The following is a 72,089-nucleotide window of genomic DNA, read 5'->3' on the forward strand; positions in this document are numbered from 1 at the left end:
GCACATGCACCCAAATGTTTATAGCAGCACTATCAACAATAGCCAAAGTATGGAAAGAGTCCAAATGACCATTAATAGATAAATGGATAAAGAAGATGTGGTGTGTGTGTGTGTATGTGTGTGTGCATATGTGTGTGTGTATGTGTATAATGGAATATTACCTGACAATCAAAAAGAATGAAATCTTGCCATTTGCAACTACGTGGATGGAACTAGAGTTTATTGTGCTAAGCAAAATTAGAGAAAGACAAATATCATATGACTTCACTCATATGTGGAATCTAAGATACAAAACATATGAACATAAAGGAAAAGAAGCAAAAGTAATATAAAAAGAGGGAGAGGGACAAAACATAAGAGACTCTTAAATATAGAGAACAAACTGAGGGTTGCTGGAGGAAGTGTGGGTGGAGGGATGGGCTAAATGGGCAAGGGGCATTAGGGAGTACACTTGTTGGGATGAGCACTGCATATTATATGTAGGGGATGAATCACTGGATTCTACTCCTGAAATCATTATTGTACTATATCATAACTAACTTGGATGTAAAGTAAAAAAAAAAAAAAAAAAAAGAAGAATTAAAATAAAAAAATGAGAGGAGACTAACCCAGTGGCATATTAAAACTCTGTAACTCTGTAATTATAACACCATGAGGTTGACACAGGAATAGACAAGATCAATACAAAAGAATAAAAATCTGGAAATGGACCCAAATATAGCAGGGAATTCAAACATGATAAAGGTAATATCAAATTTGTGGGGATAAGATGGCTTATATATGGTGCTGGGATATCTGACTAGCCATTGGCCAAAAAAATATATTAAACTAGATTCCCTGCTCAATTCTTATGTTTTAGTGACTAGAAATAGTTTTACATTATATTGTAAATAATAACTAACATAATAGCAACCAATTCTTACTGATTCTATTTGTCCACCACTGTGCTGGGTTTTACGTATTTGACCTTATTTAACCTTCTTAACCCTACTAAGTTCTATTTCCCCACTTCAGAGATGAGAAACTGGTTAGGTAATGCAATCTAATTCACGTAACTGAGAAGTGGCAGAAGCATGAAACAAGCTTAGATAGTGGACCCAGAGCCTGTATTTTGACCAATATTCTATATTAAAAAAAACATACTGAAAGGTTAATATATTCAATATCTAAAACTTACAAGTAACTTTTACTTCCTTTTTTCCCAAAATGGGCTATCTTCCTTCCTTTTATCCTTAAATGAGGAAAAAGAAAGGCTAAATTCCTCTTCATTGCCCATTAAATGCACTATATATATACAGGAACAAAATTAAATACACGTCGATAGCAGAATTGAGAGATGGGTCCATGAAACAGGACAGCCCCAAAAGTGATCTGTGTGTACAACTGTGTATGTGTGTGTATATGTAATGAAGTTAGTAATTTGGTATATAAACAAGTAGCACTACAACCAATGGAGAAAGTAAACGTTGTAAGAAAAATAAGAAAGTGGGAGGTGGGAAAGAATGTTTAAGTTCTATCATTTCTCACACCAAAACAAATACCTGAAAGGCTTCAGAGTTAAACTTTTAAAATACTTGAAACTATAAAAAAAAAATTGAGGAAAATGAAAGTAATTATGTATTAGATTTGAGGGTGAAGAAGAGCTCTCAGAGCATAAAATTGTATTAATGAAAAGAAATAAAATTTCACTCTATACAGATTTGAAACTTACATGAATAAGTCCCAAAAGGCAAATGACAAAAGGGAGAAATATAGCAATTAGCAAATGGTTTGTATCTTTTACATACAAAGAATACTTTTCATCAAATAGAAACAAAAAATTCAGTAGGAAAAAAAAGTAATGCATGTCAAGAGGCATACATTATTTATGTCAAAGAAAGAATGCAAATGACCAGTAAATGCATGTAAAAAATAGTCAACCTTTCTAAAGATTAAAGGGATGCAATTAAAGGCAAAATCTTAAATACTCAAAGCTGGTGAAGGTTCAGAGAGAGAGGACCTTTCATCAAATGGTTACAGAAGTTAATTCATGTAGTATTTCTAAAAAAGTTTTTCAAAAGCCTAAAATATAGACATTATATTCTTTGGCTCTGTTATCCTATTTCTCCAAGTGTATCTTGAAAGACATAAAGAGAGATACACTTAATAAATTATGTATAAAAATATTTAATAGAAAATGTTTATGAACAGCAAAATATTGAGAATTACTTTAACTTTTCCCCAAAAAAGAAAATTTAAAGTACATATAGCTGGAAGGGAACATATATACCTAGAGTACAGTACACATACCTGGAATGGAATACTAGATAGTCTTAAAAACTCATGTTACCAAAAAACATTTGAAAAAATGTCAATTATATGTTAAATGAAAAAAATTATACAAAAACTGGCCATCCATAATTCAACAAATATTCAATGAGTGCTTACTCATGCCATGCACAGTTCTATGTACTGAAAATGTTCTCTGCCTTCATGGAGCCTATTTCTCATGTTCAAATTTTTTTTATATATGCTAATCTACATATATGCATGTTAGATTACCTATGTGTCTACTTTTGTACATATGTGTACATATTAGTGTTTTTACAGGTTAGTATGTATTTGTATCGAATATTAGATAAAAGACTATAAGTAAATAGATCCAAATGTCAGTAATGGCTGCCTCTGGTTGATGTGCAGGGGACTGAGTGGTGCACAAGAATAAGTAACCAATTAAACATAAATAGCATAGCTTTCCACAATGTGACCTCACCTTATACATGCATACTTAGGTTCTACTGTAACTAGCTCTGTTTTCTTAGTTTTCCCCTCAATTTCTGCCTGAGACTAAATGATGATCTTCCCATCTAGAATACTACCTTCCTGTTCATGATGATTTTTTCAAACCTGAGTTTCTATTCCTGTCTTTTGAGTGCCACTCATTCTAACACGTTAATGTTTGCTAACTTGAGAAATTATTATTGACCTCATATGGTTTATCTCCTCAGTGTTCAGAAAAAAATTCTTATATTTCTTGATCTCAGAGCATCAAGAACGGTACAAATTTTACAGTAGACCTGAATGACTGGCTGAATAAATGAGTAAATGTTGGGAAAAGACACTGGGTGGGAATAGGAGGGTTGGAAGTTTGTCAGCCAAGTGAGGAACATTTTCTACTCTGGTTCATCCATCCCCACTGCCACTTCCACTATTCCCACCACCTATGGATAATTCCAGGGGTATTTTATAAATAAGAAAAGACATTCCTACTCACCTGGGATCAGACTATGAAGAAAATAGTGAACATTGCTTCCTCCTTTATGCTCCTCTTTTAGGGAAGGGTGGAGTTTTGAGGAGTCTGAGCTGAGGGAGAAGAAAGGAGGAATGAAAGACTGGGCATGCCTTGCAATCATCCCCACATACTAACTGGGTGTGACCCCCAAACCTCCTAGAAAGAGGCCAGAAAGAACACAAGAACGTTTCTGTTCCTTTTCAAGGGCCAGATAGGAGAGTTATGAGAACTGGAACCAGGACTTAATTTCTGAACCTTTAAAAACTTCAAAGGTACAATTCTTGTTTGGGCATGAAAACAGAATTTGATCTCACAGTCCCTCCAGGGATGCAGATGCTCTCTAATGTAATTTAACCTCTCTGAGCCCCAAGGCTTTCCTAATTAATTATTAACAAAAATAGTAAAATAATAGAAATAGGGCACTTATTTTCTATTCTTAAAGTATTTTTCTTATTTTGTTCAATCAGTAAAGTAGAAAGATAATTCCACTGCTCTTCTCTACTTAATACACAGAAATACTGGATTTACTATCAGAGTTCCTAGAATCTTACAGAACGGTCCCAGATCTAGCGTTCCCTGGACCTCATCAGTCTCTGTCACTAACCACTTGTAGAACTTTGAAAATGACCAAACTTCTAGACCTCCCAGGGCCTCACTTTCCTCACCTGTAAAATGGGGGCATGAGCCTTTGCTACCCGGGTCCTGCCTTGGTGATCACAGGTCCCTGGGGGAAATGATAAACAGTTAAGAGCCCTCTTTCTCTAGAAAGAAAAAAAAAAAAACAAACGATTCGTGGACGGCCCGAGAGAGCAGCATAGCTTTGGGCTCTCCCAACGCGCCACGGGCTGCCCGAGTGTTTTTGGATTCAGACACACAAATGGTTCTCAAGGAGCGGGATCTGCTCGCATCAGGGCCACGGATCTGCGTGGCCTCTGCTCCTGCAGCGCAGATGCGCGCGGCCTCCGTTCCACGTCCAGACCCCCGACCCGAGCTCCGCCCCAACACCTTCCAGTCCCAAGCACCCCGGTCCCGGGGTCAAAGCTGCCTCTGTCCTCCTCTCTCCTTCCCCTTAGTCGGTTTTAATTTGGGGAGGGCGACTGTGAAGGACCCACCTACACTGGTGTCTTCGGGATTTCTAAGCCGGGAGCCGCTTCTCGGCCCCACACCCTCCCTTTTCTGCCACTTTTTCTTCAGCCACAGCTCTCCCCGCTTCTGGCTCGGTGCTCCCGACAATCCGCGTCACTAGTGGAACCTCTGAGGGAGGACAGGACCGGCCCAAACAGTCCGTCTACACAAACAATGGCCGCAGCCCCGCTAGACCGAAAAGGAAGCCCTGGGCCTCCAAATAGACACTCGGAGTGTTTCCATGGAGACGGGAGGGGCGGGGCGGGAAAGGAAAGGAAAGGAAAGCGCCGGAGAACGTGGCTCCTGATTGGACCGAAGGCCCGGGACTCAGTTCGGCGGTCCGTCGCCGGCGTTCGGGCACCGGAGACCTGAGTTCTCCGAACTCTGCGTGGAGAATAGGACCGAGTCACCGCCCGCCCCCCCGCCCCGATGCTAACGAAATAGGGCTACTCTAGGTGCTTTTAGGGATTCTGGAAAGGCGGGGGGGGGGGGGGGGGGCTGGGGATTCAGGGAATGGAGCGGCCAGCCTCGAAGAATTCTGGGACCCTCACAACCCGCCAGTGCGGAACTCCCCAACACGAACCTGGGGAAACCCTTGCTGTCACTTCGCCTTTGGGGGGAGAGAGGTGGTTGCTCCCGCTGTCCTGAGCCCTCGGCAGAATAGGCACCCCACTAGCTCTGGCCCGAGCATTGTCTTTAAACTCCCGTTTGGAGTCGCGTACCCACAAAGAGGACCTTTTAAATTCCAGGTTACGGTTGCCCAGGACCCGCTGGGCTTCTGCTGACTCGGTAGAGGGGTCGCGCTTTCCTCCTTCCTCCCTCCTCTTTCTGCCAAGTCCCGGGCTCTCTGGAGACTCCTGGCAGAGAGGAGAAAGACAAGGTGGGGACCCAGGCGGAGCCGTGGGAAAGAGCTCTAGAAAGAGATCCAATCACCTGCTCTTCTATTATCTTGTTCAATGTTCTCTTAGGAAAATATTTTCATTTCCTTAGGCGCTTCTCCTCAAGCTTGGGCTGGATCAGTAGTATTCAAATATTGGTCAAGGAACGTTTTTTAGGGTAGTCTTTAAAAGCAAGGGACTCGTTGGATTCTATTCTGACCACACCACCCACTCAGGATGTGATCTTGGCTGAATAACAACCTTTTTGTGTCATCATTAAAATAGGCAGCATAATAATTTTTTTTACCGGCTTGTTGTTAGAATTAACTGAGTTAGTGTCGTCAAAATGCTTAAACTGGTCCCTGGCACATAGGAAGTACTCTATAAATGTTAACTATGTATTCACAGTTCAACGTTTAGCAGAAGTGGGTGGTCCAGGGCCTACCCGTCTGGCCTCCACTAGGAAATGAACACCTGAATTTCTTATGACTCCCAAGATCACCTTTTGAAAATCATTGTGTGGACCCCCTCTGGCTTACACATTCAGAAGTTATATGGCACAGAGCTTAAGAGCTTGGGTTTTGCTGTCTAAAAGAACTGACTTTAAACTCCGTGGTGTTACCCATTAAGTGATGTTGGACAAGTTATTTAATCTTTCACCCCCAGTTTTCTCGTGTGTAAGATGAAAATTTTAATAAGATTTTAGTTAAGATCCTGAATGCATAGACATTGACCAGTAAGAGCGAGCACTGAGGTGGGCTGCTCTCCCACACTGCTTCCAACTGGTAGAGTATTAGTCCTGATTGTTAAGGAATAGTGGGATAATCCATGCAATTTGCTTTTCAGCATTCCTGGCACATAAAAACATCAAATGTTAGCTGGCAATGTCACTCTTTATAGTCTCATTTTTAAAATGCACTTTTAGGGGCACCCGGGTGGCTCAGTTGGTTAAGGGTTTGACTTTGGCTCAGGTCATGATTTCACAGTTTGTGGGTTCAAGCCCTGTGTTGGGCTCAGTGCTGACAGCTCAGAGCCTGGAGCCTGCTTCAGATTCTGTATCTCCCTCTCTCTGCCCTTCCCCTGCTCACACTCTGTGTGTGTCTCTCTCTCAAAAATAAATAAACATTAAACAATTGAAAAAACAAAAGGATTCAGAGTCTGTATCACTCAGGCCCCTCCATCTGAAGAAACAGTTCAAGAAAGCACTCTAAACAAATAGCAAATAAAGATGGAAATAGAAAAGTTATGGGAAAGGAAACAGAGGAATTCATGATGTAAAATAAATATGAACCTAAAGTAACATATAATGCAATATATTATCAACCCATGTGCTTAAGGTGAATGGACTGAATTTTCTTATATAAAGGGAGAGACAGACTGTGTCAAGCAACAAAATCCAGGCATATGCTGTTTACAATAAACACCTGTGAGGTTGGTCGAAAAGCTACCAGGCAAACAAAAAGCAGAAATTTCAGTATTACAGAAAACTAATTGAAAGTTCAGAATCAAAGAGATGGATCTTATATATTGATAAAAGGCACAATTTACAAGGAAGCATAGTAGTATCAAACCTGCTAAATACATAAGGCAAAAATTTATAAATTCTGAGGACTTGATAAATACAATTCTGTGGGAAAATTCAGTACATTTGTGTCAGAATTAGATCTAGGAGAGAAAAGATAAGGTCCTACAGAAATTGAGTAATATAATTAAAAATCTTGATTTAAGAGGCATATAGAAACTTCTATCCCTAGAATAAAGAACATATTTTTGTGTCCATAGAAAATTAACAAAAATGAATTATGAGCTTTGTCATCCTCATCCATAGATGATGCATGTGCTTTTAATTGCCTTTATTATTTTCCCACCTTATTAGTGCAGTTTTACTAAGAATAGTGTCTCTCCTTCCAGCTGCAGGGGCATGAGGAGACATGTTAACATTTTTTCTAAGATGCTTTTTTGCTAGTAGTTATTAAGAAGTTTTGCATTTTCCATTTTATTATTGTGCACTTTAAGACAAAGAAGCCCCAAAAAATTAAACTGTAGCAAAATAGAGAAACAACAAAGCTGAATTATCTTTAATGATAATGCAATAAAGGCAAGTGATGCTCTTCCTCACAAAGGTGGCTTTTCATGACAAGGCTAAACCAAAAGGGAAAAGAAACAAAAAGGGTTTCACTGAAATGTATGACACTGGGGTGCCTGTGTGGCTCAGTTGGTTAAGCATGGGACTCCTGATTTCACCTCAGGTCATGATCTCATGGTTTGTGAGTTCGAGCCCCAAATGGGTCTCTGCACTGACAGTGCAGAGCCTGCTTGGGATTCTCTCTTTCCCTCTCTCTATGCTCCACCCACCTCTCAAAATAAATAAATTAACTTCAAAAAAATCTTTAAAATGTATTTATATTATACTTAAGTGCTTATGTAAAATTAAATATATCAGGTATATGTAAATTAAATGAAAATGGGGGGAAAAAAGTCGAATTCACTTTTACTAAGGCACAGTTTGGGACCCTCAGCTTCTGAAACTTATTTTAACCATCTCAGTTTATTTTCCATGTAATAAATGTGTTCTATTTAATGGTTTTATAAGCATGTTGGAAACGGTTTTGGAACCCAAACCTGTAACACTCCTAGCTTCTCCTAACATGTATGTACTTGCGAACTTTGGATGTTTTATTCCCAGCTAGAAAAGGTCCAGAAAACTGTGAGGCACGAAGCAGGTGCTCAGTAATTATATGGTTTACTGGATGGGTGAGTAAAGTGATGCTGCCTATTGGGGAAAGGTCGTCTGCAGCCAGGGTCCAACTCTCAGACCCCCCCCCCGGCGCACGTGTTCTTGGTTAACTGGAAAGGGAAGGAGTCACACGCCCGCACCAGTGCTGCGCTCAGAGGACACTAATCGCACACTATCCTCTAGGAGGAGCTGTGCCTACCAGGCGAGTCTGAGGCTCCTGTGGGGCGTGGGCGCGTGGGCGCAGTGCCCCCTCCGCCAGCCAATGGGAAAAGGGGCTCACCGGCCCGGCGGAGAAGTGTCGGCGCCTGGCGCAGCCCTCCACGTGTTTGCTCCAGCGCGCAGCTGCGTAGGGACCTCGCGCATAAAAAGTCCGAGTGAGCTCCCCATTTCACATCAAGCAGCAGGTACCTGTTAAGGCGTTTTTTTCACTTTTCGCCTTACCTCTTTGGCTCGTGGCTTTCAGCACTGGGATTTAACCCGCTCTTGACCCCCTCTGTGACCCTAGGTATGGAATGACCCTCCTCTTCCCCGGCGGTGTATTGCCCGTTTTAAACTAGCATGTTAGGTCCTGTGAGGGCCTTTTCAGCGCCCATATTCTTAGGGAAGACAGGGAAGGGAATGGAGACCCCGACCCGTGGTCCAGGAGGAGGAACCATCAGACCCCTCGGGTATAGAACGCGGTGGGCCTATGGACGCGGGCCGAACCGCCGAGAGAGACCACTTGCCCTTTGCGAGGCCGCGGTCACCCCGACCCCAGTGGGTACGTGGGTAAGGAGTCCGCTTCGGGTGGGGACCTTGTGTGGTCCTTAACTCGCGTGCAGCACCTGTTTCTTAACAGGTCAGGTGGTAGGAGTATGCTCACTTTCGTCATACCTGGTAAATAAAGGCACTCCTCTCACATCCCATCCCGGGAGCAGGTGTTTAGCCTTCAATCTGGAAATAATCTCTCCACCTGAGCTCTGCCGTTTTTCCTCTACTTTGTGCCCACTCTCAGCCCTTCATCCTACTGAAGGTGAAACAGCCACAAACTTTACAGACCCTGTGCTCCACGCTACCGGTTTCTCTCTCTCCTCCTTACTAGCAAAATTCTAGAAAGAATAGTGCATGCTTGCTCCCTGTACCAGTCACATCTACCCATAGTAGTGAGATTTTAAATAACTCCCAACCCTTGTCCCCTAGCAGTGACCTAAAATTGCCCTCTCTACAGTGGTTACCAGTGAGCTCCCACCTGCCAAATTCAAGTGCAGCCAATGGGCATTCATTTCTTCATCTCTTTGGGATTTGACAAATTGATGTTGCCTTCCTTTTACCTTTCGGTTTATTTAAGGAATGTATTCTGATTAAAATTGTCACAAATTGTCTTAAACCCAAAACGCAACCATGGTTAATATTTCGTCATATTTTCTTTGTTTTTATGCAGAGGTTTTGTTTGAATTACTTAGATCTAATGCTGATTGTCTTACCATATGCTTTTAACCCAGCACGTGTTGCTTGTTGCTGCACAAAGAGGTCATTTTAAGGACTGAAAAATCAAGTGTGTGCCATATTTTTAACGCATTTGTTTCATTAATCATAATTTTCATTTGACAATTATTTACTTTTTTAAAAAATATCTTTATGCATAAAACTTTATTTCTGTAATTGGGATTCTTTCCATTGGAGAATTTCCCAGAGAGAGGTTACTGATTGAAAACTCATGCAGTGTTTTTAAAGTTCTTCCTAGTTGTGGACATGCAGCTTTCCAAGGGTATAGCTATTAACATGCTGACAGTATCAGCTGCAGTTGATTCTCATCATCATGTTGTATTGGTTTTTTAAAGTTAAATATTTTTGCCATTTTGATTGTGAAATGTCATTGGTGTGTATTAGTTTTGATATCTGCTTAAGTTTGAACATTTTCTGAAATACTCGTTAGCTATTTACCTCTTTCCCCCCTGTATGAATAGCCCATTAGCAATAATTTGTTTTTAGTGCTTTTCTAACCTATTTGTCTTATGTCTTTCTGGTAATATTAACCTTTTTATGTAAAGTATTTCTTTTTTAAGTTTGTTTATTTATTTATTTATTTTAAGTTTGTTTATTTAGAGAAAGTGCATATGTACCTATGAAAGCAGGGTAGGGGCAGAGAGAGAGAATCCCATGCTGTCAGTGCGGACCCCTATCTGGGGCTCAGACTCACAAACCTGGAGATCATGACCCGAGCGGAAATCAAGAGTCAGATGCTTAACCAGCTGAGCTACCCAGGAACCCCTGAACCTTTTAAAAATAACCATATTTTAGTGTGAACTATAGTTCACATAGAAGACAGCATTAAACATAAGTCTGCAGCCTAGTGAGTGATTGCCAAGTGATCATCCATGTAGACCCATAGGAAGCCAAGGAAAAGAACTTACCAGAATCTAAACACCTCGAGGACATGTCCCTGATCACCAACACCTCCCTAACTGAAGAGGTAGTGTTAGATCTACTTTTATAGGTAGTTACCTCCTTACCCCAGCCTATGTAAAAAGTATGGTTTTAACACCTATACGTGCAACCATAAACAGTATAGTTTTCTTTTTTTTTTTTAGTTTTGATTTTCTTTTTAAAAATTTTTTTTAACGTTTATTTATTTTTGAGACAGAGGCAGAGCATGAACGGGGAAGGGTCAGAGAGAGAGGGAGACACAGAATCGGAAGCAGGCTCCAGGCTCTGGGCCATCATCAGCCCAGAGCCCGACGCGGGCTCGAACTCACGGACCGTGAGATCGTGACCTGAGCTGAAGTCGGACGTTTAACCGACTGAGCCACCCAAGCGCCCCTAGTTTTGATTTTCTATAAATGGAATTATATGGTACTTAATCTTTCTGGGACTGGCTTCATTCATTGATGATATTTGTGAGATTCATCCTTGTGACAGGGAGCTGCATATCCTATATGGTCATTGCTGTATAGGATTTCATGGTATGAATTTACCACAGTTTATTTATTGGTTCTATAGATGGGCTCCTGGATCTTTCTAGTACTTGGGAATTACAATCAATGCTGCTGTGGCTATTCTTAAATATCTCTTAGTGTTTGTGCACCCATGTTTCTGTTGGGTGTATTCTGAGGACAGTAATTATAGGCCATAGGGGATGCAGATCTCCAATTAAAAAAATATAACCATTTTATTTAGAAATAGTTTTAGATTTACAGAAAGAGTTCTTACATACTCCTCACCCAATTTCCCCTATTTTAACGTCTTGTGTTACTATTGTGTATTTGAAACCACTAAGGCAATCAATGAAGACTATCAACTAAGTCACACTGAATTCAGATTTCACTACTGTTTCATAGTACTTTTTCTGTTCTTGGGTCTTTTCCAGGATATTGTATTACATATGGTCATCTTGTCTCCTTTGGTCTGTGACAGTTTCTAAGTCTCCCCCCACCCCATGCTTTTTTTTTTTTTTTTTTTTTTTGATAACCTTGACAGTTTTGAGAACTACCGATCAGGTATTTTGTAACATGTCATTTTGGGTTTGTCCGATGTTTGCCTCATGTGTAGACTGGGATTTGGGGTTTAGGGGAGGAATATGACAGTGGTGATGTACCATTTTCCTCACATCATTATCAGTGGTACATACTATTAACAATGACCTATGACTGATTGTATTAACCTTGATCACCAGGCTGAGACAGTGTTTATCAGGTTTCCCCACTTAGCAAATCACTAAGCGTAGTCCACACTCCTGGGTAGGAGGGGAACGGGGTTAAGATCTACTTCCTGGAGGAGGGAATATCTACATAAAATATTAAATTTTGAATTCTTTAAGAGAGATTTGTCTCTTTCCCTTCATTCATTCATTCATGTATAGCCATATGGACTCCTGGATATTTGCTTTCTACTTTGGGTTCTAATAATATAGTATGTTATTTTGCCAGTGGGAGCTCTTTCCAGTTGGCTTCTATGTCCTTTTGATCTACTCCATCCTTTTTTCCTTTCTGGCACTATGAGCTCTAGGCTTCTTTTATATATTCCCAGCCCCAACCCTAGAACCTGCAGTTTCTTCAAGGAGCCCTGATTCCTTTTATTGGAGAACAGTATTAGAACCAAGATCTGAGTCTGGGTGCATAGTTACAATTTTAATAGTTCATGTCAACAGTTCTTAAGTGGTTTTACTGATTTACACTCCAACTCTATTTGCTGAATTTCCTATAAAGTTTTTGCTGTTGGGGTGCCTGGGTGGTTCAATTGGTTAAGCACGGGACTCGATTTTGGCTCAGGTCATGATCTCACAATCATGAGACTGAGCCCTGTGTCTGGCTCTGCACTTGGCGTGAAGCCTGCTTGAGATTCTCTCTCTCCCTCTCTCTCTGCCCCTCTCCCGCTTGCGTTCTCACTCTCTTTTTTGTTTTTTTAATTTGCCATTTGTATTTGAATTCTTATGGACAAGAGGTTTTAACTTCAACATAGTTAACTATATCTCCTAATATTCATGCTGGTTCTCAATCATTTCCCTTATTGTGCCCAAGCTGGTAAGTCCCCCTTCTCCTAAGCTATAATGAGTATTCTCTGCTATTTTTCCTCCTCTGGTCTGAAGTATTAATGGCTTACTGATTAACTCTAGATTAATTCTGTGAGGATGCTAATTAATCTTTTCTGAATGGTTTATCAGTTGTCCTAATAATCTGCACTGGAATGCTTCCCTTTTCAATTACAGTATTCCTTCTATTATACATTAAAATCTTTTGAGATTGTCTTTTCCTGAGTTATCTACTCTGCTTCTTTGATTTGTTTATTATGGTAGCATCCTAGAGAAGGACTGATTGAGTTACATACTCAGCAGTAGAGGGTAAGGCTTTGAAAATGGTTTCAGCTGGGGGCAGTTTGCTGCCCTGAGGACCTTTGGCAATGTCTGAAGACACTTGGTCACAACTATGGGAGATTGAAGGTTCTAATAACATCTAGAGTCCTGCAGTGCTGCTAAACATTATATAGTGCACCTAAGTGTCACTCAGTGAAGAATTATCTAGCCAACAATGTTAGTAGTGGTGAGATTGAGAAACTCCATTCCTTATGGCGATTCCATAAGGGCAACCAAGAAAGAAAATCAGGCCAGAGTATATGAAAAGGGTGGGAATATCCTATTTTCTAGATGAAGTGTCACTTCCCCCAGACCTTCTCATCTCTACCCTTTCTAGAAAAGAATCCCTCCTTCCTTTGTGTTCTAGAGTCCTATAAGAGCTCAGAAGATTGCCACTGCATATTTAGAGGTTCCTCTTCCTGTAGCCCAGTGTTCACAGGATCCGGTATCACAGAATATGGCCACACAGATTGCATTTAACCCTGAATCCCCCATGCCTAGAAAAATAGAGTGAAGTTAAAAGGAAGGGGTACCTAGTAGAAGGAGAATGACCTTTGTAGTTTGATTGGCTACTTGTCAACTCTTTAACCTGGGCAAGTTTCTTAATTTCTGAATCCTTGATTCTATAAAATGTGGATAAAAGCCAAACCTTCAGGACTATTTTTAAGAGTAAAGAAAATTTTCATAACCTATACACTATAGATCCTCAATAAATGTCATTGTTAACATGTGAGGAATGAATATTTTGAACAACAGGCTTTAATTATAAAGAGCAAAAATTTATATCAATAAATTTGCAAGTTGAAATCCTCTTAGACCATGGATTCCCATTTTAGTTCAGAACATGTTGGAATTTATGAATGCCTTCACACAAGAGGAGCAACACCAGACAGCATCTGTTTTCCAAACAAAGGAAGACCACAAAACAAGGAAAAAGAACAATTCCTTCAAGAACAGCATAAAACCTTTGGGAAGGAGGCCAAAGTGTATGGTACTTTCTGTCAGAATTGCACATATCTTGTAGGAGTATAAATCCAATAGGATTCAGAACCATCTAGATCTTGGCTCACAGAGACACCTGGAAAGGCAAGAGAAAAAAAAAGTATCAGATTGTGAAAGTTAAGGGGAAAGAGAATACCAAGAAGGTTTTTATTGTATGTATGGCACCCTGTAAGTTAGGTGCACACAGTAACTTCTAATCTTTGCAGAGGTAGGTACTGTCATTTTTCTTCTAGACATGAAAGTTGAATCCGAAAATACCTGTTGGGTTTTGTAGCAAGATGGTAATTGGTAGGAGTTATCTCAGTGGAATTCTGGTGGCAAAAGTGAGATTGCAGTGGATTGAGGAGGAATGATAGGTAAAGTATAGAAGACTCTGAAGAAGCTTGAGGGTGAAGATGAAGGGGATGTGGAGTAAAGGGAACATTTGTGTAAGGCTAGACTTGGGCATGTTTAAATGTTAGTGAGAAGGGCTGAGAGGTCAGGGAGACGTTAAGACAGGAGATCACTAATGAATTAAGTCCTTTAACAATTAGAAGCTGATGAGGTTCAGATCACCGGTGGAGCCAAGAGCTCTACAAAAGGAGAAAGAGCCCCTTTGTTACAAAAAGAAAAAGATTGGCCCAGGCACAGTGAAATCTGGAAATTTCTAGGCAGGACCCTAGCGTGTGTTCTGTGCCTCATTTCCCCTCCCCTACCATAGCTTTTCTGTCTTGGAGAAATCTCATTTATCCTTTGAAGTTTCCTCAAATTTACTTTTTTTTTTTGCTTCTTTAAAAAAAATTATTGTTGGAAACTGTTTTGGTACCATCCTAATCTGTAAACTAGAATATTCTCTGCAGTGCAGACACACACACACACACACACACACACACACAAGGCAAGACCCTAAAACAGCTGATGGCTCCCTCATTACTGTAGGATAAAGTCCTGATTTACTATGTAATTTTGAGGTAATTCAATTTTTGCTTAAGAAGTAAAATCCCCTTCTCCATTTTCCCCCATCCTTCTTTTCCAGGCCCATTAGCAAGAATAGGGGTAGGTATTATGGAAGATGGGAAAGATCTAGGTTTTCTGAATTTCTAGGCAATTCTGTCTGTACCACTTACTAGTTCTGACTCTCTAGCGAACTGCTGAAAAGGAGATAAGGCACTTGGAGACCTGGGTTAAGCGATTACCTGCAGGTGCCTGTGCTGAATAAAAAACTGAATAAGGCTCTTAAGTGGCTGAAAAATAAGAGGAAAACCGGGCTCAGAAGAGGAGGATTTGATAGTTTTTGAAGAGCTGTCCTAGCGGGAGTGAGAGCATGAAATTGCTCAGTTACCTGGAAGGTATTAGGAGAGACTGGGTTATAGGAGCCTGCTGTTTAAGTGTGAGTAGTCTTTGCTGATAAATGCCAGAGTGGAATATGGTCATGGGAGTTGAGGTATGGGAAATGAGAGAGCACTGTTTTGGGTGGGCTTTAACTTGGAACACACCCAGAGTATGTGTGGTGTTGGGGAGTGGGTGTGAACAGACCCTCATTGGCTGTGTATGGTTGTGTGACCAGAGATAACATGACCAGAAGAGGGAGGTGGTGGCATATCTCAACTGTATGAGCTTCAGGAATAATGATACATTGCTGGGGTGCAATAACAGTGTTTCAGGGGCTGAGATCTATGTTGGGTGTTGGTGGGGGAGAGAAGGGATGAGGAGAGTTGCCAGTACTTAGTAGGAGCCTGTTCTGTGCCAGGTGATATATGAACTCTACCTCATTTAATCCATACCATGGTTCTCTGAGGGTGATTCTGATCTTCTCACTTTGCAAGAGAGTAAACTGAGGCTCAGAGAGATGAATTGCCTTTATTTTTTTTAACATTTATTAATTTTTGAGAGACAGAGCACATAAGCAGGGGAGGGGCAGAGGGGGAGGGAGACACAGAATCGGAAGCTGGCTCCAGGCTCTGAGCTGTCAGCACAGAGCCCGACATGGGGCTCGAACTCATGAACTGAGTGAGAGATCATGACCTGAGCTGAAATCAGATGCTTAACTGACTGAGCCACCCAGGTGCCCCTATTTCTTAACAGCTCATAAGTGGTAGGACTGGGAGTAACTCTGGGAAGGTGGAAGAAACATACAGTTGTCTGTGTTAAAGGCATGTTTTTATGACAGCAAATGTGTTCCAGGAGGCACTAGGTCAGTACTGAGCCTAATACACTGGGCTTCAACACATTTGTTGAATTTGTATTTTTATAGGGATTTTGTTTTTCTAATCTTTTCCATCAGTCCTGTTTATTCACATTCTTTTGTTTCCCCCACTGAAGCCTGAGTATTGATCCATGGACAAGATGACAGATGGGTCATCGTCTTCCTTCTTTCCTGATTTTGGGCTGCTCTTGTATTTGGAGGAGCTAAACAAAGAGGAATTGAATAAATTCAAGTTACTTCTAAAGAATGAGACCATGGAATCCGGGTGCTGCCAGATACCCTGGGCTGAGGTGAAGAAGGCCAAGCGAGAGGACTTGGCTAATTTGATGAACAAATATTATCCGGGGGAACAAGCCTGGGATGTGGCTCTCAAAATCTTTGGCAAGATGAACCTGAAGGATCTGTGTGAGAGAGCAAGAGCAGAGATCAACTGTGAGTGATGCTGGGGACCTATCTGGGGGTGGGAGAAGGATGTGTTTCCTGAGGCCCATTGGGATGATTCTATGAAAGGGACTTGGGGATTGAACCATTGTTGGGTAATTTGAGAAACACTGAAGAGGCAGGAGCATTTTGAGTATTGTTACTCAGCCTGGCTCCTTAATTGGGGGTAATTCATCCATCTTGTACCAATTATGATGATTAAAGGAACTGAGTGATAATAATTGTCCCATCTGGTGTTCCTGTGCCTGAACTGCTGCAGATAGTCCTAGGTTGCACTAAATTTTAAGTAATTTCAAATATGATTTAAAATCATTGCTAACATAGGAGGAATGGGCAAAATTTTGTTAAGGGGCATAAGCCAAGCCAATATTTCTGGTCATTCCTAAGTATGAAATATTATAGACGTCAAAACTTCCTTACTCGTATGCTTTACAAGGCTTTACAGCTACAAAGTGTGTATTCATCATTTTCTAGGAACCTCACCATATCCCTGCGAGGTCAATGTAGACCAGGCTTAGGCTAGACCACTTGCCCTAACTACAGGATGGAGGGCCTCGCAAGAGGTCCCTGCTACAGTGGTGCTGACACATCACTTCTCCCCCAGCTAAGCTGGTGGAGTCTGAGGCTCTGTTGGCTCTGCTTTTCATTAGCCCAGATGTCCTAGAATTGGACCACTGAGGCCATTCTGGCCCCTGTTATGGCTTGTCAGTAAAGCTCTCCTTGTTTTTTGGTGAATCTCACAATCCTGTTGGAACCTGTTGCAGGGACAGCCCATTCCCTGGGACCAGAGGATGCCAGGACACAAGAGGAACAAGATGAGCAGGAGGAAGTGCAGGGTGAGCAGATGTTTGGGTTTTTGTTTTGTTGTCAGATTTGGGAGGAGGTTGAGTGTTTGAAATGTGATGGGGGGTTATGCCCCAGGAGACAGTTGTTCACCTCTTCTTAACTTCTAATATACTACCTGTTGATGATTATTCAAAAAGAGTCAACAAAACTGGCTCTCTGGCTGAGGTCAAAATCTGGGCCGTGTTAATTCAGGACCTCAGTGAGCATAGTATTTGGAAACGCCCAGTCAGAAGTTCACAGTCTGATGAAGAAAGGTATATTCGCGTCTCATTTACAAGTTAGAGAGTCCCTGAGTTTGGCAGGGACTATTTGGCTTATCATATCTACTTCCTTCCTTTAGAAATGATGCTGTAATTGAGTTCCAAGAGTGGTGACCAGCTAGTCCATATAGCATGTAGTTTCTAGAACCAGGTCTTCTTAGTCTTCATTCAATACCATTTCCATCCCCCCTGCTTAGCTTTAAATTCCATGTAGTTGAATTCTAGTTCGTGTAAATGGAATTACAGTAGAAAGAAACTTGATCAAGTAAGAAATCATTCTTAACCCAGCTATGCTGCTTTCTGATGGGCCATGTTGTTATTCTTTTTTTTTAATGTTTATTTGAGAGAGAGCAAGCAGAGGGACTGCAGAGAGAGGCAGAGAGAATCCCAAGCAGTCTCGATGCTGCCCAATGTGGGGTGCAAACCCACGAACCATGAGATCATGACCTGAGCCGAAACCAAGAATTGGACGTTTAACCAACTGAGCCACCCAGGTGCTCCTGAGCCACATTACTTCACTCAAGAAGTAATTGATACCTGCTTTATTCCAAGCACTAATAAATAAAAAATGCTTCTTGTGTTAAGTGATCTTGAAGATAACTTTTTGCTTTGAGCTTAATTTCTGATTCAGTGTAAGGAAGTTTATTCTTATGGTATTTATTACTGGCCATAAATTTAGGAAATTAGGATTCCTTCTCATAGAAATTAACTGTTAGAAAATTTGGAAGATAGATAAAAGTACCATGAAGAAAGTAAGTCATCCTCATAGGTGCACCTGGATGGCTCAGTCAGTTCAGTGTCCAACTTTGGCTCAGGTCATGATCTCGTGGTTTGTGGGTTTGAGCCCCACATTGGGCTCGCTGCTATCAGCACAGAGCCCTCTTTGGATCCTCTGTCCCCCCCTCTCTCTGCCCATCCCCCACTCATACTTTGTCTCTCAAAAATAAATAAACATTAAAAATTAAGAACCAATCATCCTCATAATCCCAATTTTCTTTTAAGTGTTACTCTTTTTATGGTATAATATTTAGTAGAGTGTATCTGCCTTGCAATACCTACCTTCTTCTGGAGGAGATCTAAGCATAATCTAGTGGGACATGAATTGTGTTAGATGTTTGTACTTAATGCCCTGGTAGAATAAAGAAAAGAATTATTTACGTTTAAAAATAATTGTAGCTTGTGAGATGTACTGTGAATGAAAATATAGCATGTTTTGAGAAAAATGAAAGAGAACTATTCTAGCATTGGGGTTCAGAGACAGCTTCTCTGAACAGTGACATTTAAGATCTAAAGAAGGAATTGGACTTAACTAGGTAAGGGTGAAACTATGTTTTCACTTTGCTTGGACACTTGGGAATATATTTTTAATTTTAATTCCAGTATAGTTAATGCACAGTGTTATAGTAGTTTCAGGCATGCAATATAGTAATTCAACAATTCTGTACATTACTCAAGTGCTCATCATGATAAGTGTACTCTTAATCCCCATCACTTATTTCACCCATCTCCCCACCCACCTCTCCTCTGGTAACCATCGGTTCTCTGTAGTTGAGAATCTAGTTTTTGGTTTGTCTCTTTGTTTTTTTTTTTCCTTTGTCCATTTATTTTGTTTCTTAAATTTCACATATGAGTGAGATCATGTGATGTTTGTCTTTCTCTGACTTATTCTGCTTAGCATTATACTCTCTAGCTCCATCCATGTTGTTGCAGGTGGCAAGATTTCATTCTTTTTTATGGCTGAGTAATATTCCATCATATGTATATACCACTTTTTATTTATCCATTCATCTATCAGTAAACACTTAGGCTGCTTCCATTTCTTAGCTCTTTTAAGTAATACTGCAATAAACATAGGGGTGCATATATCTTTTTGAATTGGTGTTTTCATATTCTTTGAGTAAATACCCAGTAGTGGGATTACTGGATTGTATAGTAGTTCTATTTTTAACTTTGTGAGGAGTCCATACTGTTTTCCGTAATGGCTGTACCAGTTTGCATTCCCACTAACAGTGCACAAGGGTTCCTTTTTCTCCACATCTTCTCCAACACTTATTGTTTCTATTGTTGTTGATTTTAGCCATTCTGACAGGTGTGAGGTGATATCTCATTATGGTTTTGATTTGTATTTCCCTGATGATGAGTGATGATGAAAATCTTGTGTCTGTTGGCCGTCTGGGTGTTTTCTTTAGAGAAATGTCTATTCATGTCTTTTGCCCATTTTTAATTGGATTATTTGGGTTTTTTGGCATTGAGTTGTAGAAGTTCTTTAAAAAAATATTTATTGGGGTGCCTGGATGGCTCAGTCGGTTAAGCATCTAACTCTTGATCTTGGCTTAGGTCATGATCTCACGGTTTGTGAGTTTAAGCATCATGTCAGGCTCTGTGCTGATAGTGTGGAGCCTGCTTAGGATTCTATCTCACCTTCTCTCTGCCTATCCCCTGCTTGTGCACACACACACACTCTCTCTCTCTCTCTCTCTCAAAATAAATAAATAAATAAACTTAAAAAATTTTTAAAAAGGAATCTCTGCACCCAACATGGGGCTTGAGCTTACAACCCCAAGACCAAGAGTTGCATGTTCTACCAACTGAGCCAGCCAAGCACCCCAGGTTGTAGAAGTTGTTTATATATTTTGAGTACTAACCCTTTATCAGATATATCATTTGCAAATATCTTCTCATTCAGTAGGTTGTCTTTTAGTTTTGTTGATTGTTTCCTTTGCTGTGCAGAAGATTTTTATTTTGCTGTGCAGCAAACCAATGGTTTGCTTTTGTTTCCCTTACCTAAGGAGACACATCTAGAAAAGATAATATTTTTCTTTTCTTTAAATATTCTTCAGGCTATGTTTCAATGTTCATTATTCTTCATAGTTTACTAAAAGGCAGATTATTTCGATCTATAGATTCAGATATGTCTTCAGGTCTTCCCTGGCTATCACTGTTAATTGACCTGTGTTCTTTTTTCATCTGGATGATGACTGTGCTCTCCACATAAGGCATCTTTTTTTTCCTCTATAGAGGAAGAGTACAAAGAGAACATATTTCTCTTTTTTTGTTTTAAGTAGGCTCCATGCCCAATTTGGGGCTTGAATTCACAACCCCAGGATCAAGAGCTGGAAGCTCTACTGACTGAGGCAGCCAGATGCCCCAAAGAAAACACATTTTTAGAGCAAATCTAATTTTTACTTTCCACCATAAATTCATTCTTGTTTTGTCAGTTTCTTATGCATGTTTTAAATCTATAGCAACATGTTTTAGTTTTACTTATATTCTTACCTAAACCAGCTGCACTTTGATTTGAGTGCACATTATTGCTTGTTCTTGACTTCAAGTCCAGTGTTCTTGACTTCAAGTCCAGTGTTCTTGACGTTACAATTGACAGAATTCGCTTTGATCATGTGTTTCTGTGCTTTTTTTTCCTGCTCCATTCTCACTAACTTAGGTGATGGAACAGAATACAGAACCCAAGTAACAGAAAAATATTGTATCACGTGGGATAAAAAGTGTTTATTTGGAGAACCTGAAGATTTCCATCCTGGAGTTGCTCAGAAAGATCAAGAACTGTTGGAACATCTGTTTGACGTGGATGTGAAAACCGGTGAGCAGCCACAGACAGTGGTGCTCCAGGGGCCTGCTGGAGTTGGGAAAACAACCTTGGTGAGAAAAGCAGTGGTAGATTGGGCCCAGGGAAATCTCTACCAGCAGAGGTTTAGCTATGTTTTTTATCTCAATGCAAGAGAAATCAACCAGTTGAGAGAACGAAGTTTTGTTCAAATGATATCAAAGGACTGGCCCAGCACAGAAGGCCCCATTGAAAGGATCATGTCCCAGCCCAGCAGTCTCCTTTTTATTATTGATAGTTTTGATGAGCTGAACTTTGCCTTTGAGGAACCTGAGTCTGTGCTGTGTGAGGACTGGACCCAGGTACACCCAGTGTCCTTCCTTCTCAGTAGTCTGCTGAGGAAAGTGATGCTCCCTGAGTCCTCCTTATTGGTGACAACAAGACTCACAGCTTGTAAGAAACTGAAGCCTCTCTTGAAGAATCCGCATTCTGTAGAGCTGCTAGGTATGTCTAAGGGTGCAAGAGAGGAGTATATTTACCAATGTTTTGAAGACCAGAAGAGAGCTTTGCAAGTATTCAATTCACTAAGAAGCAATGAGATGGTTTTTAGCATGTGTAAAGTCCCCCTAGTGTGCTGGCTTCTTTGTACCTGTCTGGAGCAGCAAATGGAGAAGGGTGGTGACATCACGTTAACCTGCAAAACAACAACAGCTCTGTTTATCTGCTATATCTCTAGCTTGTTCCCACCAGTAGATGGAAACAGTCCTAGTCTACCCAGCCAAACCCAACTGAGCAGCCTGTGCTGCTTGGCTGCCAAAGGAGTGTGGACCATGACATCTGTATTTTACAGGGAGAATCTCAGAAAGCATGGCTTATCTAAATTGGATGTGTCGATTTTCCTGGACCTCAATATTCTTCAAAAGGACATGGAGTATGAAAATTGCTACATGTTCACCCACCTGCACGTTCAGGAGTTTCTTGCAGCTATGTTCTATATGTTGCAAGACAGCTGGGGAACCAAGAACAGTTCCTTTCAGTCTTTTGAAGACTTGAAGCTGTTGCTTGAAAGCAACAGTTATAAAGACCCCCATCTGACACAGATGAAATGCTTTTTGTTTGGCCTTTTGAATGAAGATCGAGTAAAACAATTGGAGAAAACTTTTAACTGTAAAATGTTACTAGAGATAAAATGGAAGATACTTCAGTGGCTGGAGATGATGGGGAACAGTGAAGATTTTCCAGCGCAGGTGGAATTTCTGGAGTTGTTTTTCTATCTGTATGAGACTCAAGATGAAGCTTATATAAGCCAGGCAATGAGCTATTTCCAAAATATTGTCATTAATATTTGTGGGAAAATCCATTTGCTTGTATCTTCATTCTGCCTTAAGCACTGCCAATGTTTACGGACCATGAAACTGTCGATAACCATGGTATTTGAGAAGATGTTAAACTCAAACCCCCTAGCTGAAATTTGGTAAGCATGGAAGTTCCCTGTCAGGGAGTGAGGGAAATAGATTTCATTGGTGGGAGGGGGGGAATTGTTGAGCTGAGGTCCCAGAGCCAGGATAACCCTTCAGGCTTGTCCTACCTTGAGGCAAGGAGGGGAAGCACTGAAACCCCTTATTGACCAGTCGTGGCTACTGGTGAGGAAAGGACAAAAATATGCCTGAAGTGGCTCTCTTGGCCTGAGGGCAATGCCAAGAAAGGGGCTTGGCTGAGAGCTATCACCTGTCAACACCCTTAACTAGAAATAATCTTCAGGTCACATCCTAGCACAGAGTTGCATCCAGTATGGTACACGTTTAACTTTTAAAAAGAATGCCCTCCAGAAGAACAAGGGAATGGGAATTTCTTGCTGAAGCTCGTTTATATAGGGCATCTATCTGTTCCTCTATAAGCTGCTGACCTAGCTCACCTTCCCTGTAGCCTAGACATAGGTCAGTCTTTGCTTTGTAGTTCATGAAAGGTCTCAGCCCTTTAACACCTAACTGGAGAGAGTCCGATGTGGGTAAGAAGTAGTAGGGGCTGAATGAGTATTTTGAAATAATGAGTCTTTAGAGTTTTATGCCTATTATTTTATCCTCTTCTCTTCCTTGAATTGCCTTTTCTGACTCCATCTATGCCTGGGGGAATAATTCAACTATGGGATTAGCTCCAGATTTAACTAAACTTGAGGGCAAAGTATGTGGTATATAGTTATCTAGTGCATGGGAAATTTAATCTCTTACCCAGTTCGATGCTGGTCAAAAGCATATCTCAGTTTATTTTTCAGATTACAAAACTTTGATTCAGAGAAGTTTGCCTGGATAGTAAGTGCACAATTGTCGGTTCAACACACATCAGATAATAGCTAGCATCTGCTTGACCATATGCTGGCAGTCTTCTAAGTCCCAGCTCATTTAGGCTCTCAACAATCCTAGTAAAAGCCTACTAGTAAAAACCCTGAGGTATCAAAAGGTATTAATTTGACTGAGGTCCTACATAGGATTGTGAGTCCTTGGTTTTCCAGCTTAACCCACACTGCCTTGTTGCCATTAGGTACAATCACAGAACCATCTCCCTTGTAAGGACATACATTTCATTTCTCCTTAGCTGTGAGAGAGAAAATTCTAGGCTCAGATGCCATGACCTTTACTGTTCTCGGGGTGTTGTAAGTAATCTCATTCAGTCTGTCTTCTCAATTCTGACTTGGTTCTGTTTAAAGATGTGATTGAACCCAGGGCATTAGAATGTATTTTATCCCCAAGAGTAAACATTAAGAAGACATTCTGACCATTATATTGCTAGTCCTCAGGCTACCTTCCCTTCATCTGTGTTCTAGTGTAATATAATACTAGAGTTGGCCTTGTTGCTAAAATAAGAGTCTGAGAAACCCAGTGTTCTAAGAGGCACATTATAGGTGGGTCAGTGTCTTCCACAACAAAACTATGTTGTAAATTTAATAGCATTGCTATCTGTCTTGTTCACCATTATATCCCATAACATTTCTTTTTTTAAATATATATATATATATATTTTTTTTTTTTTGGACACAGAGCATGCACATGAGTGGGGGAGGGGCAGAAAGAGAGAAGGAGAGAGAGAATCCCAAGCAGGCTCTGCACTGTCAGCGCAGAACCTGAATTGGGGCCCAAACTCACAAACTGTGAGATTATGAACTGATCTGAAATCAAGTGTCATACACTTAACCTACTAAGCCACCCACACACCCATTCCACAGCATTTCCACATAGTAGGGACTTAAATGTTTGAATGAATGATGTATTACCTAGTTTTCTCAAATTTAAGACCTCAGGTGATAACAGAGGCCAGCACTCTGCAATGTTATTCAATCCAATTTTTAAGTAAGGTATGGGGAAACCAATATCTATTGGGTAGTGAAGGAGATCAGGATATGCCACCCTAAAGTATGCCACTTTTCCATTAGAAGTATTCTGAGCTGAAAGCATTTGAGTTCCTGAAACTCCTTACCTGCCTACAAGCAGAGCCTCTAAAAAGAACTCAACTGTCATGAATCCTCTCCCTGCAAGCAATTTCTCTAATTTCTTCTTGGAGGCAAGTTGGCACCACACCCAGGTGGATGTTGTCACAAACTATCCTGTCTCTTCTCTGTTCTCTTAAGGGTCCATTTATCTTTCCAACAAGTCCTTTGTTTGTCCACAAGTGCCTTTTCTCCCTCTGCCTTTCCCCCACTAAATTAGCTATATAAACCCAAATAATGCCTACATCTCTGAGTTACTCATCACTGAATTCCTCCCATGTAGGTCCACAATGCACATGCTAATACAATTTGTATGCTTTTCTCTTGTTAATCTGTCTTTTGCCCATCCAATTTAGAGGGCCCCAGAGAGAACCTAGGAGGCCACAGGGAAAAAGATGCTTTTTTCCCCTCTCCTATAGCAGCTGTTTGTATAAGGCAACATGCTAGACTTTTATGTATTTTAATATAAATAAAACAGCTACCGATTGTTAGCATTTACAATGGGAAACATTTGTTAAGTATTTTGTATAGATTCTTACTGAATCTTCACAGTAATCCTAAGAAATAGATACTATTATCTTCATTGTTTAAGATGAAGAAACTGAGGCTCGCCTAGGCTAGTGATGTTGCCAGATCAGCCAGTTTAGTGAAAGGCAGAGTTGGGACTCAGGACTGTTTTGTTGTAGGGCTTTTGCTTATAATCATAAGGATGTCCTCTGCTTTATTCCTTACTAACCTTTGTTTATAATGAGTTTGTCAATAGTATGCCTATTAGTTAAATTATACAACAGCTACAAATTTACAGAGTGCCTTTGTGTATGTACTAAATTTGACTATTAAATCCCCACAGTCCTGTGAAGGGAGATAGAATTTCCATTTCATACATGAAGAGAGCTCAGAGCTCCTAGAACTGATGTGACTTACCTAAAGTGATGTAGCTAGTCAACGGGAGAACTGGAGCTCAAAACCCGGGCTTCTTAGTCTCCACCCTGTCCCCAGATGTCTCCCTATTACTCCTATTCTTTTTGTAGTCTTATTTTTCTTCTTGATACTGGCTCTTTGGGTATTTGAAGACCTCTGGATTGTCCTTCCTAAGTCTCTTCCTCCAAAGTGAAGTCTCTAGTGTAGTTTTGTGTGTTGAAGAAATCTGTTGAGGGGGTGAGAGAGTTACTAGGCAAACAAAGCCTTTGGGGTGCCAAGAGGAAGATTTTCGGGTGGACTGCACCCACAACAGACCTGCACTGATGTATTCACCATTTCCGGGGTATACTTCCTTTCACCCAACACCATCTTCTGACAGGTGCCCTGGTTGAAACAGATAAATCCATCTTTTCTTTTTCTCAATTATCTAGGCGAAGGGATGGTGGTCATATTACTCATTGCTGGCAAGATCTCTGTTCAGTGCTTCATACAAATGAACACTTGAGAGAATTGGACCTGTGTCATAGCAACCTCAATGAATTAGCCATGAAGACTTTTTATCAGGAACTGAGGCATCCAAGCTGTAAACTACAAAAGCTATTGTAAGTTTGGCATCAGAAAGTCTAATGGAGTTATTCCACCTTCTTTCTTTGTCCCATTGGCTACTACTTATTAGGGGATCCAATAGTAAACAAATATTTAAAATCCACAGTGTAAACTACTTTAAAAACACCACCAGTGGAAACCTCTGGGGATGTGGAAGCATAACCAACTTGTTCTGGGAGTGTAGCAGCTATTGACATGTGTTTTTTGAGGCCCGATAAGGAATTTTGTACGTGAGGAAGGACACAGAGCTAAGGCATTCTAGGCAGCTCAATAGCATTTTCAAAGATAGGTTCTGGAGTACACTACTTTTCTTTTTAATTTCTTTCTCTTGAGGAATAATTTACATTTAATAAAAGGCACAGATAGTAAGTGTCTAGTAAGCTTGATGATTGCATATATCTATGTAACCAATACCCAAAACAAGCTAGAGAATAATTCCATCACCTCTGGAAGTTTCCTTCTACCCCCTTCTATTAGTTTTCTTACCCTATCCAGTCTCAAAGGCAACCACTTTCTAAATCTATAACTATAGATTAGCTTTGTTCTTGTAAATAGCTTTGATTGCTTCATGTAGTATGTATGTGTTGTGTCTGTATTCTTCTGCTCAACAAAATGTTTTAAAAATTTACCTATGTAGTTGTATGTTTTAGTAGCCTGTTTCTTCTTATTGCTGATGTGAGTATTCCATTGTTTGACCTACTGCAGCTCATTCATTCTCTTTTGAATAGACTCCTGTGTTGTTTCCAGTTTTTGGCTATAATGAATAAGGCTGCTATGACTATTCTTGCACGAATTTTGTATGTGTGTGATCTATGTTCTCATCTCTTGGGCTAATATTTAGGAATGGAACTGCCAGTTTACAGATGGATGTTTAACCTGTTAATAAATTGCCAGCCAGCCCTTTAGAGTGGTTGTGCCATTTTGTAGTCCTACTGACAATATATGAAAGTTCCGGCTGCTCCTCATCCTGGCCAACATTTGCTACTTTATTATATCCTAATTTGATTCTACAGACCCTATCATTTTTTTACATTTGCTGGTTTACATGGCTTTCCCCCTTTTGTCTACTGGTTCTACTAAGAGCTGGAACTGATGCTATTTAGTACTGTATTCAATGCCCATCCATGTGCTCAAGGCCTAATTGGTGCTCAGTAATATGTATTGAATACTGAACAAACGATTAGCACTGGAGATTGATGTTCTTTTTTTAGGGGAGGGGGACAGGCTTCTCCCTAAATATTTCCCTTGGAATCTCCATGTTTTCAGTGAGATCTGACCTTAGATTTAAAGTACCAGATTTGGTCTGGTTTTGTACCATAGATGGGGTAGTCAACTGCATAGATGTCATGATTAAGGGGTTCCTGGAAATCCTTTTCATTCACCCCCAGGCATCTCCCCTACATTTTCCTTTTACTGAAAGTCACCAATCTAAAGCCCTGAAATTGCTACTGCCTTCTCTGGGGTTAAATGGCTCCCCCTCTTTTACAGTGCAAGGGTTCCTTAGGGGGTGACACCATGAAAGTAGCTCTTAGTCTTTCTCACCTCAGTGTGGTCTTACTTCCTCAAGTCCTTTTTCCTTAACACATGAAATTGTACTTCCAATTTATATTTAGTGAGTGCATTCGGCACTTTTACTGGATGATGATGGTTAATGCTGTAAACAGGTGAAAGTTTTATTTTCCTGTGCTTGGCTAGAAGGGGGGTGAGGGTGAAGGTTAGGTGGTGGATGAAAGGGAGGAGAGGTGATGTTACACAGGGATGTTTTGAACAGTTAGTGAGCAGTGTAAGCATATTAGGCATTTGGGACTACCAGAGGCACTTACAGAAGAATCAGATATAGCTAACAGTGACTGAATAGCAGATAATAGCTAGGAAGAAAAAGGGGCATATTTAACTTCCTCCCATATTTAGCTTTGGGCTGTCTCTGTACACTTAAAGTCCACAAGATGACAGCGTCTTTTGCAGTGATATGTTTTGTTAATGTTGCACATCAAACAGTTGATATTAATTATGAACTCACCTGGGGTTATTTAAAGGATTAAATGTGAATTAATGCTGTAATGAAGTATTTGGAATATTCCCCATTATTTCTGGTAGTCATTCCTAGGATTAAGAGTTCAAAACCTCCTCTTCTGCTTTTCCTGATGTTATTACCTTCTTTTCCTTCAAGGTCAAAAAAAAGTTGAGGATATCAGTTGTCAGGATGTAATGGCTATCTAAGTAGTAACCCAATTATTTTTCTAAGCAACATCCTGAAACTCAGATTTCTGAGAAATCGTGAAATCTGAGAAATCCACAGTAAAATAAGAAACGGCAGGAATATTTAGTTATCTAAGAGTTGGTTTTGAAAAGAAAGTGAGTGCTATAACCAGGATATGAATAATTTTGTAATTCCCCCCTTCCTATTTTTATTCTGAAGGATGAGATTTCTTTCTTTCCCTGATGGTTGTCGGGATATTGCTAGTTCCTTGACTCACAACCAGAATCTGATGCATCTCGACCTGAAAGGGAGTGATGTAGGGGACAATGGAGTAAAGTCCTTGTGTGAAGCCTTGAAAAACCCAGAGTGTAAACTACAGAATCTGAGGTAAGTTGTGAGGTTTTTTTTTGTTATAACTGAGACTTTTGTCTGTCCAAACAGACTTTACAGCCTGGATTTACTATTCATAGGGCCAGCTTAAATCTATTTTCATGATATAGAATGTCAGGAATCCCCAGATTCAGGGTGATTTTCTCCTGACAGGACTTTTAATTGCTTCCCACTAAAGACCCCTCATTGTATGGTTCCATGTCAACATTTCCTAAATTAAAAAAAAAAAAAACAGACCCAGAATTTAAAATTATTTATATTTAAGTGCAGCCATATGTGTATTTATTGTATCTTTGAACGCTTACAGAAAAGAATGTACTAATGCTAACTGGGGCCAGTGTTAAGCAGGCTCAGTTTTACTTAAGTTTTGATAACAAATCACCCTCCCCTTATAATTGCAACTCGGTGACCAGTACAGAAAGCTGAGGAAGAAGAGCACAGTGACTGTCAACTGTCAAGGTGTTTGTTCATTCTCACACACTGTGGATCCTAGTGCTGGGTCTGATTTTCTCTGAAAGTGAGAGGGTTGGCAATCCTACTAGGTCCCCACATTTGTGTGACTGGTTTCAAGGGAGATATTATTTTCCAGTGAAGGGTTTTTAATTCAGTTTTTGACAAAATAAAACCAAACCAGAGCAAAATAAAAAATCGCTGCAATAAATTTTACCTTAGAAGTTTTTATCCCTGGACTCATTTGAGGGGTGGGGTGGGGGAGTAAGGCAGAACCTTGATGCATGAAAGGCCAGGATAGGTCTGTATTTGTTAGAAGCAAATTATAATCTATATGTAGAAATCACAAGTAAAATGTGGAACAAGACCTTCTTTTTGACCATAGGCAGGTGAACTATATTAACATTGGGAATTCTTAAGTCTCCCCAGTTTTTGTAGGATGAAATTTACTTATAGCATATCCAGAAAGTTGTTGGATGCTTCTTGAACATGGGTTGAGTTCAATTGTCGGCAGGCCAGGTTGGGGGGTATTAGTATTACCATCTGTGAAGTAGTTTTAGGACATGGTGAGGAATTTTCAGTAACCTGCAGCTTCTAGTATGGAACCCAAGTGAGAAGTAGGTCATTGGTTCTTCTGTCTACAAGTGAAACATGTTAGTAGCAAAAAGCTGTTAAATGGAAGGAAAGATGTTTTCTTACAGTGGGAACCATGGGTCCAAGACAAAAATGCCTTGGCACTTGACAGAGCAGCAGGACTGGGGTAAGATCTTTTTCATCAGCTGAGATTTGAACAATGTTTTCCACCGATAAGCCTTAAGGTAGACCCAGTTACTAGGCTTTCAAATAGGAAACCATCTGTCTGTGTCAACTAGTGGGGCTCCTTATATCAGTAAATAAAATGTTTTGGTGGCAGAAGTCACCAGAGCTTTGTAATAATTGAGCACTGCCTTATGTAGGATTGGATGCTCTCCCATAGTGGGTAACTCCTGGAAGTAATCGATAGTCTTATAGACTTTGTATTAACGCTCTGGAGAAAGTTTCAATTTTACGTTTACTTTAGACCTCATGTCCTAACAGCTGTGGACAGTTGACTGGCTACGGTAGTCTGGTTTAAGCATAGTTCATGCTGAGCTTAACATTGTCAAATTGCATTTTGCTGTTTTACTATTCCCACTGATTCTAGTTGATGTGAGCAGTGAAAGCATTGATAAATCAGTAGACCTCTGCCAGGCTGCCTCACAGAAGATCCCCAATTACTGTAGGAACTTTGCAAATATAAAGTATTTAAGAAAACTTTAAATTCCTGAGAGACTCCTGTCAGCCCTTAAACATGAGCATACTGGTGGAAAGGTACATACAATCACTAATTTCATGTGAAGATTTCACTCTACTGTGTACTAAAGGTTCCCCTCCAGAAGGGGGAGAAGTATCTACTCTCCTTGTCCTGATAATTTTTTCCACATTGTGGGCCTAATGATAGGGTAGTTCTTAAAGTATGTTGAGCAAATAAGGGGAAAAACAAAAACCTTGGGCAAACTAATAATGCCTCATTGTGCCCAGAATCCTTTCTTATTTTGCCTGTGCTCTGCAATTGGGGGTTAATATCAAGGTGAGGGAGCAGTTGATTCCACCAAACAGCCACATGAAGAGTACCAAAACAGTATTAACGTAAAACACTCCCTACATCTTCAAAGATTTTGAATTAGAGAATATTCCAGAAGGGTACCATCTAAAACAGTTGCAAGAACAAACTGATTAGTTGATCAAGATAAGAGGAAGATGGGGCACCCAGGTGGCTCAGTCAGTTAAGCGTGTGACTCTTGACTTCAGCTCAGGTCAAGTTTGTGAGTATGAGCCCCACATCGGGATTGGGATTCTGTCTCCCGCTCTCTGTCCCTCCCCTGCTTGTTCTCTCTCTCTCTCTCAAATTAAAAAAAAAAAAAAAACAACAAAGAACTTTAAAACAAAACAGATAAGAGGAAGGTGCCTGGGAATAACAACCACAGCCTTGACTGTATTATTAACCAGAATAAAATAGTTTATAAGATGTAGATAGCATATGGACCAGTGGAAAATTTTTGCTTTTCCAGGAGTTTAGAATCGTTCTAGTGTATTATAATTGTTGACAACCATAAAGAGTTCAAAAGTATAATGGGTCCTCATAAATATGAAAAGACTTTGGAAAAGTGAGAGTGTATATACTTTGAAATCAGAATTTCTGCCACCTGCACAGATGACCCAGCAGTCAGAGACTGGAGTTGGAAACTGAACTACTAGTCCTGTTTTCTCTATTACAAAAATGTGTTTTAGTCATTAACTTTCATAAACCCTGATATATATCCACAGCCTCATAATCATCCCAAACAAGTGCTTTTTTTTTTTTAAGTTTATTTTTGAGAGAGAGCATGCTGAAGGGGCAGAGAGAGAATCACAAGCAGGCTCTGCACCATCAGCACAGAGCCTGATGCAGGGCTCAAAGTCATGAACCATGAGATCATGACCTGGCCAAAATGGAGAGTTGGATGTTTAACTGAATGAGCTACCCGGGCACCCCCCAAACAGGATAAAATGTAAAATTACTTTAAATGTAATTTAAAGATTTAAGCCCTAAGTTCAAACATAAATAGGAATATAAGACAATAATTGATTTTGCCATCTTAATTTGAATAATATGAAGAATAAACTGTAACAAATTGGTAAGAAAGTAATTTATGTTCTTGTTTTGAAGTTTAGCATTTTTAGAAATTTTTAGATAAATAACTAATTTCTAAAATATTCTATTAATCTAAGTTTCCAAAATCAGTAAATTTGGAAACTATATTTAAGTCAACATTAAAGATAGTATAACCACTGCTAAGAATATTGCAACACAGTACACCTCAAAAGTTGATTCAAAAAGCATAATATTTGCAATATTGTCTGATTCCAAGATTTGTAAGATTCCAGTTTATAAATATGTTGGTCATTTATGCAACTCATTTTAATTATGTACTGAGATTTATATTTATATGCTTTTAAATATTAATATAAATAATATTTAACCTACAGGGGAAATGTGAGAGATTTAGAAAGTTCTTTAAGATTTTTTTTTTTTTTTTTTGTTAGGGGCACCTGGGTGGCTCATTTGCTTAAGTGTCCGACTCTTGATTTCAGCTCAGGTCATGTACTCATGGTCCATGGGTTCGAGCCCCATATCCGGGCTCTGTACTGACAGCGTGGAGCCTGCTTCGGATTCTGTCTATCCTCTCTGTCCCACCCCTGTTTGTGCTATCTCAAAAATAAATAAATTAACTTTAAAAAATTAGTAAATAATAAAGACTTTTTTGTTAAAGAAATACAAAGCCATATGTGATCTTAAAATCTATGTTTGCATTTTTATTTCTCACTGTGGTAAATTAAGGAATGAGTCCCAAAACCATCTTTTAAGTTTCAAGTTACAGAACAAATTAAGTTAATCTAATGATTTAGCTTGATTTGTAATAGGTCCATGAAACCTATCTTGTTCATCCAAAGACCTTCTCTCGCAGTGAACAATTTCTGCAACCATATCCCTTTAGAAACAACTCTGCCGTTTCTCAATTTCTCATGCCTGTCAGAAAAATAGGGGTGCTTGGATGGCTCAGTTGGTTAAGCATCCAAATCTTGATTTTTGGCTCAGGTCAGGTTTTGGGTTAGTGAGATGAAGCCCCGTGTGGGGCTCCATGCTTTCAGCCCAGAGATTGGGATATTGTCTTCTCCCTCTCTCTCTGCCCCTCCCCCGCTCAGACGGGGAGCTTGTGCACGTGCCTGCTCACTCTTAAAATAAATACAGTAAAAATAATAATAATAATCTCGCATTCAAATAAAAAGTTACAAAATTCTCGGGCAACCTAGAGACCACATAGCAGACATTTTCACAAAAGAACATTCACACAGCTGTTCTGAGGTCCTGGAGGGTTCATCCTCCAGGGCAGCAGACCCTTCTAACTGAGGAAGGGCCACTTTGTCTTGAGCAATGCCTCTTGAGTGGCAATTTTCTAATCCTGTGCTGCCAGAAGCACAAAAGAGCTTATTCCACTGAGCCTCAGCTCCTAGAGAAAACTGGCATCATGCATCAGATAAAGTCCTACTCTGTGTCTCACACCAGGAGATGCTTATTCTTGACACGTGGATTCCTTCTGAGTGAGCTGCATCAAGGACCACCTAATGGACCTGTACCCAGTCACAGCTGGTCAGAGCCACAGACTGCAATCAATGAGAACAAAAACAATGAGAACAAGTTTATAATTTGCTTACTTTTTAAAATTTATATCCAAGCTGGTTAACATATATTGTAATAATGATTTTAGGAGTAGAATTTAGTGATTCATCACTTACATGTAACATCCAGTGCTCATTACAAGTGCCCTCCTTAATGCCATCGCCCATTTAGCCCATCCCCCACCCAGCACCCCTCCAGCAACCCTCATTTTCTTTGTGCTTAAGAGTCTCTTATGGTTTGTTTCCCTTTCTGTTTTTATCTTATTTTTGCTTCCCTTCCCCTGTGTTCATCTGTTTATTAAATCCTACATATAAGTGAAATCATATAATATTTGTCTTTCTCTGACTTATTTTGCTTAGCATAATGCACTCTAGTTCCATCCACGTTGTTGCATATGGCAAGATTTCATTCTTTTTGATCACCAAGTAATACTCCATTGTATATACATACCACATCTTATTTATCCATTCATCAGTCAGTGGATATTTGGGCTCTTTCCATATTTTGGCTATTGTTGATAGTGCTTCTATAAACATTGGGGTGCGGGTGCCCCTGTGAGTCAACTTTTTTGAATCCTTTGGATAAATACCTAGTAGTGCTGTTACTGGGTCATAGGGTAGTTCTATTTTTAATTTTTTGAGGAACCTCCATGCTGTTTTCCAGAGTGGCTGCACCAGTTTACGTTCCCACCAGCAGTGCAAAAGAGTTTCTCCGCATCCTCACCAAATCTATTGTTGCCTGAGTTGTTAATGTTAGCCATTCTGACTGGTATGAGGTAGTATCTCATTGTGGTTTTGATTTGTATTTCCCTGATGATGAGTGGTGTTAAGCATGTTTTCATGTGTCTGTTAGCTATCTAGATGTCTTCTTTGGAAAAGTGTCTATTCATGTCTTTTGCCCATTTCTTCACTGGATTATTTGTTTTTTGGGTGTGGAGTTTGATAAGTTCTTTATAGATTTTGGATACTTACCCTTTATCTGATACGGCGTTTGCAAATATCTTCTCCCATTCTGTTGGTTGCCTTTTAGTTTTGCTGATGGTTTCCTTTGCCGTGCAGAAACTTTTTATCTTGATGAGGTCCCAATAGTTCGTTTTTGCTTTTGTTTACCTTGCCTCCAGAGACACGTCAAGTAATAAGTTGCTGCAGCTGAAGTCAAAGAGGTTATTGCCTGTTTTCTCCTCTAGGATTTTGATGGCTTCCTATCTTATGTTTAGGTCTTTCATCCATTTTGAGTTTACTTTTGTGTATGGTGTAAAGAAAGTGGTTCAGGTTCATTCTTCTGCATGTTGCTGTCCAGTTTTCCTGGTACCAATGGCTGAAGAGACTGCCTTTTTTTTCCATTGGATATTCTTTCCTGCTTTGTCAAAAATTGGCTGGCCATACACTTGTGGGTCCATTTCTGGATTCTCTGTTCTGTTCCATTGATAAAAGTATCTGTTTTTGTGCCAGTACCATACTGCCTTGATTACAGATCTGTAACAAATATTAAAAATTATAATTTGCGGGGCGCCTGGGTGGTGCAGTCGGTTAAGCGTCCGACTTCAGCCAGGTCACGATCTCGCGGTCCGTGAGTTCGAGCCCCCCGTCGGGCTCTGGGCTGATGGCTCGGAGCCTGGAGCCTGTTTCTGATTCTGTGTCTCCCTCTCTCTCTGCCCCTCCCCCGTTCATGCTCTGTCTCTCTCTGTCCCAAAAATAAATAAACATTGAAAAAAAAATTTAAAAAAAAATTATAATTTGCTTGGAAATTTTCAGTCAAGGGCCTCCTTGTAGGGGCACTATAGAGAGAGAGAGTTGGGTCAGTTCCCCACCAGAACCCAAATGCAAGTTAATGTGTCTCCTCTGTTTCACTGGCCCATATGTAGGGGTTAGCTTAGAGCCACCGTCGTCAGCTCAGCTTTTGATTGAATTACTGGTGATTGATGTTTTGTATTAACATAACTGAGACAAGACCTTCAAACTCTCAAAAACAAGAGACCAGAGTTACATTTTTTTATTTCCTTCTGCATGTGAGAGAAGAGGAGAGCCTTGATGATCTTTCTGATTTGACACAATCTGTTCCATGTTTGTAACATTTAGAAATTCAGAAGTAGCAATTTGAATATTACAGGAGTGACACATTATTAAATAAGACACTTGGTCAAAATTATAGACTTACTAGAACTTAAGGGTTGTTTTCACAAGACACAGTAGCAATTTCTAAAGTCCACATGTCTTCTTATAAGACTTCTTTTTTACAATGAAATATTTTCAGACTTGTAATACCATCTGCTTTTCTTTGTAGCTATAAGGGAAAGAGGGAACATTTTCTTATGAGGCTGAGATTTCATTTGTCAGGAATTAGGAAGTCCATAGCTGAAATTCCCTTAGTGCTAAGGGAAAAGAAGAAAGCTTGAGAAGCTCAAACTTGTAATATGGAAAGGATAAGAGCGAAACAGATCATGAACAAAGAACGTGAGCCGTGTAATATTTACATCCCCAGCTGAAAACCTTTTTTTTAGTGTTTACCGTTTCTGTTCTTTGCTTCCTGAATGCATTACATTGTGTTTCATTTTTGATCTATGTGTATGTGTGTCTGGAAATTTGCAAGTAGGATATTGCCTGTTTTTATTGGATTATTATCACCCTTCAGGGTTTTTCCCTCCAAATGTGTTTGAATTACCAAATTTAAAAGGATTAAAGCATTTAAAATACCCTTATGTAAGGCATTGCATTTAATGTACCTCTGTCATACAATTTCCAGCATGTTAATTTAATCAGGATTATGGGGGCTACACATTTTACATTTTGAACTCTTTCAGAACTTTTCTGACTTTTTGTCATGGCGATGCACATGAATACAACAATTATTCAAATTTAATTTTATATACTTTTTATCGATGTATATGTGTATTTTTTTTGTTAAACTTTCATTTCTTACTGTATAAAATCTTACATTTCATTCATTGCATTATTGGCCGTATAATTTTAAATGACCATTTTCATGAAATGTATATGAATGATATATTTTAGGACTTCATTTATATCCCTCAGTTGCCCTCACAGATGATTAACTTCTTGTTTATTTATAAAGTTTATTTATTTTGAGAGAGAGAGAGCAGGGTAGGGGCAGAGAGAGAGAGAGAAAAAGAGGATCCCAAGCATGTTCCACGCTGTCAGTGCACAGCCCGATGTGGGGTGGAACTCACAAACCATGAGATCATGATCTGAGCCGAAATCAGACACTTAACCAACTGAGCCACCCTGGAATCCTGATGATTGACCTCTTACCTGGGTCTGAGGGCTCTATTTTCCTTCTTAGCACTTTGACTTTGGTACATTGCTCTGCAGCATTTGGTGTTCTAAAGTCTGAGGATAACCTGACCCTTGAACCCCTCACCTTCCTGCCCACCTTCCTGGTTCATACGTGTTAGTTTTCTCTCATTGGTGTTGTCCAGGTAGTTTTCCTTACTTTGGCATGAAAGTACCGTTTAATCTGCTAGCAACCTTTTTTTCTGCCCAGGAATTCTTTCTTTCAATTGGATTTTTAAAAATGGGTTTGTTTCTCTTGCTCTCTTTCTTCAAGAGCATCTCATAGTCATTGGTTGTAGCTCCTTTCCTATATAACTCTTACTTACTTTTTGTCACTTTAATCTTTTTTCATCCTTCCTCCTTGAGGAGTTTCTCACATATTTTCACTGCTTTTGTTCTTTATTGCTTCACATATGGATTCCAGTTTTCTCCTGTTTTTAAACTCGTTGGACTCTTTATCTTAAACCCGCTCCCTTTCTCAGTGTTACCTCTTCTTAGGATGTGCTCTTGTTCAGAGAATGTGCACCTTATACATTTAAGATGTAAAGCAAGCTTTTCTAAACATTTTCTTCTGTTTCCCCATTTTCTGTTTTTCATACATGTACATATTTTCTGTCCTTTAGTTAAACTTTAACATTTTATCCACAGGCCCCATAATATTGGAATCTTCGTCTGCTAGAAGAGCTGGAACCCAGTGTATGACGCTTCCCTTGTTTCTCTAACTGCCTGCTTGGCTGTTGCTGTAATACCCTTTTGTATCACCCTGTTCAGCCGTAACAAATACCACAGACTGGGTGGTTTAAACAAAGGAAATTTATTTGTCACAGTTTTGGAGCCTGGAAGTTGAAGATCAGAGTGCCGGCAGGGTATGTTTCTGATGAGGCTTCGCTTCTAGGCTTGTAGAGAGCCGCCTTCTCCTGGTGCCTTCATGTGCCTCTTTCATGCGTGTGCAGTCCTGGTACCTCTTCCCTTCTTATAAGGGCACTGGTCCTTTCGGATTCGGGGTCCCCTCTTAAGACCTCATATAACCTTAATTACTTCCTTAAAGGCCTTGCCCCAAATATAGTCACATTGCAGGCATGGGCTTCAACATCTGAATTTTGGGGAACACAGTTCAGTCCATAACACCTTTTCAGGGTAAGTTGAGGTTTCCAGCCTTAGGTGATCCACTGAGGTCTAATTCTGGATTGAGGAGGGAGATTCTCTTGTTCTTACCTATATACACCCTTATTCTGATGAAGACAAACAATTCCTGAGGGACTGGGTTGATAAGTGCTTGATTCAAAGGAGTAACTAGAGTGACTCCCAAGTTCCCGGAACACTGGTGTCACCTTCCTCGTCTTACGAAGAGCTGGTACCAGGCCCAGGCTTCTCCAAGCACAAGCTGTCTCTAAATAGGAGTCTCTACAAATATGGTCTCTTCATGTACTTCTTCCTTTCTTCTTTTGGTTCCCTTCTTCTTTTGCTTTATTTTTAGAGACTGTTTTATTTCTGATTTACTTTTTATTTAAAAAAAATTTTTTTTAATCTTTATTTATTTTTGAGACACAGAGTGAGAGTGGGGGCAGGACAGAGAGAGACACTGAATCTGAAGCAGGCTCCAGGCTCCAAGCTGTCAGCACGGAACCTGACTCAGGACTTGAACTCATGAACTGTGAGATTATGACCTGAGCTGAAGTCAGAGTCTTAACCAACTGAGCCCCTATTTCTGATTTACTCCTAGTTTTTACTCTTAAGGACTGGGTTCCTCAGAAAACATGGATTGACTCCCATGAATAGGTGAGTTCTTGGTAGACAGCTGTGGGAATCACAGCTTTTCATCCTGACTTCCTGCCCCATGTTTTTCAGAAGTCAGAGTGCAAGGACTCTACACCCTTCAGTCCACCTTCTTCCATGTTGTAGTTGGAGGAAATTCCTCCTAGAGAAAAAAAAAGTATCATATAAAAATACTTCTTTAGGACTTCCATACATATTTTCATAGGGAATTGGGGAGATGGGGATGGAAAAGACAAGCTTTCTGCTCTCCCCTTCCTAGCTCCCTAGCAGATCCTTGTGCTTTAGCTAAATAACTCATTGCAAGTAGGGAAGCTGGTTTTCAGAAGGGGTCACAAAGTCTGGGAGCCCACACCATCTGGCTGGGTGAGTGGTGGTCATAACTCTTCTCTGAGGAGGGTCATCTCTGGTTTCCTGTGTTGTTTTTCAGCTTGGAATCCTGCGATCTAACTACAGTTTGTTGTCTAAATATCTCTAAGGCTCTCCTTAGAAGCCGGAGCCTGGTATTTCTGAATCTGTCGACCAATCACCTATTAGATGACGGAGTCAAGCTGTTGTGTGAGGCCTTAGGACATCCCAAGTGTCACCTAGAGAGACTGTCGTGAGTCTTGCTGGTTTGTTTTCCCTGTAGTCCTTTTGGGCAGTCTTGTGTGACTTAGTTAAGAGCTGTATGGGCAAACTGTTTGGGTCTGGACACCACTTGGCTCATTTGTCAATCCTGGATGAGCTCTACATGAAGTCCTCTTTTGCTTTCTCTCTCATTAGACTTTTAACTGCTGCTTTTCTTCATGAATGCTTATTTTTATTACTATTTTCCTCCTCCTCTCCCTTGTATGTAGCTGCAAGGGCATTTGTAATTTTAGTAGGTTTGAAAGGTTGATTCTATAGTAGAGATATAAGGACTGTAAGTACCAGCTAGTGTCCCTGAGAAGAGGATGAGAAACATGAACTTTGGGATTTGACTGGTCCCTTCCCAACTGTGTTTCTCCTTCAGCTTAGAAAGCTGTGGCCTCACAGTAGCTGGTTGTGAGGATCTTTCTTTGGCTCTCATCAGCAACAAAAGGTTGACACATTTGTGCTTGGCAGACAACATCTTGGGAGATGATGGAGTAAAGCTTGTGAGTGATGCCTTGAAACATCCACAGTGCAATCTCCAGAGCCTTGTGTAAGTGAGCACTAGTTTTCATCCTGCTGATGTATACATTTTGAAATATATTTTAGAAGGGACAGTGTTATAAATATAATCTGTCCCTTGCATTTTCCCTACTGTTATCAATAATGATAATGCAGATGATGAGGATGATGGTATTAATGATTGCCATTTGTTGTGTCCTTACTCTGTGCTGGGCCCTGTGCTAAATTTATTTAATCTGCACAAATGTACCTGTTGGTGTCCAATTGGCCACTGAGTTCTCAGCCCCAGGTGAGAAATGTGAGGCTTAGAAAGATTATATAGTTTGCCTCATGTTCATGAGCACATGGTGGATTCAGGACTAAAGTCTGCCTGTCCAACTCCATATTCTGGGTCTAGAACAGGTAAATGTATATGAACACCACTAAACAGGAATGTAGCATCCCATGGTATGGCTGGATCACAGTGTGATTATTCTGTTCATTGCCCTTAGATGAATTCCCAGATGTGGAATTGATGAACCAAAATTTTTATTTTGTCAGACGTGGTTACATTTTCTCCAATAGATTGTTCATAATTCCTTGGCAATCTAGAAGCCTGCATTTTAACATCCTCATCGAGTATCTACTGGTTGTTTTTTTTTATCAGTATTTATTAGATAATTGAAAATAACTTTAAAAATGATTTGATGTTGAGGGGCGCCTTGCTGCCTCAGCTGGTAGAGCATGTGACTCTTGATCTTGGGGTCATGAGTTCAAGCCCCACCTTGGGCATGGAGCCTTCTTAAAAAAATAATAAAATAAATAAATAAAAATAATTTAATGTTGAGCATCTTTTCAAATGTTTTTGGCCTTTAATATTCTAGGAATTGCCTCTTCATAGGCTCCATTTTCTTCTGGATTTTTTCTGTTATATATGTTATGGTTATTAATATGACATACATTATAGCCATTATTTTTTCTGTTTTGCAAATAATTTACCTAGCATGTTTCTGTATGTTTTCTCGTGGCCATTTTTAGAATACGGAAGTTTAAAATTCTTGTGAAGTCACATTATCTTCCTCCTCATGACTTTTAGAAGTTTTGTCATAATTGGAAATACCTTTATTTAAAAAACCCTACTTATGTCTATTCTTTATGGTTTAATTTTTAACATGTAAGTGTTAAATTATTCCTACTTTGTTGTAAGGCTTAAAACTTATTTTCTCCCATATGTCAGGTCTGCTTTCCCAAATGACTTATAGTATAATAGATCTTTTCCCTACTGATTGGAAATGCCACTTTTATTATGTAAAAAAGTACTTTATTATGATTACTCCCCTTCTATTCCATATGCCTACTCCTCTCCGTGTAGCTGCTTTTGCAATTAGGTACTGTATTTATGCACAGTGTGAAGAGGTTAACATTTCATTTATAGTAAAGAAGAATTCTGGGGGCGTCTGGGTGGCTCAGTCAGTTGGGCATCTGAGTCGGTTTCAGCTCAGGTCATGATCTCACAGTTCATGAGGTTGAGCCCTGTATCAGGCTCTGCACTAACAGCATGGAGCCTGCTTGAGATTCTCTCTCTCTTTCAAAATAAATTTTAAAATCTAGCATTTGAAAAGAAAAATTCTGAAGAACATGGATATCTCAAGTGAATATTCTGAAGGATATTCTGAAGAATATCCCAAGTGAGACAGGCAAAGAGGTAATGAGGGAGAGGGTATTTGATCTGAGATGAGTGTTGGCAAGTAGGTGAGGGAGCACAGGATGAAACCTTTGCAAAATCTCTGGGCAGTAAAGCAGTGATTCCATGTGTCCTCATACTGTCCTTCCTATAGGCTGAGGCGTTGCCACTTCACCTCACTGAGCGGTCAACATCTCTCCTCTTCTCTCCTACGCAACAAGAGCCTGACACATCTGGATCTGGGGTCCAACTGGCTACAAGATGATGGAGTAAAGCTTCTGTGCGATGTCTTTCGGCATCCCAGCTGTAACCTTCAGGACCTGGGGTAGGTTTTCTGTGACCTGACCTTCCATGCTTTAACAGATGAGTAAAGAAGGGCTGAGCTGAGTATCTGTCAGAGAAAAGAATACACAGCTGATTCTCTCTCTCTCCTCCTGCTGGAGACAAGCTGAGGAAGTATGCTCATCAGATTTTCCTTAGTTACTACAGTAATTGTAATCAACCTGTTGTACCTCACTGAGTCTACTGTGTGTCCTCTGCTCTACATCCCTGAAGCAGAAACTGTGCTCCACTAGTTTTTCTTTCTTCAATTCATGTTTATAATTAGGTCAACTTTTAAACTGGGAAGGGAATTTTTAAAAATATCCAATAATCCAGTCATTCTGTTGTTGTTTATTTAAATGTTTTTATTTATTTTGAAAGCAAGAGAGTGAGAGCAGGGGAGGGGCGGGGGGGGTGAGGGTGAATCTCAAGCAGGCTCCACACTGTCAGCACAGAGCGCGACACGAGGCTCAATCCCATGACCCTAGGATCATGACCTGAGCTGAAATCAAGAGTCAGACACTCAACTGACTGAGCCACCCTGGTGCCCCATATCTCTGCCTTCTTTAGGAAAATATATATGATCTAATTCTCTGAAGTTTCCTTGACTATTATTCAACTAGAAGGCAAAATTTTACTTCATGGAAATTATGTTTAAACCCAATACCTTTTATTTCAGCCACAATTTCTATAATTTCTAAGTGACCTACATACACAAGATGTTTGGTTAGTCCACTTTCTCTCCTTAGTTTTGCTATAAACAGACAAATTTGTGCTTTCGTAGCTACCTTCATAGCTTCCTTCTATGCAAGCCATGCCAGTTCTGTCCACCAAAATTTACAACAAATATAAAATACATTCTGAGGGCATTAAAGATTATTACTAAGGTGATGCTCTTGCCTCTGGTAATTTACAAAATGTTGATGGCAGGGAAATGAATATACAGCCAATCATAATATATCCCATTTGTCATAAAGATATGACAGGGATGCCTGAGTGGCTCAGTCATTTAAGCATCTTCACTCTTGATCTTTGCTCAGGTCATGATCTCATGGTTCATGAGTTCAAGCCCTGTGTCAGGCTACACACGGTCAGTGCAGAGCCTGCTTGGGATTCTCTCTCTCTCCCTCTCTCTGTCCTTCCTCTGCTAGCTTGCTCTCTCTCTCAAAATAAATACATTGAAAAAAAAAATGACAAAAGTCCCAAGGAGCAAGGAGTGGGACTGAGGGTATTGAGTTACCTTAGCCTTGAAAGACAAAGAGGATTTTGTTGTGTGCAGATATCCTTGGCAGAAGGTAGGAAGAGCGAAAAGAAGGGGAATGAAGATAGGTGTGGTAAATTTGGAAAAAAACAAAATAAAAAACAGAAACACAGAGGTGTATGGTTGGCAAATAGGTTAGGGACAAAGTATGGAAAGAGAACGTTTGAGGCCAGGTTGTGAATGCTCTTGAATGCCCTACGAAAGACTGAAAGACATATCTTTTTATATGTAGGCTGCTTCCTCTTGGAAGGTAACACCTTAACATTTTTTTTAAAGTATTTTTATTTCAAAATTCTATTGGAAACTGAAAGCACAGAAATCTTTGGGTTCCTTGGGTAAACTTATATCCATTTTTTAGTATTGATAGAAATGTGTTTATACCCTTGATTTGGGAAGCTTGGTGGATAACAGCCTGTTTGTGGGAGAAAGCAGTTTTACCCAATGGTTTTTTTTTTCTCATTAAGAAGAAACCGCGTTGGTTTCTACTGATAATGTTAGACATTCCTATGTGCGTCTTGTATTGTGGATAGAAAAGAGTCAGGAAAAGGGTTTAGATACCTGGGCTTCTCTCTAGAAATAAACTAATTAAGCCTCACAACTGAAGGTCTCACTTGTCTCTTATATTTCTTGCAGATTGATGGGCTGTGCACTCACTAGTATGTGTTGTCTGGATTTGGCTTCTGCTATTCTGAACAACCCACACCTGCAGAGCCTGGACCTTGGGAACAATGACCTGCAGGATGATGGAGTCAAAATTCTGTACGAAGCTTTGAGACATCCAAACTGCAATATTCAGAGGCTTGGGTGAGTTCAGTTTTCCATCAGGAAAGTGATACCTATTTGGTAGCTAATGTGGCCAGAAGAAATTTAGTACATGAGAGAGGATGGAAAGTAAATGGGGCTCGAAGGTAAGTTACTCTCAGAAATGAGAATCTGAATTTCAGATATATGCATCAGTGTGTATTATGTGTTGTTAGTATTAAAGCTATAGTTCACGTTTCTTTCTGTTCCCTTTAGTGCCTTAGATGGGGTATGTATGAAGTAAAAGGTCCTTGCTTTAATGTCTTTCATGTTCTGTCATCCTTCAGATATTCTGTCTTTGAATTAATTTTTCTTATTAAATTGAAGATTTTGCTAATTGTCTTCTCTCAAAAAATGCTATCTAGGCTCTTAAGGAGCCTGCAATCTAATAAGGTCTTATTCTGTGTTCTGAGTACTTTTTATGTTTAATCATGTATTGTTTAGGTGTTTATTTTCTTTTTGAATCTTGAACTGATATTGACTAGTACATTCTTACATAGCATGAATTATTGACCTTTGGGTCAAGAATTTTGCTCTATGTGTGGGAAACCCAAATACTATGATATGTTTCCCTGACTCTTCCAAGAAAGTGCTATTTTACCTATGTTTCCGTGAACTATTCATATATTTTTATGACAACAATGATGATGTTGTAATGATTGGATCTGAAATTTAATTTTATTCTGCTTATAACCTAATAAGTTAGCCTATCACTGTTTCATGGATGCTGGCAGGAAACCCAGAGTCCCATTGGAGACAGAGGACTTTATTACTCCTAGCATAGCAGCATATGCACTAGTGTATGTGTGTCAGTTTTCTTTGTCCCCCAAGTCCCACAGGGTGGATATGGATAGCCCAGATGGACACCTGCACATGGAGTGGGTTGCATCCCATGGAGCTTGGGGGACTCACCACTTTATAGCAAGCATGAAGCAAGCCTGCTCTTTGCCCCAGAGGAAGACATCCCTCAAGACTGCTCACTGCACACACCCCCTAGGAAGTGGCCATGTAGAGTTGTCAGGGTCTTAAATTTTTGTCAATAAATAGGAGAGCAAAAGACCCACAGAAGAATGTCTCCCAGAAATATCTGCCCCCTTTTTCTGCACAATACAGTCTTGGTTAATTTTCACATGGATATGCCACGCTCACTAATCTCACCAACAGAGGCTGAGGCCAAATCTGCTCAATTTGTCTCCTACGCCATTTAATTAAGGCCACCATAATTAGGACTCCAAGCATGGGAGGAGGTCAGATTGCAGTATTGATTTCAACTATGTCCTCAGCATCCTGGACCAGCCAACTGAATGAGACCAAGGGAGGACCAAAAAGTCTTGTTATTCATTATAACTCGTGAAAGGGAGTTTAGGTTGACCTGCTGATCTTGGTATCATTGGCAAAAAATATAGGGAACAAAATCTGGGCAAAAGTAGTCCCATACCCAATAAAGAGATATTCAGTGGTCCACACCTCCACACATAAAAAACATATAACCTGAAGGAACACAATTCACTTCAATGTGGGATGTTTTCTATTGATCTGGGTCACCATTACAGTGGTTTGGTTATGTGTCACTGAATAGTTACAGTGTTAGACATAAATCGTATAACTCAAGGCTGCACTGGCATCAAGAGAAGCTTATGAATTTGTAACAGACTGAAACAAGGTTTGTACCGGTTGTGTTTGTACACCCGTGACAGAGGTCCAGATCTGGGGGGCTGCCACTGATGACATCAGGTGCAGCAGAACAGTTAGGACCTGCCGTATCCACGTGGAATTTTCTGTTTCCACGCCATGTGGACAGACTGGGCAGTGGGTCACTTTGCCAGCCATAGCTGCTACTTCAGCAGACCACATAATTTTTCCAGGTAGCTGTGTTGGGTATAGGGAAGGAAAAGAAATAATGAATTGTTCTTCCCACTCCCAGCACCTCACAGGTTCTGAGATGTTACTTCCCCAGGTATTGGTGTGGCTGTTCTTCCCCACAGTCCTGAAATCATTGTGTCCCATCTTAGTGCCTGTAACTTTGCCTTTTCTCCAATCATCCCCTGCTCGTACCCAGGCTTTCAGTCCAGAGGGATCTGGCAGGAGAAAAATAAAGCATTTTTTATAATATTTCTATAAACCCATTCTGTTCTACATCTTTGCTTGTAGGGGGACTTCTCAAGCAGTATACTCAACCAAACGGTCATTATCCTCATGATCCAAAGGTGACTCCAGGTGTCTGTAGCCAAATTAAGTTTGAACCCCACAGGTCCTTTGTGGCTGGCCTGTCACCTGGAGGGTACACCAGTTAAGCTGGCCTGGAGTTGCTGTTATGGAAAGAAAAGTGTCATGCCCAGGAATAATCAAGATGGAATCCTGAAATTTCAAAGGTTTTATATGACTTTCTGTCCCTTTCAACGTAATCATTACTCAGGAAGTGGCCAGACAGAGATGAACCATTTCAGGGGATAGCCATATTTAGTGACCAAATGCCCCACTATACTATGTTGACCAGGAGGTGGTGAGGGAGGTAGGGTCACAGATCTTTGTAATTTCGAAAGATCATTCCAGAGCTCAGTAATACCAGATGCCTGTGGATGGTAGGGACCATGGAATGTTCATTGAATACCTTGACTATTGGCTCATTGTTTCTTCAAAAGGAGAGATCTAAGTACTATTATCCTTGACTTTTTGTATATCTGGAAATGTCTCAGTTTTCTATGACGTTGAGTGGCAGCTTGGTTGTGTTCATATTTTGGTCATCCTTTGAGAGTTTTACAGAAAGTCCACTGCCTGCTAGCATTGAGTCTAGTTAGAAAAAAGTCTGAAGCCAACTGATTCTTCCCTTTTAGTGTCCTTACTGGTTAAACATACTTTTGTTTTTCCTCCCTTGAATGTCCGTAGAATTGCTCTTTAGGAACAATAATTTGTCTTGTGTAGAATTTTCCTCATTAATATTTTCCTGGGGAAATGGTCTGCCATTTCAACATGTCGATTGTATTTTTTATAGGGTTTCCTGTGTTTTAATTTCTGCTTATCTAATTTGTTTTCAGGGTCACTAATTACACTTATGTTGGATCTCTTTTGTCTGTCTTTATAATTTTTTTCTAATCTTTTAAAACTCATTTTCCTTTCACTTTTCTCTAACCCATAATTTTAAGTTCATTTTCAGCAGTGATGACCCCATTTCTGCTTCTTCCAATGTCATCTACAGTCCATAATTTTTATTTTTCTCTTCTGATATTTTAAAGATCTGCCTGTATTCATAGGTTTTGTTTCTTAAATTTCACATATGAGTGAAATCATATGGTATCTGTCTTTCTCTGACTGACTTATTTTGTTGGCATATTCTGTAGCTCCATCCACGTTGTTGCAAATGGCAAGATTTCATTCTTTTTTATGGCTGAGTAATATTCCATTGTGTGTTTACACCACATCTTCTTTATCCACTCATCAGTCAGTGGACATCTGGGCTCTTTCCATACTTTGGCTATTGTAGATAATGCTGCTATAAACATCAGGGTGCATATATTTCTTTGAATCCGTATATTTGTGTCCTTTGAGTAAATACCTAGTACGTAGTAAAATTGCTGGATCATTGGAAAAGAAAAACCATAAAACAGATTCTTAACTATAGAAAAAAAACTGGGGGTTGCTGGAGGGGAGGTAGGTGGGGGGTGTAGATTAAATGGGTAATGGTATTAAGGAGGACACTTGTGATGAGCACTGGGTGTTGTATGTAAGTGATGAATCGCTAAATTCTACACCTGAAACAAATATTACACTGTATGTTAACTAACTGGAATTTGAATAAAAACTTGGGGGAAGAAAAGGAATGTTTATACACAGAAAAAAAAAGATCTACCAAGTCATATTTTAAACATTTTCACTATGAAATATAAAATACATAGAAATAAGTGAATAAAACTATTTAAAAGTTAGGGATTGCCTGGGTAGCTCAGTTGGTTAAGCATCAACTTGATATCAACTTTCATGGTTTCATGAATTCAAGCCCCACATCAGGCTTTGTGCTGACAGCACTGAGCATGCTTGAGATTCTTCCTCTCTCTCTGCCCCTCCCCTGCATTTATTTATTTTTTTTACTTAATTTGTTATTTATTTTTGAGAAAATAAGTTAAAAAATAAATGCATCAATGAATGAATGAATAAATACATACATACATACATACATACATACATACATACATACATACATACATAAATAAATGTCAAACGTGTGTAATCTCACCCGGGTCAGAAATTGAATTTTCCCAGGAAATTAAATTCCCCTACTCCTCCTTTATAAATCTCTTCCCTCCTACCTAAGAAGTAAAACTATTATCCTGAATTTTGTGGTCATCATTTATTTATCTGTAGAGTGTGAGTGTATATAGTCCTAAGCAATGTATTGTTAAATTTTGCTAGGTTTTGAACCTTATATATAATCATACTCAGTATATTCTTTTGTATTAGGATTTTTTTTTTGCTCATTGTTAGGAATTTGTCATCCAGTCATTTCATGTAGTTGTAGTTAGTTCATTTTTACCACAGTAAAGTATTCTAGTGAATGACGATATCACAAACTATGTAACCATTCTATAGTAGATGGACGTTTTTCATTTATTTTATGACTAATGCTGCTGATGAATATTTTACTACATGAATTGAGGCACATACATATATATTTAGGAAAAATAGCTATTTATTACATCATTGGGAATGGGTCTTCAAATTTATTAGATACTGTCAAAAAGATTGTTCTGGGGTGCCTGGGTGGCTCAGTCAGTTAAGCGTCTGACTCTGAGTTTTGGTTCAGGTCATGATCTCGCATTTCATGAGTTTGAGCTCTGCATTGGGCTCTGCACTGCCAATGCAGAGCCTGCCTGGGATTCTCTTCCTCTCCCTTTGCCCTTCCCCAGCTCTCTCTCTCTCTCTCTCTCAAAATAAATAAATAAACTTAAAAAAAAAAGATTGTACTAATTGATTCTGCCCCTAGTAGTGTGTGATAGTTCCTGTTCTCTATTCTTGCCAATTTTTTCTGACTTAATTTTTAAAGTGTTAGTGAATCAGGTGTGTGTTTTGGCATCTCTTTGTGGTTTTAATTTAGAATTGTCTGGTTAAAGAGAGGTTCAACACCTCTTGAGATGCTTAATAGCCATTTGGATTTCCTATTTTGTAAAGTTGCTTTTTCAATTATTTTGTTCATTTTTCCATTGGGTGAGCCATTTTCCCCTTTTTGATATGTAGGGTTTTATTTTTTTCCTCCAATATATTCTGGTTACGAGCCATTGTGACTTAGATACGTGACAATAACTTGGGCTTTTCTTTTCACTCTTTATGGTGTCTTTTATAGAACCAAAGAACTTAATTGTAACGTCAGATTATTCCTTTATTAGTCCTTTTTGTAATTGGTTAGGAAAATTTTTCCCAACTCTGGGATTATGAAGACATTCTACTATTATTTTCTAAATGTAAAAGGCAGCTTATGAAGCATTTGAAACTTTAATTTAAAAATATGGTTAGTAGGGAGCCTGGGTGGCTCAGTTGAGCATCTGATGCTTGATTTTGGCTCAGGTCATAATCTCATGGTGGTGAGACTGAGCTCTGTGCTGGGAGTAGAACCTGCTTGAGATATTCTCTGTCTCTCTCTCTCTCTCTCTCTCTGTCCTCCCATTGGACCCTCCCCAAATTGTGTGCATGCACGTTCTCTCTACCCCCCACCCCCAAAAATATATGGTTTGAGGTCAATCCAATTTAATATATTTCCTATGTGGATACTCCTCCTTTCCAGCAAAACTTATTGACTGTTTTTCTTTCCCCACTGTCTGGCAGGGCCATCTTTGTTATAAATCAAGTCTTCATTGGTGCATGGGTCTATTACTGGGTTCTTCCTTTGCGTTTCCAAACAAAATTTTAAATATCAGCTTATCAAGTTAACACACAGGCATGTGCATCTCCCTATATTCCCATGCCTACCCATATGTTGGCATTTTGATTAGAATTGCATTGAATCTATCAATTATGATAGATCTCCTTAGCTTAGCTCTATCAATAAAGCTTAGTAATTTTTCCTGTGGTAGCCCTTTATTTTGCTGTTTGACTTTATTCCTAAGTACTTGGTATATTGCAATACTATTGTCAATGGGTATTCTTGTTATTTTTCATTTTGTTTATTCCTTATACATAGAAACACAGTTGGGTTTTGTGTGTTAACTTCATACCCAGTAGCTTGGCGCATCCTCTGGTTGATTAGAATTGCTTTATCACTTGGATTTTCTAGGTACACAGTCCTCTGTCTTGGGAATGATAGTTGTCTTTTCCTTTTCTGTTTCTTTTTTCTTTTTATTGCCTTAGTAACTTATAAGATGTGCGATAGAATGTTAATATGCCTTGAGATAGTGGGTTTCCCTATGTTATTTTCATTGTCAAAAGCAAAATTTCAGTGTTTGTCTCATTTATTAATTTAAAAGGTTCCTATCTTTAGTTTGCTAAGAATTTTTCTTCTTTTTAGATTATGAGTATATGTTGAACTTCTATGAAATGTGCCGAATGTGGTCAATAACATGGATTTTATTATATATATTATATCTATTATTATAATAACCTTACTTTTTTGGGCTCAAAACCAACTTGGTCATGATATGTCTTATATACATTGTGCACTTTATTTTGTTGATATGTAAATATTTTAATCTTTGTTTATAATGGAGATTAGGTTATAATTTTCTTGTATAATCCCTATTAAGTTTTGGCATCCACATTACAGTATTTTAATAAAATGAGTTCAGGAGTGATCCTTCTTTGTTTCCTGGGAAGATTTGTGTAAGATTAGAATTATTTCTTCCTTGAACTTTGTAGAAATTTCTGGTGAAGCTGTATGATCTGGAATTTGCTTTGTGTGAAGATTTGACTTCTGATTCATTTTTAAGATAATTATACATTTATGTATGTTTTATTGAGTAATTTTTGGTAAGATTACTCCTATGATTTTATCCATTTCATCTAAATTTTAAAATTTATTGGCAAGTGTCTAATTTATTATCTGCTCAGCTTCTAATCATCTCCAGTGATTTAGACATCTGTTAATGTCTCCTTTCTTTTCCTGATATTGGCAATTTGAGCTTTTTCTCATTTTACTTTTTAAAGAACACAACATTGATCTAATTTTTTATCTTCTACTTTTGTTGAGTTGATTTGATTGTTCTTAATTTTTTTCTTTTTTTAAGTTTGTTCATTTATTTTTGTGAGAGCATGCAAGCAGGGGAGGTGCTGAGAGAGAGGGAGAGAGAGAGAATCTCAGGCAGGCTCCGTGCTGCTAGCACAAAGCCCAGTGCTGGGCTCGGACTCATGAAACCATGAGGTCATGACCTGAGCTGAAACCAAGAGTTGGACACTTAACCAACTGAGCCACCCAAGTGCCCCCTTGTCTTCTTTTTAATACCATTCTTAAATACTTGAGTTGAATGTGTAGCTCATAAATATTTCCTCCTTTTCCAACACTTAATTTTTCCTTGAAATCATTGCATTAACTTCATTCTATAATATTATATGCAGCATTTGTTATTTTTGAGTCTAAAATAAATTTAAGTTCCTTATGCTTTTTTCTTCATGGATTATTTTAAAATGTATTCCTTAATTTTCTTTTTTTTTTTTATTTTGAGAGAGACAGAGTGAGTGGGGAAGGGGCAGAGAGAGAGGGAGAGAGAAAATCCCAAGCAGGTTCTGTACTGCCAGCACAAAGCCCAACATGGGGCTAGAACTCATGAAACCATGAGCTCATGACCTGAGCCAAAACCAAGAGTTGGATGCTTAACCAACTTAGCCACCCAGGCACCCCAGTATTTCTTAATTTTCAAACATATAAGAGGAGTTTCTTATCTTTTTATATTTAATCTCTAGCATTGTGGTCTGAGAACATACTGTGTGTGATTGCATTTCTTTGAAATTTGTTGACATTTGCCCTAGTATATAGTCAGTTTTTATATGTCTACCATGGTGTGCTTAACAAGATGAAGAATTGTTGGCTGCAGTATTGTATATGACTTTCATTAAGATCATTAATTCTGTTATTCAAATCATCTATATTTTTAGTGACTTTTTTCCAGATACTTCAATCACTTGCTGTGAAAAGTATGTTAAAATCTCCATTATAATTGTAGATTTGTGTCTTTCACTTTGTAGTTCTGTTAGTTTTCTCTATATATATTTTTAAGATTTAAAAATTTTTTTCTTTAGAGAGAGTGTGTGAGTGGGGGAGAGAAGCAGAGGGAGGGCGGGAGGGAGAGAGGGAGAGGGAGAGGGAGAGGGAGAGAGAGAGAGAGAGAGAGAGAGAGAGAGAGAATCTTAAGGAGGTTCCATGCTCAGCACGGAGCCTGATGCAGGGCTCAGTCCCATGACCCTGAGATCATGACCTGAGCCGAAATCAAGAGTCAGATGCTCAACCAACTGAGCCACCCAGGCACCCCTCTAGATTTTGAGACTATTATTAAGGACTAAAAACAGGATGATTGTTTCCTGATAAATTCTTGATAACCTTTGTCTCCTAGTGTTTTTACCCTACAGTGTATTTTGTATTATGTTTTTTACCATGTGTCATAAATAATGGGACTGTTGCTCCACCACATTAATGCCAGTTTCATGTGGGCAGTAACTTAAAATTGTTTTAAGTTTGTTTATTTTGAGAGATAGAGTACAAGTTGGGGAGGGAAAAAAGGAGGGGAAGAGAGAGAATCCCAAGCAGGCTCTGTATCCAGTGCTGAGTGCAACCCGGGGCTCAGTCTCCTGACTGTGAGATCATGACTTGAACTGAAATCAAGAGTTGGACACTTAACCAACTGAGCCACCTAGGTGCCCCTAAATGTTTCTATATACTCAGCACCTATGTAGGCACTCAATGGTGGAATGGCTAGGTAAACATAGGTGAAAATTACAGTTGGTTGGGGGCATCATCAGGTGTAGAAAGTTAAGTTTAACATACTACTTCAGTTCATGGTATGAGGGCCCTTGGTTTATGCAAGGGCCCTCTACTGACTATTGGTTGGTTAGTTGGTTAATTTATCTTGTAATCATTTTTCCCCTGTATAGGCAGCTGGCCTAGTGTGTTTGAAATATGCCATGGAGTTGTGAGTATCCTTGTAAAAGATGTAATGTTGACTTTTGGTGTATGCACTTTTATTTGCATAAAGGCATGGTGTTAGAGACCTTATTATATACCTTGCTTTTAAAATAGTCAATACCATATTTCAAAAGTTTACTTATGTGTCTATATTTTTAATGATGATCAAAGATTCAACTGCTTTGGCTTTCCTTGGTGTGCTTACCTGTTTTGTTTATTCCCTGGACTATAATTTTGAACTTGTAATTTATGATTTAGGAAGAGATAAATTCAGTCAATAAATATCTAGTAATGATGATTATTATAAGTACTTACATTCTTTGAATCTTCCCTAATTGTGCTTGCCTTTTTGTTTGTTTTTTGTTTCTTGTTTTTTTTGTTTGTTTGTTTTTGTTTTTTTTTGTTTTTTTTTTTTTAAGCTCCTGGAGCCCTCCTGCACTTTCAGCTCACAGATCTCTTACATGCTTGCTCTCTGTCCAGGGGTTAAATGAATTTTAGCATTAGTCTCTCTTCCCTGCAGGTTGGAATATTGTGGTTTGACCTCCCTGTGTTGTCAGGATCTCTCCTCTACTCTTAGAAGGAACCAAAACCTGATAAAAATAAACCTGACACAGAACACTTTAGGGTATGAAGGAATTATGAAGTTATGTGAAGTCCTGAGATCTCCTGAATGTAAACTGAAAGTTCTGGGGTAAGTCTTTGTTGGCTTCTCCGGGCGTAAGTTTACTGGAACAAGGGATTTGGGAAGCTACTTGTTCACTGCAGGCCTAAGAATCAACCTGATTGTGGATCTGTGCATATTCTTGAGGCCCTTCTTTTCTTCCCGTAGGACACTGAATTTTAAGAGACATACTGTAGCATACTGGTTAACAGCTGAGAACTCTAAAGCCAGACTACCTGAGTTTGAAATATAGCCCTGGAACTTACTAGATATTTGAACTTGCACTAGTCTCCAGTCTCTGTGTTTTGATTTCTTTGTCTATAAATGGGTGAAATGATATGTACTCATGGTTTATTATGAGGACTGATCGACTGAGTCAGTATAGGCAGTACAGGTGTCCCTCTGCTATCTGAAGGTAGAGTGTTCCCGTGAAAGCTTTCTTAAGCCAAAATGATATAAAGCAAAGAAGCAATTACCATGATTTATATGGAAAAAATTTTGAGCATTCCTGGGCCCTCAAAAACATCCTCTCTTTTAGGCTTTTCTGATATCTTAGGACACATCTTGTTAACACATGCACAAAATAAATGGGTACGAGGCCCAGATGCTCATAGACACAGTTCAGAGCTGTAGCAGCTGGGTGCTGAGGTGCAGCGCAGGCCCTGTGGAAGGAGCTGGGCAGGGCTGCTCTTGCTTCCTGGGTTCATGCTGCCTCCATAATGGCTCACTGCATCCCAAATGCTGAACACTGGTTTTGCTTTTTAACTTTTTTGTGTGGTAAAAGCAAAATCTTTGGACTTCTTTCAGTTATCAAAAACATGTACTGGGGCGCCTGGGTGGCTCAGTCGGTTAAGCGGCCGACTTCGGCTCAGGTCATGATCTCACGGTCAGTGAGTTCGGGCCCTGCGTCGGGCTCTGTGCTGACAGCTCAGAGCCTGGAGCCTGTTTCAGATTCTGTGTCTCCCTCTCTCTGACCCTCCCCCGTTCATACTCTGTCTCTCTCTGTCTCAAAAATAAATAAACGTTAAAAAAAAAACAAAACACGTACTAATGTCGGTCTCTCAAAAAGGTGAAGTGGTACAGCCATGACCTTTGGAAAAGCAAAGGATACCTGTACTTAGAACTGTGCCTAGCATATAACACCTAACCGTTTTCTATGTTAGCGGTTGTCATCATTAGAAGTAGTATTTTGCTTGAGTAGAAAAAAGCTCTTGGAGGATCCTCTTCAATTTTAATCTTTTTTTATTTCTACTCTGTGTTCCATTTTCCTTCCTCTGCCACACTCCCTGAGTCTATACCTCACATTCCCCTTGCCCCACTCCCCAGCCATGTTCACTTGTCTCTAACAGTTATTCTCTGAGAAATGAATTCTTCAGTGGGAAAACTGAGTGTGAAAAGAGGTGTTCCCTTATTTTCTCAGGGTGTGCAAAGAGGCGTTTGATGAGGAAGCCCAGAAACTGCTGGAAGCTGTGCGAGTTAGCAATCCACAGCTCATCATTGAGCGGGATTGTAATGATCACAGTGATGAAGATGTTTCCTGGTGGCGGTGTCCCTGATTTGAAGAACCTGATGTACTTTTCAAAAGTAAAATGCCTCAGTGTGATGAGGGAATCTTAGCTTTAGATGCTTTATGCCCAGACGTACTGTGTTTGATGTCTGTTAGATGTAGGTGAGTCACTTCTCTGTGAAAGCTCTGTTCTACTTCACATGGGGGTTGAGAAGCTAAAATAAAACGAAAAACCTAAACCTCGGTGAAAGGTATGACATGTTTTTAATTGAATGCAGAGCTCAAGAATTCTGATGTGAGAAGCCTAGAAATGAAAGTGGAGGACGAGCCTAGAGAAGATTATGTTAGAGCACCTGTTTCCCTTTCTCTCCCTCCCACAGATGGCTTACTTCACAGCCTCACCATCTCCGGCTTGCTTTACTGAATGCTTCTCCATGCATGTTCTTGGGACAACTGGCGTCTAAATCACTTGGGTGTTTCTTAAAATGCGGTTTCCTAGAGCCCATATCGGACTTACTGAATCAGAATTATCTAAAGGTCCTAGGAACTGGTATTTTAACTAATTTCCCAGGCAACTTTTAGGTATGTTACTATGTGAGAATTGATGGTCTCAGTCAAAATGGGAGTCCACTTCCTCCATGAACATTTTCTGCAGCCTGTTGTAAAGATGTAAATAGATCTAAGATTATTGGGATTAGAGCTAAAAACATGTTCCTCCATTTGACAGAAATCCAACACAGTAACATTTTCTGTGAAAGACTTTTAATTATCTAGTGCTATGTGAAAAATCATCCCTAAATTTATTGGCTTAAAGGAGTGACTACTATGTTCTGTCTCATGACTTGGTAGATTAGAATTCAGAAAGGGCTCAGCTAAGCATTTTTTATGCTCCACACATCACTTGGAGTCCCTTGGTGGTATTCAGCTGGTAGCCAGGTTGTACTGGGGGCTCCAAGGTGACTTCACTCACATGCCTGGTGCCTGGGCAAGGATGGCTGGAAGGTTAGGTTTGACTGGGCACCTCTTCTCTCTAGTCTTAAGGACTTTCCACATGATCTTTCCAGCAGGGAAGATGGAGTTCTCTCATGGGGCTTTAGGGCTTGAAGGGCCAAGTGGAAGCTGCCTGTTTTCTTGAAAGTTAGGCCCAGCACTGACATGAAGTCACTTCTGTCATACTCCATTGGTTGGAACAGTCCAGGCCAGCCCAGATGCAAGGGTAGTCACTTCTTGATGGGCATAGTGTCAGAGAATTTGTGGCCTTCCTTAGTCTACCACAGACTATCAATTTTTTTCTCCCTGTCTATAGGAGATAAGAAAGCCTTTTAGGTGGTACAATAGCCCCTTGAGTCAATGTGGCAGAGCTGGAGGTAAGAGTGAACCATGGCAGTTAGAAGGGGGCAAGTGGCAGCCATGGGAAAATTCGCAGGTAGTGTTACTGGGGCTGGTATGTACACCTATGATGCCTAGAGGGAGGTCACTGCTGAGGCTGATTCTCAGTGTTGACAGTCATGCTGGCTAGAGAGAGCTCGCCTGGGGCCATCATAACAAACAAAAGAAAGTCTGCAGTGAACAAGTGGCACTCCCATCACAAGGCAGTCTTGGGTTGCAGTGAGCATCTTATCCTTCGTAGAAAATAAGATTTCCAAGCTTCCCAAGTAAAACTCTAACAAAGGAGTTAATAAATGCTTCTTATCAAGGTGATTTCTATCAAACTTTCAGGCAAAGGAAAATTCCTGTGTTTTTAAAACCATTTCAGAGCATCATTGAGGAGGGTAACTTTACCATTTTCTTTATTAAGCTACAAAACTTTGATAGCAGAGCCTGAAAAAAGATAACACCAGAAGGAAATTCACAGTTGGATGTTACTTATGAATATATATGCAAAGACTAAATATAAATATTTGAAAATTCCAAAATTCACCTTAAAGATACAGTGAATGGGGCTCCTGGCTGGCTCATTTGGTAGAGCATGTGACCCTTGATCTCCAGCTCATGAGTTTGAGCCCCACACTGGGTGTAGAGATTATTTAAAAGTAAAAGCTTTAAAAGTGTATATATATATATATATATATATATATATATATATATATATGTATATATATATATATATACACACACACACATATATACTTTAAAAGCATATATATATACTTTAAAAGTATATATATATGTGTGTATATATATATATACATATATATATATACCACGAATATTACGATTTACAACAGAAGTGCAAGAGAGGACAAATATTAGGAGGAATGTTATAATTTATGATATCAGTTGGTTGATGGAGAAAGACCAAATAATCACTTCAGTATATGTTGATAAGGCATTTAATAACATTCAGTCTTATGTTGTCAGGTACTTTCATAACATGATAAAGAATTTTTACCCTGAACTATAACCGTATATTAGAAGCACTGACATAACTAAATTTTGGAAACACAGCTTGTGTGTCACTGCTATCAGATAACCCATCAGTCAGGATTAGGGTGATGGGAGGCACTTACTGGAGGGTGGAGGGGACTAGGATGGGTGTAGTACAAGTGCAGGGTCAGACACAGTCTCTAAATTTTTGGTATTTGGTTATCATGGGTATTTTGTGTTAATTTTGATTTACAGAATATTCCACTAATTTTTTTTTTTTTTTGAGGGCTCAAGTGAGTGAGGGGCAGAGAGAGAGAGAAGTCGGGCTCACTTGGGGCTTGTGTTTTTACCCGAAGTGGGTTTGAGCTGACCTAAAACAGGGATGTGGGACTTGAACTCAAGAACTGTGAGACCATGACCTGAGCGAAAGTCAGATACTTAACAACTGAGTCACCCAGGCGCCTTTCCACTAAAATGTTTACCTTGATTGAATTTTTCCGTATCTCCTTAAATTTTGTGTATCACCCAAGTCACTGCCCTCATCCTAAGTCGAGCCCTGGAGAAGGAAGGGCTTGAAATTTCAAATAGTATAGTTAAGGAGTCAAAAAGGATAGTCCAAGAATCAAATAGGGTGACCAAAACAAACTTTAGCTTTGTTGGTTCTTTATTTTTTATACTTTAACATTTTTGTATTTTTATTTTTTTTAAGTTTATTTATTATGAGAAAACACATGCACACAAGCAGGGGAGGGGCAGAGAGGAGTTGGGATCCCAAGCAGGCTGCAAGCTGTTAGCACAGAGACTGACACAGGGCTCCACCTCATGAACTGTGAGATCATGGCCTGAGCCCAAATCAAGAGTCAGATGCTTAACCCACTGAGCTGCCTGGGTACCCATGTACATTTTGTATTTTATGTAGATTTATTTTGTAAATTTTTCTGTTAATTCTGTCAGAATGCTAACTTCTTAAGTTAGATTCTTACTGATTTCTAGCTTTTTTATTACAAGCATTAAGGCTGTAAATTTCCCTCAATTTATATTTTAGCTGAATTCCAATGCTTGAATATGGAGTATTTTCATTAGCATTCATGTCCAAATATTTTGACTTACACTGGAATATTTTTTTCTGTGACCCATATGTCATATAGTGTTACAGCAAGTACTCAGCACCCAGGAAGAGACAAGCAACAGGCACTCGGGGAATCAGAAAAGACTATTTATTTCACATCAGTGCCAGCCCAGCAGAGTCACCTCTAGGCTAAGCATCTGACTCGGGTTTTACTGATCTTTTATATATAATGTGCTTCCGGGTTGGGCGGGACTAGCATAGTCAAACTACTGGCTGCTGGCTGATACAAGAGGCAAGCAAGATTGCAGAAGCTAAAAGCATGCCAAGGCAGTATCCAACCTTGGACATCTGGCTGGCCCTTTTTATCTGCATTTACCAGCTTTCCTTCTCAATAGAAGTGTGATTATAATTTCTGGACTTAAGGGTTTTTAAAGTTATCTTTTTGTTATTTTTAACCTAATTGAGTTATGATCAGATAGTGTGTTCTGTTTGAAAATATTTTTTTGAAATTAGTTAAAATAGATTTTATAGCCTATTATATAATCAGTTTTCTATGTGTGCTTGAAAAGAATGTACACCTTCCCATAACAGAGTGCCTGTACATATATATATACACACATATACATCCATTAATCTTTTCATTTTGCAGTTCAAATCTTCCTATACTAATCTTTGTTTAATCTATCAATTATTAAGAATATTTTCTTCTAGAGGCCTCTGGGTAGTTCCGTCGGTTGAGCCTCTGACTCTTGATTTCGGCTCGGGTCATGATCCCAGGGTCATGGGATCAAGCCCTGCGTTGGGCACCATGCTGAGGATGGAGCCTGCTTACCCTCTGACCCTCTCCCCTGCTGGTGTGCTCACTTGTTCTCTCAAATTAAAAAAATTAAAAAATATATTTTTTCCTAGTATTAGAAGAATAAGTCTTCTAATATGATGGAATTCCCCCCCCCCCCCCGCCATAGCTTAAACTTTTTGCTTTAGATATTTTGCAGCCGTGGTTATGGGGTAAATGTGATAGAACTATGTCACAGGGAGATTTGAACTCCCCTGTTGTCAGCTTAGCAACCAATGAAAAAAGAGTTCTTGTATTCCACTGCTTTGGTTTAAAATGTCTTCCAAAGACTAATTGGTCCAGCATGTATCCAGTGATGCAGTAAAATATCATTTTCAAGAATTTAAAATCATGGTTCTTACTTAAATGCAGAATGAGCCCTTGTCCAAAGACTCATCAATGCGGTAGTAAGAGAACCAGTGAGGTGTTGATTTGAAAAGCATTTAAGGAACAAAGGTTTATATATCCACCAGAAATAGCATTTTTAAAAAAAGTTAGAATAACATTTCAAGGGAAATATAAAACTGGTTAATGTCCAACAAGGTAATAAATAACCTTTGGGGTTATCTTTTCAATCTTACAGCAATCATTTGCATTGCTAGCTGACAAGAATTATTTGCATTGCTGTCAGGTTTCTACATAGAATCTGTACGCTTAGTTGTGAATCTCTTCATCAAATAGCTAATTGAGAGTCAAAGAAATGAGGCTTATTAAAACATTTAAGAGTTTGAGGGGAAATTAATTTGAACTGTGCAGCACCAGACTGGAAGTGGCAAGAAGGGCTCCAGAAGACAGGAGAAAGTCTTTTAATGGGAGAAATGTGAGAGCAATACAAAGAAATTATTTGGGTACAGTGGAAGTATTACATTCCTTATTTGGAAAAGCCTCGGTTAGGCTATTTGAGGTTGGTTGTCCTTAGGTTTCCATTTAACCTTGAGGCTGTTACAGGGTTATATTTTGATTTGCTTGGATAGGTGTCATGATACCACAATGCCAGTTGTATTCAATCATAAAGTTAACATAATTATGAAGCAGGTTCAGAATTCCAAACTCCATGACCTTTCACTCTGATTAGTTGGGCTTCTTACACAGCACACAAAGCAATGCACAAAACAAGTTCTAGAGCAAACAAGATAGACCAGCGGGTAGGAAGTTAACCAAATGCGAAGCCAGTGCATACTTATGTCCTCAGCCCCATGGGAGTCAGCTCTCAGCACTTAACTGCTTATTATGTTCAAGCAATGAAGGATCTCTGTTCTCTTCAGAGATACGTCAGGGAGAGCCTTCAGCAGCAGCTGCCTTTTTGAAATGACCAGACATGAGGAGGTCAGTGTTTGGAGAGTCTGACAGTTTGCTGCAAAAATCCTACCTTTTTAAAGGTGTTTAGTCAGTCTTGGGCCCCTGCAAACTTCCTCTGTTTCTGCTGGTTATAAGTTCTGAATGTGTCATCAGCCGGTGCTGGTCTTGGCAATATCTGGTCTCAACTGAAATGCCCTAACTGCTTGGGTTATTGCTTAACACAGGCCATTGCTTGATAAGAGAGATGCCATCTTGCTCTCCCTAACCTGCTGCTAACATATTAGAACCACCTCAGTCTAATGGCACTGATGTGAGAAACAAAGGCAGAAGGAAATAGCAGATAAAATTAAATTTCCTTACAACCTGCAGCCCATTGACAAATACTTGAGGCTGGCAGAGTATAACATTTCTCCAGGAACTCCCTACTGTCTTAATGTTAATGCTCTGCTAGAGGGAATAAACAACCTTAGATTGACAATAGCTAGGCCTTCAGTATCCTGGGACTCTTCTTTAGCATAAGAAAATCCCTGTAGAAATTTCCCCTTCACTTTACCTCCCCCAACTCCCATATATAATCAGTCACTCCTTACAACCCTAGTGCAACTTTTTCTGTCCATGGGTCCTGTCTGAGTGCTTTCATAAAATCACCTTTTTGCACCAAAGATGTCTCAAGAATTCTTTCTTGGCCATTGGCTCTGGACCCCTACCACCACGCCAAAACTCCCTTAGCCACCTTGTTTAATGTAACAGAAATATACAGCCCTAGAAAATCAGATAATTCCCAGCCTGGTAGACCATGCCTAGCACTGCAATGAAAGGATACCCAGTAATCCCTTTTGCCTACTTTAAGATTTTGGATAATTTTTCTTTATAAATTTTTTTATTATGTTTATTTTGAGAGAGCGAGAGAGACAGAGTGCCAGTGGAGGAGGGACTGAGAGGGAGACACAGAATCTGAAGCAAGGCAGCAAGGCTTTAGGCTCTGAGCTGTCAGCACAAAGTCCTACGCAGGGCAAACCCGTGAGTGTGAGATCATGACCTGAGTTGAAGTCGGATGCTCAACCGACTGAGCCACCCAGGCGCCCCTTGGATAAGTTTTCTTAATGCTCACCTCTAATAACAGTGGATCTCATGGTCCATGAGTTTGAGCCCCATGTTGAGCTCTGTGCTGACAGCTCAGAGCCTGGAGCCTGCTTTGGATTCTTTGTCTCCCTCTCTGCTCTGCCCTCCCCTGCTCATGCTCTGTTTCTCTTCCTCAAAAATAAATGAACATTAAAAAAAAAATAGTGGATCTCCACTGTGATGATTTGGCTACCAACGAGTGATTTTTGGTTGTTTTAACTGAGGGTTGCCACTGGTATCAAGTGGTTTTCCAAATGTCAAGTGATCCTGGGATCAAAAGATTTTAGTCCTGTTACTACCAGTTGCAGGCTCTGTAATGTTGGCAGATACTTACTATTTTCATACTTTGAGTTATCTGTAAAATGGAGGCTAAAAATATTGGTCTAATGACCTTGAATATTAGCCTACGAGGGAATGAACTTTAAGGTGAGGGAAGTAGGAGAAGGCAGGACAACTGTCTTTACCCAACTGTGCTACTGTGATTTATGATAAATACATTCTTGTCTTCAAGTTTCCTGGCTCACAGCTCCCAAAACCCTTGGAATTTCCTAAACCAGAAGGGCAATGGGAACATCTTTTGTTATAATATTTGGTCTTTTGTCCTCAGTTCCTGAAATTGCCTCAGAGCCAAAAGGTGAAACAGGTGTCTTTTATCCAACTACAAGAATTTATGTTAATAAGGTGATCTCTGGAAATCTCCTGAGGATGATGGGCTGGTTGCCAGGGGAACCAATCAGGATTTGAGGGTTGGAGTTTTCAGTAATAGCTCAACTGCATGGGGGAGTGTTGGAGGTTGAATCACCAATAGCGAAATAGCCAGTGATTCCATCAGTCATGCCTATGTAATGGAGCATCCATAAAAACCCAAGAGAATGTTTGAAGAACTTCCAGGATGGTGAACCCAAATGTGTCAACCTCCTAGTCCCCAAACTTCATGGGACCAGAAGCTCCTGCTCTTAGGGACCTTGCTCCCTAAGAGCAGACTCCATTGGGCTGTTCATATATCACTTGTATTGTATGTAATAGGCCAGTAATGGTAAGTGTGATGTCTAAATGGGGTGTCTCTTGTTTGAATGGAGGCCCCCAAATGTGGGATGGCAATCTATAGAAGCTGGTGGCGCAGGAGGTGAAAGAATTAACCTGAGGCAGAACAAAGATTTACTCAATACACCGCAAGGGATAGGTGGGCAGGGACAGCAAAGGAAAAGCCCTCTGCAAGAAGGCAGTGGGTGGGGGCTGTTTTTAAAGGGGGGAGATGAGATATGGGGATGTATGGAATCTTCCCTTTTTTTGGTAACTGCCTAGTTTTAAGTAGACCATTGGTTTAATTAGGGCCTTTGGATATTTTTGAGGTGGGTTGCCTGATGAGACTGTCTGTATTCAGCCAGGTGGTCTCTTTGGGCCCTTTCCGCACACCATCACTCTAGCTTGTTTGCCTAAAAGTGACCTATATGATAAGTATACTGGTTTCCTGAGTCTATGAGCCACTCTAACGAGTTAATCGAACCCAAGGAGGGGCCTTGGTGTTACTAAAGATCTGTCACAGCCACTTGCTAGGGAAAGAATGGGTGAGCCCTGGCATGCTGCCATGGCCAACTCCTCCCTTCCAGGGAATCCCAAGGGGGCTGCACAAATGGAAAGCATAGCTTATGGCTGGGTGTGCCAACACTGTTGCCAAACAAATTCTGATAAGAGTCATAAGTGAAGCCAATAACTCAAGAGACAGGAGAGCTTTATTTTGGGTGACAGCAGATGGGAGCTCAAGCCTTAACAACTGACCTCTCCAACAGCAAGATGGACACTTAGAGCTTTGTTGAGAGAGGTTTGGGGGGGGGGGGGGTTATGTGCAAAAGAACGGGCAGAGGACATGTGATCACAGGTGGGGGTCGGTATATGTTCAGCCCATGATCATGGGCAGGGAAGGGGTATGTTTTTTCAGGTATTCGGTTACTATCCAGGCTCTTCTGGTCTGGCTGTTGGCATGTTCCAGTTATCATCCATGCCTCAGGAAAATGCAATAAGAAATAACCATTGGAGGTCTATAGTTGAGCAAGAGGGGTCATTGACAGACTGATTTATCTATAGCCAGTCTGATGCACAGGTTAACAACCTGGGCTTTGAATTAGCATCTGATGTGGGGGTAGTCTTGTGGGACTCCATCCTTAACTGATGGGATCTGATGCTATCTCTAGGTAGTGTTTGTATTGAGTGAATTTGTAGGATATCCAGTCAGTGTCTGAGGAGAATTATTTGGTGGTGTGGGGAAAAACACATGGTACCTTATGAAGTGTAGAACAAAGGCAAAAGAAGAAAAAGTTCCTTACAACTTACAACCCATTGACAAGTTCTTGAGACAGGCAGAGTGACCCTCCTTTAGGAATTCAACCTCCTCGCTGTTAATATCCTTAGCTTAACATTATCCTGACCCCTCCAGGATCCTGTAAATCTACTTTAACGTGTAAAAATTCCTTTGGAGGGGCACCTGGTTGGGTTAGTCTGGTAGGCATTGACTCTTGATTTCCACTCAGGTCATGCATGATCTTAAGGTTTGTGGGTTCTGGCCCCAAGTTGGGCTGCACTAACAGTGAGGAGCCTGCTTGGTATGCCCTGTCTCCCTCTTTTTCTGCCCCTCCCTTGCTCGCGCTGTCTCTCAAAAATAAAAAATTCCTTTGGAAACTTGTTTTATCTCTACCCCCCAACGTATATGTTAGCAATCATCCTTCAAGCATATAGTTCACTGATATACTTGTGAAGGGTCTCATGTCTAAAGTTTTACTAGATAGGAATAAATGACCTTTTCCTAATAATAGCACCTCAAGTTTCTGGAAACCTTGCTTCCAAATTCCTTAGAGACTTGTGCTGTCCCTTGAAGTTATATAGGTATATAATCAGTTATCCATCACAACCCCTGTGCAGCTGTTTCTGCCCACAGGTCCTGTCTTTGTGCTTTAATGGGACCACCTTTTTGTACTGAAGCCCTCTCAAGAATTCTTTTTTGACCGTTCACTCCCGAAACCCAACATTTTCATATCACCTTATGTTGTCAATACACTTCTTTAAGAGTGAAAGAGAAAAATTATAAGAAAACCAGGTTAAAAATATTTCTTCTTTCTAGTCTTAGTACAGTTTATTTTAGGTCATCATTTCCTGTTTTGTCTCCTGGCTTGTGTTCTCCTCTGTCCTCCGCACCACTCTGAAACTAGTTCTCTTTAAAAGCAAAACAGAAAACTATATTCAAGTCTTTTCCCTCTTCTTCCGCCTCTGATAGTTTACATTCGGCTTTATCTCTTGACCTCCAAACACAGTGTAAACCATTGACAATTAACATTACTTTCAAACGTAATACTGTGTTCAGCTTATCATTTTGTCTCTTTTTTTGCACATAATGTTCCCTCTAGTTTTTTCCTCTTCACTCTTCAGTCTTCACTCCTTTATTTTTTGATCATAGATACTCTCCCAGAAGATAAGTTACCTTTAAGAGCAGATTAAAGGGTGGAAATTAGCAGATTCCTTTATAGAAATAGAAGGAAGAAAGACTATGAATTCACATATTGTTAATAATTTTTGTCTTTCAGATGTAATTAGTTGTTTAATTAAACATCCCTCTTTCCTATTTGTCTTCACCTCAGAATCTCCAACACCCAGTACAGTGCCTGCACGATAGTGGGTGCCCAATAAATATTTGTTGAATGAATGAATAAGTGAATTATGTGAGAGTTGGGCCAAATTCTCCTTATTTAAAAGGCAGCATAATTTGGTTCCTCTTTCCTCTCACTAAAGAACCTAGTGATTTCTTCGCAATTCTTTGTCCCAAGTTTTTCACCACTGGTCCTTTGCATTGGTGATCCTGTCTGTCCACTGTCCTCTTCCACTCTTCAACGCACCTAACTCTGGACCATCCTTTACACTGAAGTTTATTTATTATTGTTTTTTTAAATTTAAATCCAAGTTAACATAGTGTAATAATGATTTCAGGGATATTTAGTGATTCATCATTTACATATAACATCCAGTGCTCATCCCAGCAAGTGCCCTCCTTAATACCCATCACCCATTTAGCCCATACCCCCACCCATCACCCTGTCAGCAACCCTGTTAGTTCTCTGTATTTAAGAGTCTCTTATGGTTTGTCTCCCTTTTTGTTTTTATCTTATTTTTGCTTCTCTTCCCCTATGTTCATCTGTTTTCTTAAATTCCACATATGAGTGAAAACATATATTTGTCTTTCTCTGCCTGGCTTATTTCACTTAGCATAATACCCTGTAGTTCAATCCACGTTGTTGCAAATGGCAAGATTTCATTCTTCCTAATCTCTGAGTAATGTTCCATTGTATATATACACACCACATCTTCTTTATCCATTCATCAGTCGGACATTTGGGCTCTTTCCATACTTTGGCTATTGTTGATAGTGCTGCTATAAACACTGGGAAGCATTTGTCCCTTTGAAACAGCATACCTGGATCCCTTGGATAAATAACAAGTCGTGAAGTTGCTGGGTTGTAGGGTAGTTATATTTTTAATTTTTTGAGGAACCTCCGTACTGTTTTTCAGTTACACTGCAGTTTAAATATCACTTGTCAGAAAGGTTGGGCACTATAATCGGAAGTACCACTGCTTGCCCCCCTTTTCTAACAAAGCATTGATGTTTCTTTATTTCCTAAGACTTCACAAAGATTTCCTTATTGTCTGTTTTGTCAACACAGTGTAATTTCAGCGAGGGCAGGACCACAGCTCTTTACTGTTCTATTTCCAGCCCACAGCGCGGTGTCTTGGCAATGTGGGCTATGAATGAATGAAAGCAAAAATATCCCACTCCTGAGGACATCTGTATTACTATCCAACTTATTAGCAACCCCGTGAAGTTGGTGATACTGTTATTCTGGGAAAAACCGCAGACTCTCACAACTTGGGAACGCCCTGCTCTTAGGAAACTCCTGAATTTGCATTCTCCCCATTGCGTGGTAGTCCCTGGATTCCAACCCTGGTGGAGAGGAGAGTGCTTCGTTTCCAGTTGGCTTTTGTGAATTATTAAGTTTGGCGAATCTGCCCTCAGGTCCTGGGAGGAAGCCCGGAAGGGAGACAGAGTCGGAAGATTTGTGTGTGGAGTGTCCGCGGTTGTGGCTAGGTAGGAGGGGGGAGGGCGAGCTCAGCAGGTTGGGGAGGCCAGGGTAGGGTGCACAGGTGCGCGGGGGGGGGGGGGGGGGGGGGGGGGGCGCTGAGGTGCTGGCGAGCCTAAGCTTTTGACCCGTCGGGTCGCGGGCCATTCTGACCAGGCTTGCGGGGAGTGGGAGTCGCGGGTCGGGTAGTCTGCTCCCGAAGCTTGTGTCCCTGAGCCAAGCACCCTCAGATTTCGGCTTGGGGCGCCGTTAGCGGCGTGGACGTGCTTGGTTAAGGAGGCGGCCCCAACCCTGGTCTACATAGGCAGAGAAAGCAGGACCCTGGACAGCGCTCAGGCGCCTAAGTGGCTTGCGTTACTTTTTTAGTTCCCAGATCTTTTCAGCTTAGGCAATTTGACCACTCATAATAAAGCTGAGTTCTCAATCTGTGAAGCCACTTTCCTAAAGTTGGGCAGAAATGGATTTCCCAAAATTGGATACCTGCTATCACTCACCAAATGAATTCAACTCAATTCTGACACTATCCACCTGGAGATAGTCTCAGACCCTATGGGTTGAAAGCTCAGTCCTGCATCACTGCCCCACACCCCTGCTCTTTAAGATACCAGTCACAAGTCCGGATTGTACCTGTGCTTCTGACTCACCAGCTATGAAGCAGGGTTCTCAGGACCCCCTCTTGAGGTTTGACTAATTTGCTAGAGTGTCTCAAAACTGAGGAAAACGTTTTACTTACTAGATTACCAGTTTGTTACAAAATCTTCCTGAGTTCAGGAACAACCAGATGGAAGATAAGCTAAGGGCAAGGTATGGGGAAAGGATGCATTGCTTCCACATTCTCCCTGAGCAAGAGTGCCACTCCCCCAGCACTTCCTCCTGTTCATCAGCCTGGGAGCTCTCCAAACCCACTGCTTTTGGTTTTTTGTGGAGGCTTCATTACATGTGTGATTGAGTTCCATCACCTTAGCCAATGAATTAATCAAACTCCAGTCCCTCTCCCCTCCAGAGAGGTTGGGGTTGGGGTAGGCCTGGAAATTCCAGCCCTCTAATCCTTTGGTTGGTTCCCTTGGCAACCAGACTCCATCCTAAAATCCTTTCAAAAGTTATCTCATTAACATGATAAACTTAGGTGTGGTTGAAAGGGGCTTGTTATGAATAACAAGACACTCTCTTCACCTTTATGGTCCTGAAGCTATTTCAAGAATCTGTGACAAAAGACTAAATATTAAAAGATGGTCCTATTGCTCTTGGTCCTCAGGAAATGCCAAGGGTTTTCGGAGCATGAGCAGGAAACTATGGACCAAGACAAAAATAGATAATAAACCACAACATCACAACTACTGAACTGTATACCTAAAAATGGTTAAGATGGCAAATTTTATGTTAGGTGTATTTTACCACAATAAAAAAAATTAAAATTTAAGAAAGGCAGTGCCCAAGCTGCAGAGTGGCCAGGAAGCTCCCTCTTCACTGTCAAGGAGCCTGTGGCATAGTATAGAGTTATGAGATCACTCCATGTGTCTGGATGGTTGGACCAAAATTCAGTTCCTGAAAATACTGGAAAGGAATTTAGGGTCTCAGGCCATAGGTATTGGTGCTGTTTCCAGAGATACTCCCCTGACCTTCCTCTTAGGAAGGATGGGGATCTCATTCAGTTGACTCTATTTCTACCCTGAGGAAATGGGGACCTTCATGGCAGTTCCTTTGTATTCCAACTCTTCCTCATCAAGGCATAGCCCTTTGCATACATGATTATTATTATTGGAGGAAGGTGATTATTCTTTTTCTCAAAATGTCATCTATATTCCCTGACAGTGGATAGATTTCTTTTTTTCATCTTGGAGCTTCTCTATCCACATCTAGGGTTCCCATCTAGGGTTCCCTGGTCCAGTTACTCTTGTGGAGGATACTGTAGCCAGTGAGATACTCCATAGGGAATCCCCTTGCACTCCCTTGCCTGGCTCTCCTTTCTTTAATGTACCCTTCCAGTAAAGGTGGCTTTTGGGCAAACAGGCCTGAGCAAAGGACTGTAGAAAGGGCCCACAATGACCTCCTGGCTGAATACAGACAGGCCCATCAGGCAACCCACCTCAAAAATATCCATAGGCCCTAACTGACCAATGGGCTATTTACAACTAGGCACAGTTACCAAAAGGAGAATTCCATACATACATCAACATACCTCCCCTCCCCTTCCCCCTTTAAAAACCATCCCCACCCACTGCCTCCTTGCAGATAGCCTTTCCCCTCCTGTCCTGCCCACCTATCCCTTGCAGTGTGTTCCACACCCACTGCCTCAGGCAGATAGCCTCTTCTCTATTGTTCTGCCTGATGTTCCTCTGCTTTGTATTGTGTAAACTTAGGTTTCCCTTGCTCTGCCTCAGGTGAATTCTTCCACCTACCATGCCACAGGCTTCCACCTGATTGTTGCCCCACATTTGGAGGCCCCCTATCTGATCAAGAGACACCCCATTTAAACACTACACTTCTCTGTCTACTAGTATTCACATCTTCATTAACTATTCAGATCTACTACCGTTTGCTGCCAGTAGTTGTAAAAGGAGTGAAAAATAGTATTAGCATTCTTTTTCACGTATACATGGGGGACAGATGTAAACACATAAAATACTCATCTATTTAATATAATGTTGCAGTTTCAGGAATTTTAATTATTAAAATATTTAATTTTTCAGGCATCTGGTCTAACTGAGCTAAGAGAAAATATCATCTCTTGCTTTGAGCCTCTTTTGACGTGTTAATGTAGTTTTGAATTTCCCTCATTATAAAACCCATTTATTTATTTATTTTCACTCCATTTATTCCCAACGTTTTCCACCTTTGGAAGGGACGTTAGGTTCACACACTGTGCAGCTCTAGATTGCAGACAGCAATATTAGTCTAGCAAGTACCTCCTCCTCAGTCCACTCCCATTTATTTAGAGTAAGGTTACATAGGTACAGAATTATTGGGTATTTTTTACCATTAGACATAGCTGCATACAGTGCTTATCATGGTTTTCCCAACTAGGGTAAAGGTATACCCCATCAGATCCTTAGGAATTCTGACATAAGGTTTAAAATTTAGTTACAGGGTCACCTGGGTGGCTCAGTCGGTTAAGTGTCCAGACTCTTGATCTCAGGTCATGATCTTGCAGTTAGTGAGATTGAGTCCTGCATTGGGCTCTGTGCTGACAGTGTGGGACATGCTTGGCAATCAATCAATTAATCAATCAATCTCTCTTTCCCCCCTTCCCTCTCACTCTGCCTCTCTCTTTCTCTCTCTCAAAATTAATAAATAAAATATTTTTAAAAATAAAATATCATTTCTTAGGAATCATCCTTGCTTCTGGAACTTAGCTGAAGACCTGCTCCTGTACCCATTAAGTAAGAGAAAGAAAGTTGAGGTGATAAGAAGAAGAAAGAAAAAATTACAGGAATTAGTCATCTTCCCCTAGGAAGATGCATGGTCATTCTACCATCCTCTTCCAGTCCTCATCCCCAGATCCACCACACACACACACACACACACACACACACACACACACACACACGAGTATTTAATGAGGACAGTTCCTTAGCCCTCCTTATGTTGAGTGTGAGCACATACTCATGAAGGTGTGTAAGCCAGCCCTTCATGCCTTTATCTCCCTGTATCAGATGACCAATGTTTCAATTGCCCATTCCAATTCTCTGTCAAACTATTCTGAGGAAGATACCCCTCTACTCATTGTTGGACATTATGGGCTGTAAGTATGCTCCTAGGTCTGAAGAAATATGACTTGGTGATCCAAATTGGTGCAATATCTTCTGTTATGGTTCTTTTATAGTATTCTGAACATTTGCATCTACCACTGGATAAGCAAAGTCTACTTCAAAGACAGTATCTAGTCTTATTAAGACCCCTTGGCTACCAGTATCAGTTTCATTTGCCAGTTATGTGCCCCCAGGGAATCTGCCATATATCATCTGTAGTCTCTTTTGTTGGCAGACAGAACAGTTGTTCATGGCATTTTGTGCTCCAGAGGTGCAAGAGGACTATGTCTAGATACAGGCTTTATCTGCATTGCTGGAGTCTGCCAATGTCCACTCATTTCATACACACAGATAGCCTCCTCAAACAAGTACAGGGCTATCTGCTGGTGAATTCCAATCACCTTGTGAACCCGCAAGTTGGTTCTTCTGATTGGCATCAACACATTCTACTTGTAATGCATCTCTCAAATTCTCATAGTGATTTCAATAGGGCCATACCTCCTAGGGACATCTCTTTCTTTACCAAAACAAAAACAAAAACAAAAACAAAAAATAAACAAAAAAAAAACCCTTTTATTTATTAAATAATATCTATGCCCAATGTGGAGCTCAAAATCATGACCCCAAGATCAAGAGTCACATGCTCTACTGACTGAGCCAGCTAGGTACCCCAGGGGCATCTCTTTAATTGGCCAGTTTTCCACTGCTCTTCTGCCTGACCATATGGCCAGGCCATTGGACGCCACCCCTGAGTCAGTAAAAGCTCAAACCTAGGGGCTTTTATCATTGTTCAGTTCTTCAGTCACTGCTAAGAAAACCGCATATGATTCAGTCTCCCAAGTAGATTTATGTTTACCTTCCTTCAACACAGTTTTTAGCCTTTCAAATAAGATGCTGTCTGTTCACCTTGGAATTGCTATCCATTAACCAAGCAGCTTTTTGTTGGTCAATCGGGAAACTGTTTATAGGGCACTATCTGTAGAATAAAATCTGGGAGCTCCTCATGTGGTTCCCAAAGTCAGTCCAAGGGGAAAAGTCTAGTTGCTTGCTTGTGAATCCACTGGGTAACTTTCTGCATTCTTCTGGTAGCATATTCCTGTACAAACCATCTCCATTTTATTATGGAACACTTCTGGGCTCTGCTCTCCCCATTGGCATGTTTCTCTGACCAAACCCAAGATATCACTGATATTTCAGGTTTTAAGGTCATTATTTTTTATTTAAAATTTTAAAATTATGGTTAAATACACATAACATGAAGTTTAGCATCATAACCATTTTTAAGTGTACAGTTTAGTAGTAGTAAGTATATTTACATGGTTGTGCAAAACCAATCCCTGGAACTTTTCCATCTTGCAAAATGGAAGTTCTATATCAATTACACAACAGCTCATTTCTCCTCCCTCCAACTCCTAGCAGCCACTGCTCTACTTTCTCTTCCTATGAACTTGACCACTCTAGATACCCCATACAAGTGGAACCATCATTCAGTATTTGTCTTTTTGTGACTGGCATGTTTCACTTGGCATAATGTCCTCAAGGTTTATCCATGTTGTAGCGGGTGTCAGGATTTCTTTCCTTTTTCAGGCTAATGTTA

The 72,089-nt window shown here is 40.1% G+C and overlaps 2 protein-coding genes across 2 annotated transcripts in view; one reads left to right on the top strand and one right to left on the bottom strand.

The window, feature by feature from the left end:
- ZNF214 (zinc finger protein 214) overlaps window positions 1-4,646 on the bottom strand; it is a 15,927-nt gene extending 11,281 nt beyond the window's left edge. Inside the window, exons 1-2 of the mRNA XM_043580538.1 lie at window positions 4,384-4,646; window positions 3,254-3,342 (exon numbers count right to left, since the gene is read on the bottom strand). The gene's annotated coding sequence lies outside the window, so the exon portion shown is untranslated. The remainder of the gene's footprint in view (window positions 1-3,253; window positions 3,343-4,383) is intronic.
- Window positions 4,647-16,146: 11,500 nt separating this feature from the next.
- NLRP14 (NLR family pyrin domain containing 14) lies at window positions 16,147-55,283 on the top strand. Its single transcript, XM_043580539.1, has 11 exons — window positions 16,147-16,458; window positions 17,232-17,303; window positions 21,016-22,609; window positions 25,975-26,139; window positions 28,563-28,730; window positions 38,917-39,087; window positions 39,481-39,651; window positions 41,438-41,608; window positions 43,499-43,669; window positions 53,284-53,454; window positions 54,845-55,283. The coding sequence occupies exons 1-11, from the start codon at window positions 16,158-16,160 to the stop codon at window positions 54,978-54,980; spliced, it is 3,291 nt and encodes a 1,096-aa protein (XP_043436474.1). The 5' UTR covers window positions 16,147-16,157; the 3' UTR covers window positions 54,981-55,283.
- Window positions 55,284-72,089: the final 16,806 nt, after the last annotated feature.

Source organism: Prionailurus bengalensis, chromosome D1 (assembly GCF_016509475.1).
Source record: "Prionailurus bengalensis isolate Pbe53 chromosome D1, Fcat_Pben_1.1_paternal_pri, whole genome shotgun sequence".
Taxonomy (NCBI): Eukaryota; Metazoa; Chordata; class Mammalia; order Carnivora; family Felidae; genus Prionailurus; species Prionailurus bengalensis.

Coding starts and splice junctions, on each gene's coding strand:
- NLRP14 (XM_043580539.1), top strand. CDS start 16,158: ATGGACAAGATGACAGATGGGTCATCGTCTTCCTTCTTTCCTGATTTT. Junction 22,610..25,974: donor AACCCCCTAGCTGAAATTTG/GTAAGCATGGAA, acceptor ATCTAGGCGAAG/GGATGGTGGTCATATTACTC. Junction 39,088..39,480: donor TGTCACCTAGAGAGACTGTC/GTGAGTCTTGCT, acceptor TTTCTCCTTCAG/CTTAGAAAGCTGTGGCCTCA.